This window comes from Ascaphus truei, chromosome 3 (genome assembly GCF_040206685.1).
Source record: "Ascaphus truei isolate aAscTru1 chromosome 3, aAscTru1.hap1, whole genome shotgun sequence".
NCBI classification, from domain to species: Eukaryota; Metazoa; Chordata; class Amphibia; order Anura; family Ascaphidae; genus Ascaphus; species Ascaphus truei.
Genome location: NC_134485.1, coordinates 67,315,046 through 67,375,993, shown reverse-complemented (window position 1 = coordinate 67,375,993; position 60,948 = coordinate 67,315,046). Strand labels below are relative to the sequence as shown.

Sequence of the window (60,948 nt, the reverse complement as noted above, 5' to 3'; positions counted from 1 at the left end):
ATTGGCCTGCACTGTCTCAATAGCTTGACATTTTAATCCAACTGGATTCTGGTTATGATGTACCAGAAAGTGATGTGATACACTATGTGTCGTGAGACCTCTTTTAATGTTGTAAATGTGCTCATAAATTCTTCTTTGATAGCGTCTCCCTGTACGGCCCACATATTGGAGCCCGCAGGGGCACTGAAGTAAGTATATCACAAACTCCGTGTGACAGTTAATAAATTAATTTATATTATAAATCCTTGAAGTCACATTTGATCTAAATGTTTTTGTATTTTTTACGAAATTAGCAAGCAGTGCATTTATTACACTTAAAAAAGCCCTTGCTTACATTTTTAGACCCTGGTTTAGGTTGTCCCAATGGACAACTGGGTGCCAGACGTGACTTTATATTGGCCGCTTTTATAAAAATGATATTTGGTTTAGCTGGAAGACAATGTGCTAAAGTGTTGTCACACAACAGAATCGGCCAATGTTTATTCAGAACCTGGCGTATTTTTGGGGCCATTTCATTATACTGCGTGATAAATGCCAGATTACCATTATTTCCCTTATCTTTTGCATGTTTTTTATATTCCAAAAGGCTTGCTCTGTCTATTTGATCTACTTGGTTAGCAGCTTCCACAAGTAATCTCTCTGGATATTTCCTAGCCTTGAATTTATCTTTCAGCTCATTTGCCTGAATTGCAAACTCCTCCTGATTGGAGCAATTGCGCTTCAAGCGAATGAGCTGTCCCTTTGGGATATTTCGTATCCAGGACGGGTTGTGCTGGCTATCTGCCCTTAAATAGTTGTTCACCTGTACTGATTTAAAATATGTTTTAGTCTGAATTTTATTATTGGTATCTACAGATATATTTAGATCCAAAAATTCTATGTGTTGACTATTACAATTAAATGTGAAGGACAAATCCCTATTATTATTATTTAGATAGATAAAAAAGAGATCTAACTGTTCCTGGCTGCCTGACCACACAAAAAGGATATCGTCTATGAAACGGCGCCAGAGTACAAGGTGAGCCCCAAATGGACAGTTGTTCCAGACATAGTCTTCTTCCCAACTGTCCATAAATAAGTTCGCATAACTAGGGGCAAACCTTGTACCCATTGCCGTTCCACAGATCTGTAAAAAAAATTGTGAATTGAATTGAAAATAATTATGGGTTAAAATAAACTTAATACTATCTAATAAAAATGTTTTACGTGCTAAAGGGATAGTAGAGTCCAGATCTAACCTGCGTGACACAGCTTGACAGCCCTTTCCATGGTCTATAGTTGTATACAGAGATGTTACATCCACAGTTACCCATATGTACTCAGGCTGCCACTCCAGGTCCCTCAGGATCTGAAGAACATGAGTCGTGTCACGCAGGTAGGACCTGACCTGTTGGACCATAGGTTGCAAATGGTGATCTATAAATTGGGACAAATTAGAAGTGAGGGATGATATTCCTGAAATGATAGGCCTGCCAGGTGGACATCTAATATCTTTATGGATTTTAGGGATAAAATAAAATATAGGTGTACGTGCAAAGGGTGAAAGTAAAAACTCTGACTCATCGTCATTTATAGCTCCTCCTTCTAGGCCTCTACTTAACAGTACCTTTAGCACTGTATCGTATTGGCCCAGGGGGTCGCTTGCAAGGGGGAGGTAGGTGGTATTGTCACCAAGCAATCTCATTGCTTCTTTAATATAATATTCGGTGTCCATTACCACTATACCCCCCCCCCCCCCTTGTCAGCCGGTTTTATTACAATTAATTTATTGTCTTCCAGTTGGCGTAAAGCAATCTTTTCTTGTTGATCTAGGTTATCTCTTTGTATCTTATACGTCCTGCTAGAATTATCTAATTCCTTAGTTACCATGTCTACAAATGTATTCACCAAATGGCCCTGCGAACTTTGGATAAAAAGTGGATTTCTTTTAAAAAAAATATTGTTCTGAATTGGTTTCTGCCTCACTTGGCCTTGAATTAATTTGACTAGTGATAGGATCCTTCAAGAAATACTTTTTTAATGCTAATTTGCGCGCAAACTTATGTACGTCTATGTGTAAATTAAAACTGTTTTAACCGTCCTGGATACGAAATATCCCAAAGGGACAGCTCATTCGCTTGAAGCGCAATTGCTCCAATCAGGAGGAGTTTGCAATTCAGGCAAATGAGCTGAAAGATAAATTCAAGGCTAGGAAATATCCAGAGAGATTACTTGTGGAAGCTGCTAACCAAGTAGATCAAATAGACAGAGCAAGCCTTTTGGAATATAAAAAACATGCAAAAGATAAGGGAAATAATGGTAATCTGGCATTTATCACGCAGTATAATGAAATGGCCCCAAAAATACGCCAGGTTCTGAATAAACATTGGCCGATTCTGTTGTCTGACAACACTTTAGCACATTGTCTTCCAGCTAAACCAAATATCATTTTTACAAAAGCGGCGAATATAAAGTCACGTCTGGCACCCAGTTGTCCATTGGGACAACCTAAACCAGGGTCTAAAAATGTAAGCAAGGGCTTTTTTAAGTGTAATAAATGCACTGCTTGCTCATTTCGTCAAAATACAAAAACATTTAGATCAAATGTGACTTCAAGGATTTATAATATAAATTAATTTATTAACTGTCACACGGAGTTTGTGATATACTTACTTCAGTGCCCCTGCGGGCTCCAATATGTGGGCCGTACAGGGAGATGCTATCAAAGAAGAATTTATGAGCACATTTACAACATTAAAAGAGGTCTCACGACACATAGTGTATCACATCACTTTCTGGTACATCATAACCAGAATCCAGTTGGATTAAAATGTCAAGCTATTGAGACAGTGCAGGCCAATTGGAGAGGGGGTGATCAGCTCAAACAGATCAGTAGGCGTGAAGCTTATTGGATCTATGAGCTGAAGACCCTCTCTCCAAATGGTTTAAATATCGATTTTGAATTGGGAGTCTTTTTAAAATAAATTTTAATATTTTAAAATAACTATTTATTAATTTTATCACATAAATATATGTTTTAATTAAATATTTTATATTAGCACTTGGTCACTTTAGTAATATGGATTCTATTGAGGAGCAGGTATGGCTATACCTTATAAATATGAGCTTGAGTTTAATGTATTAGTGATAAGAGTATTTAACATTTTAGTTTTTTGTATAACATTGGTGTTAGGGAATCAGTTTAAGTGTACTTGTATGTTTAGTGTTGTGTAGTAAGGCTGTTTGTTCATTAGGCATGATTGATAGAATAAGTGTATAGGCTGATGTGAGTTTACTACTGTATATCCAATAGTGGTTAACCCGTCGGTATATAAGGCTATCAAGTACCTAATGACGTATCCCCTGAATAAGTGCGCATGCGCACGAAACGCGTTGGGCCGTTTGGTAGATTTTATTGTGCAGTGTGGCAGAGACTTGGCAGGACGTGAGACACAGACTCTACAAGGAGAGGACGTTTTTGGTGCTTGTCTGATACTCCCAGAACGGCGAATTCGGTGATAATTGCTGAGAAAGAGAGGGCTCGAGCCCCCGGAAGCTCCGGTGTCGCGGAGAGTGACGCAGTTCCGGTCGCCAAAGGAAGGAACCCCTGGGAGGTCACATGTTCCGACGGAGCAGCAGCAAAGACAAGACACACTTCAAACCTCTGCGTATGATCTGTGGCAGTCCTGTAAGTAGGATTCTGGTTTTTACTTACCGGATCCCGCATCTGCCTCATCATTTGTGTGTTAATAAATTCTCATTTTATTTCAGTCAGCCTTACTTGTTTTATGTAGTGTTTGTCTCGTCTGTGTGTCTTGTTGTGTATACTCTAACTGATAGTATCAGCTGTGTTGCACTATGATGTGATTTCTTTGTTTTTCTCCCTGATATACATGTGGAGTAACATATATAAGAAATTTGGAGCATCCCAGCACTTCTGCAGATAGAAGTTAAAGAGACATTGTCATCATTGGACTTTGCTTCACCCTTTGGACTATTACGGCGCCGGTCTGTATTGTATATGTTTGTTTTTTTTTACTAACTGTGTCTTTGGGTTAGTGTCACCTGGCAGCCTATGTCTTATGTATTTTTGGTAGTATAGTATTACTGTCACCACTTTATTTACACATTTTTTTAGCGCTATATACACCAGTATTTTTTTTTTAGAGCTCTATTCCTGCTGCTGTTATCAAGCAGTACACTGCCATGAGTGAGTGCAAGGTCTCCCAATATCGGCTACCAAGAGGCTTCCTGGTAGTGGTGGTCAATGGAGAATGCTACCTCAAATGCCTTTGCCCCTGCTGCGACTTCCCCGATGGAGACGCCAGCTTTTCTGTCAAGTGCCCTCGGTCTGGGGCCTCCTACTGTATCTTAAACCTGTGGTGTCGCTGCCAGCGGCATCAAAGAGAAAGGATGCAGCCTTTATGCAGAGGAGTGTGGCCTGGACTGAGCCCTCGGGAGTGGATGCTTCAGGGGCCGCTATGCGTGGTTGTACACTAAGAAGTAGTGTGGGAGCGGTACCCTTAGGCTTCCCCGGGGGGCTGCGAGCCGTACTGTGCTATACTATGAAGAAGAGTGGGGAGTAGTTCACTGATGCATCTCCAGGGAGAAAACAGTCCACTCGTGCTAACAGAAGAGGTGGGGACAGTTCCCTGATGCATCACCTGGGAGACTGTTGCCTAACCGTGCTTCACTATGAAGAGGTGTGGGGGTAGTTCCCTGATGCGTCCCCTGGGAGAAAACAGCCCACCCAGCTATCCTATTCTGTGTGAGCGGGCAGACATCTGAGGAAGGGCACCCAATCCTCGGTTGACCAGGACCTCTGCTGGAGGAGCTGCGGGCATGCACCACACGCCCCCAAAAAGGGAGCTGCCTAAAGTACTTTATTCAAACCAAAATGGTGGTTCCCGCCAAAAAGGAAGCGAAAGCAGGAGCCGCGCCCAACTGCTGTGAGTGGCTCGGCGTGAAAGCCGAGGCCACTCCTGATTCTTATTGTGCCAGTGCTCCTCATACCAGCAGGTGGAAGAGGCACTAACCAATCCAGAGAGACTATCACCACTGGGGGAGGAGCCGGAAGCGAGCTACCGCACCCTCAGTTCCTCATTGCCAGCAAGCTGCACAGAGCTCTATTCTTGCTGCTGTTATCAAGCTATACACTGCCACGAGTGAGTGCAAGGTCTTCCAATATTGGCTACCAGGAGAATTCCTGGTAGTGGAGGTCAATGGGTAATGCTACCTCAAATGCCTTTGCCCATGCTGCGACTTCCCCGACGGAGGCACCAGCTTGTCTGTCAAGTGCCCTCGGTGTGGGGCCTCCTATCTTAAACCTGTGGTGTCGCTGCCAGCGGCATCAAAGAGAAAGGATGCCACCTTTATGTAGAGGAGTGCGGCTTGGACTGAGGCATCAGGACCGGATGCTCCAGGGGGTCCGTGTGCCCCGGTTCCAGAACCGGAACCCAAGAAAGACTTACCGGGTAAGGTGACTGTACATGGAGAGGCTGGGGTGCTTCCTCTGGTGGCGCAGGAGTGGGACTGCTGCCTGCCGAACCCGCCAGCGACTGCGAAGAGTCCGGTGCCTTTCCCCTGCGGACTTGTCCCTACCTTCATCCGACGATGACAGCAGCGGATGGAGATCACTCCAGCGAAGCTGCGGTGGAACCAACCACCTTCAAAGCCGAGCAGGAGCGGAGTCCGATCCAGATTAAGTCACTGCGAGCAACGGTGCGCCCCAGGCAGCGGAGGAGCGCCCGCCTGTGGCGGCTTCAAGCACCACTGCAGCGGACGTACCTGTGGCTGACAGAGGGGATCATGTGACACCAGGAGCCAACGGAGCGGTGAGGATCGTCCTGATTCTTCCTTCCAGGCTCCAGCGGAGGCATCTGGGGAGGAGGTAACGGCTGGTACTTCTTCCCGTGCGGAGGATGGCAACACCCTTCTGGTGTAATTGGAGGATGTCAACGCCCGTCCAGCGCAACTGGGAGATGATGTCATTATAGAGGCGACTGCCGGGGTGGAAGAGGACGCTACTGTGCCCACTTCGGTGAGTACAGCCCTTTCTGAGGACAACCGGCAGTGGTACTATGACAGAGTCAAGGGCCGGGACCATAACACTCCCAAGGTGCGGGCTGTGGCAGGCTGGTGCAGGCCTAAAAACATTGACTTACCCGGAGACACTGAGAAGCCTAAGGCCTTGGACATTATTGCCCCTGACCTTTCACGATCTGTTGCTGGGTCTGACTATTAATAATCAGGCCCGGAAAAGCAAGAAAGTCCCTAAACCTTCTCAGGACTGGAGAGACTTTGTGGACTTTGAAGATTATTCACATGGGGAAGTGACGGCCAAAAGTGTGATCTCTTTTGGGGGGAAGTCAACTGTCTCATTTAAATCCGAGACATCAGGGGTATGATCTAGGGTAACCTCTGAGACTAATTTATCGGCACAGGCTGTAACTGCAGGAAAGGTATTGCCATGGTGGGACCCAAAGTTCCCAGGTTATGTCCCCTATATGAATCAGACCAGGTTTCTACTAATCAGTGGGGATATAGTTGACCACTGGTGGAAGGAAGGGGAGTTCTCCGCAGAGGAGACTGCCAAGGTTATTAGGAGGAGAGAGCAAGAGATCAAGTTGAGACTTATACAACCCACGTGTCAAGTTATACATTTTTATGAGCGTATTGCCAGGCCTGGCCTGAGGCCGAAAACTGACCAAGCTCAACCGGGCTGATCGGTTGATTGTACAAAGATTTAGGCAGTCCCATGGTTTTGATTTTCCCTATGTCCCCGAGCCCATTATGCGTGAGATAGAGGCTAAAAGGGATAAGTGGCTAGGGGATGCCGTATGTGCCTATCTGACCTCTGTGCAGGTACTCTATTTTCCACACTGAAGACCGGATCACTTATCTGATGGGAGTATGGCGGATAGGCAGGGGTATCTACTTAGACAGAGTAGAATACCTATCTGAACGAAATCCAAAGTGGGTATATTCCTTAGCAGGTCTTAAAATTAGGTAAATACAACCTCAGATTACATGCATAGCAGACATACAGTTGTGTGAAAAAGAAAGTACACCCTCTTTGAATTCTATGGTTTTACATATCAAGACATAATAACAATTTATTTATTTTATTTATAAAATGTTTTACCAGGAAGTAATACATTGAGTTACCTCTCGTTTTCAAGTATGTCCTGGGACAATCATCTGTTCCTTAGCAGGTCTTAAAATTAGGTAAATACAACCTCAGATGAACAACAACACATGACATATTACACCATGTCATTATTTATTTAACAAAATAAAGCCAAAATGGAGAAGCCATGTGTGAAAACTAAGTATACCTTATGATTCAATAGCTTGAAGAACCACTTTAACAGCAATAATTAGTAATCGTTTTCTGTATGACTTTATCAGTCTCTCACATCGTTGTGGAGGAATTTTGGCCCACTCTTCTTTACAATGTTGCTTCAGTTCATTGAGGTTTGTGGGCATTTGTTTTTGCACAGCTCTCTTAAGGCCCAGCCACAGCAGAACCGAACAACCTCACTCTCACTCACTACTCAACACTATATAGAAGAGCAGCCCCCTCCTTCCCTGGGGAGTGGCTAGTAAGCCAGCCTATTCTTGTCACAGGCCCCCCTTACTTCAGTGAGAAGCCACTAATAACTGTATTGTTCATACCTGCTGAACAATGTAACATTACACACTGAACATTAGGACGGATTCCCATTTAGGAATCATGCCCACACTGCCCACAACCTATGGGGACTTACAGTGGAACTTAAAGCTGCAGTTCAGTCAATATCCTGCATGTGTGTTTTTTTAAATAAATCAGTTCTGTAGTAAGAAAAAATACTTTTAGCATTTTCTGTTTTTAAAAAAACAACTTTGAAAGACCAATTTTCTTGTATTCTATTTTAACAGCCATTTGCTAAGGCACTGCCCCTTCATGGCCTGTCACAAGCCCTGGCACACCCCTTTGTCAGCCCTGCCCTCCCCCTAGCACATGTCAGTGCAGGAGTGCTCATGAATATTCATGAGCTTCCACTGACGGACAGAAGCAGATTAAAAACAGATCCCTTCACTAATTATGTCACCAAATGTCGCCGATCAATACATGGAGAATAAATTGACTGGCAGCTATGCAGTTCTTTAGGTAATTAGAGATTGCACACATGAAACTATTGAAGTAAAAAAAAAAAAAAAAAAAAGACTGAACTGCAGCTTTAAGGCAAGGAATAGTCCTGGCTACATTATGAAAAAAATAGCAAAAAAACTATAAAGCTGAAATAGCCCGACATCATTAACAAAAAAATACATCACTGCAGAGAAAGGGTTTTTTTTTTAATTTCCTTTTTTAACCCATTTGTTGACAGATGGGCCCGCAAATCATTAACATCTTAACCTTTTCTTGGATCGTAAAGTACTGTAGCAAAGACATTATTCCCTGTGCTTTTTCTTTCCAAAATAGGCTATCAGGTTTAGCAGCTTTTGGGTGTAGTTTAAAATATAACCAGCAGGTGGTAGCAGAGTACCGCGTTGCTGGTGGAAGCTTGCTGTTGTTTTACCTCCTCCTCGCTTACTTCCTCAAGCTGCACCGGTTTGAAATCTCCAGGCTCTGAGCCTCCTCGGACGAGGTTTGGCGAGGTGGCTGGTAGGATGGCTGCTTTAGCATCCCCTGGGCTGCAATGGGATACCCTGGAGGAGAGAAAGCACAAAGGGCAGAACCTCTACCACCAGATATACCTGTGGAAGGTGCAGCAGCTGCCTCCAGATGTGCACAGGTTCTGTGACCCGCAGCTGCCGGGCCCTCGCAGGAAGGAGCTCCTGCACCTGCTCAGGAGCCTGGAGGAGGAGTCCAGCTGCCAGCGCCTGCAGATACTCTTCTCCTTCTCTGTGCCCAGCCCGCAAGTGCTGGAGCTGCTGTGTGCCCTGCGCTTGCCACTGGTTTCTGCAGGAGCGGTGAGTATGCAACAGGGATTACAGCAAGCACATATAGGGATTTCCGGCAAAGGACTTCTGTAATAGGCTGGCACAACTTTGTAGTGTGCCATGTTAAAATGAACCTGATACAAAAGTTGACACTGTGCTTTAGTGTAAAAATAATCCGTCACCCCACTATGGATACATACATTCGTTAACTACCTGTAAAAAAAAAAAGAATTTAAACACTCATTAGATTAACCCCAATGCGCTGCAGGCCTTCCTGGCAGGAAAGGGGTTAAATTAAGGCGGCACAAAATTAAGTTGACTGTTTAAACTTTAAGATCACACATAAACACAGACACGTTTTTGTAAATGGCTTTTGGTCTATGCGAAACTCCAGTCTGTGTGTTTGTGACACACGCACATACACCGACACACGCTATCCCGCAACAGCAGGATGGAGGCAAGGGAGCGCGCAATTCCAGAAAAATCGTGCGTGATTTTACCAGCCACGGTAGTGACGCAGCTGCATATATGGCAGAGCAAAAAATATCTTGGTGCCAGAAGTTATAAATTGGGCACGACTGTGCGGGATTTTTCCACGCTTGCTTACTGTATAACCACTATCCTGATCCTCACCTCAACATCTCATTGCGCTTTGTTTAGGGAACCGGATACTGGGAGTTTTTACTGCAGAGTCGTGGAGTTGATGTTGTTGCTTTTGACCAAAACAGCATTTTCCCACCTGAGTTGCGTTATACTGAGATCATGGTAAGAACATACAGTAGAGGCAGAAATATGTTTAAAATCTTTTAACTGATACAGTAGAGGCAGAAGGATTGTGCATTGAGTGTGGACTGCACACTGTGTGATGATAAACTATTCAGTTTAAGGGTGTTTTTCAATGTGCGCAGAGGTTGCTGAACTCCCCATTATCGCTTGAAAACTACAATTGACTTCAATGGGAGTTTTCGTGTAATAACGGTGCAATTCACCGCTTTGGAGCAGATTGGACAAGGCCCTAAAAGTAAAGTGAAATGTGCAGAGGAGCATTTTTTTTAATCAATTCGGCTGCTCAGAAATTACTGTTAGGCCGCGTCCATGCTCACGGAGTGCTTGCGAGTGCGCGCATTCTGCGCGATGAGTTCCATTGGGCCAATAGGAACGTCTATGGCTGACGTGGGCGCCAGCAAGAGCGCTGCATGCGGAGACAAACTTTTTTTTGTCCTCACCGCGTGATGGCCGTTTCACATGTGCGGTTCGCCCAATGAGGGCAAACCAGCTCTGTGACATCACGGCCACGCCCCCGAAATGCTCAAACAAGCCTAGCTGCAGGACATGGATCGCCTCTGCTGCAAGCAAGCGCAACATAACGGCGATCCGTCGCTCGCTAGCAGGAAGCATGGACGCGGCCTTAGACTGCACCATAACATATTAACAGTCACATACTTGGAAACGAGAGGTAATTCTCAATGTATTACTTCCAGGTAACCAATTTTAAAAATAATTAAAGGAGATCTATGGACGATCAACACTGTTCTTGCCAACACATAAGATCAGTGTTTCAGTACATATCTACTCCTTGAAGCACAGTATATTGCCTGAAGCTACCAAGGTATAACACAGGCACCAAAGGGGTTAATATTACAGTGAAACTACACTATCTACCCTCCTTGGCAACCTAAGTGGCTAATAAAGCATTGCCATGCTATTATAATGGACATTATATACATAGGCAAGATGGGAATAACTCCAGCCTGCAGTAGGTGATTAATGCAGTATTTTTTGGCATTAGCCAGATTGCGATAAATATTTGCACTTGATGACTGGCACCAGAATGATTCAGTTCGCAGTATTTCATCACGTAGGTGCTGGTACCGGTATTTTTATCAGGTGCGTTAAAACATGTGGGGTTTTTTGAGGTTCAGTGTTAGGCTGCGTCCATAGAACGACAAGCAGCGCTGAGCCGTGCGGACGCTCCGCGCTTAGCCCCTGCATCCTCAATGAGGATGCCTTGAGAGGGGGCTCACGCGAGCGTCCGCAGGCGTGCGGAGGCTTTGGAGTTTTCAGCCAAGCGCCAAGCTGTTTTTCAGTGCGCTGTCGGCTGAAAAGATCCAATCAGCCTTAAGCAGCGTCAACGTCATGGCGCCGGGACGTCGGCGCCGTGACGTTGACGTCAGTGCGTCGCGGGCGATTGGCCCAGCGACGTCACTGCCCCGCCTCCAACCACCTCCCCCCGGCTCCCTTCGCGCACGCTGGCTCGCCTGCAAGTCCGTGGAATCGCGCTGACTGAAGCAGGCTCTCCTCAGCGTTAGCGCGCCTCCGCTCTCCTCACCCCTCTATGGCCCGGGCCTTAGAGACTTGCACCTTTTAAAAATAACGCCATTTTGGGGGGGCTATAATACCATACACTGATCTTTCACTATTGTAAGGCATTGAACCACTTAAATACTGCTTTAACTACTCCTTTAAAAATGTAATGGCTTTGAACTAGCAATAGCACCTCAGTAAATATCATAAAATATATCATGGTATTAAACACAGATATCCTTTTTTTATCCAGACTGGCGGTGCTGAAATCCTTGAGCAGTTCCCAGATAGAGCTTTGCTGCTGGCTTGGCCTGATGCAGATGGTGAGGAACCTTTCAAAGACTCTGCGTTTATATTGGAGAGCTCAATCCAAACATGCAGTGACACACAGGCAGAAGGAACCAATTAAAGGCGTTTTTTTCTGGGGGGGTTTTTGTTTGTTGTTTTGTAAAAGATTGAAGCAGGGGGGATCCGGACCTGAACCCCATTAATTTCAGCTTCGGTGGCCCCCTGCTTCATGAGATAGTTACCTCCGAAGGGATTGCCGTTATCTCCGGCATTTTTCTGCGGTTTAAAGCTCCCGGTCACATAGGAAGCCGCCCTGGATGACGTCACGGCTTCCTATTGGCCCACAAGGCCGGGGAACTTTGACTAGCAGCCATGTGGTGAACCCTGGAGTGGCTACCGGTATCCCCTACGGAGGTAATTACCTCCAGAAGTAGGGGGTCCCAGAGCTAAAATGAATGGGGTTTAACTCCGGAGACCCCCTGCTTCAAACCTGCATTTAAACAAATGAAAAACGGCTTGGATTGCCTTTTTAAGAATTAAAAGAAGGGTAGATAACCTGGCGCTGACATTAGTAAAGCCTGGTTTGTGCGCTGAGGCTGCATATTTGTGACCTTTGCATCAGTCAGGGCCAGTTTAATAAATGGTTCTATCCCGGAGCATTTTTATTTAAATGGACCTTATGCTGTCATAAGACTTGGCACTTGTGAGTAAATATATTGGCATTCGTCTCCCTGTATACAGCTCTAAGTACACTGCAGGACTATCTAAAAATAACTTTGGTTAATATTATGACAAATTAGAAAAAAAAGCACTGGTCTGGGTTTGTCTTTGTTTTTCAACACTGTTGCCAGTAGAGGGCACTATGTCCGCATGAAACATGGCTTTGCAGGTGGATACAGCTCCTAGCAGCACTCTGAAGTGTCACATCAGCCACCTAGGGGCGAACATTGAGGAGCTTTTGGGGCTGCATACCCTTGAAGACTCAAATGGATGGAGTTGTTGTTGCCGCTCTCCTAGCAATATGTGTTTGGGCTGATGTTTCTTATACAGGATTCATTAGATATAACAAAACCAACTTACCAGTGCTTGATACATGTCACACGTGAGATTTCAGGGTTTCATCTGACATCACAAGTCTATGGTCTTCAAAGTTAATTTGATGATTAATCTTTGAAGCAGTGTCATAATGTTCCAATTAAAGGCATTATCATCTGCAAACAAGCTCACTTTGTTCAATGAGATGTTCAGCTCGGGTAATCTAATTGAAGAATTCAGAACGTGACAGGCTATGTATAGAAATGCGGAATATGCCATATAGACACCCAGCTCCAAAATAATGTATTTATTTGCTTGTGTCTATACGATATGTAAGAAACTTGATGAACAAGAGTGTAAACTTGGCAATGAATATTAACATTCTAACATGGGATAAGTGACAGACTGAAGACACAATTTTGTGCAGATCATGCATTTATGGGTCTTGTGTCTTTGCTGTTTATCATAACACTATAGGCTCTCTAGAGGATGTGAAGGCTTTTCATCAAGAGTGCCTAAATTGCTCTGATTACTATTACTCCAAGGGTACTATATTTCCTGGCAGTACTCGTTTCTTGTACCCACTGCATATTATCAGACCCTGCAATATTGGGCAAATGAAAATATGTACACTCTAGTTGTTCTGTCATTGTAGGATACAGGCGCTTACAAGCAGACAAGCATTTCCTATGGAGACACCACAACGCATGTAATTTGTTATATTCAAAGATCACTTTACCAATAAGACCTGTGTATTTCTAGGTTTATTTGTAAATACTTAAAATAAGTGGGGAAGGCAAAAGTGACACCCTAGTAATAAGGGTGCAGTGTGCTGCATCCTAGGCACCTAAGGGTGTGCTGCAAACTAGGCACCTACTGTAAGTAATTGTGATTTGCGACTTGCTTAGATAGCAGGAATGTCTGCAGTGCGCTAAACACAGTATGCCCGTCACGTGATAGGGCTGCAAAACATCAGAATTCTTATACACACGCACACAACCCATAATATCCCTCACTCACAGTATTGCCCTACAATGGGGATTGGGGAGGGTAAAGGTGGTAGTGATGAGGAACACTGTGTATGTCCTCTCTACTGTCTGTAATCTGCGTAATCAGTTTGGAAGAAAATGGAGTGCAATTGCAGCAGTGATTCGGAGGATAGTAGGAACTCTGTTCAGTATTGCCATAACCTGCAGTAGTTAGTAGGCCCTGGCAATTAGTATGTGTCCTGTTAAGTATCGTATTGGCCTGAATATAGTGCTATGTTTTTTTTCCTAAAAATGTCCTTCCGAAAACTGTGCTCGTATTATATGCGCAGCCAAACAACTTTTATTTTTCATGTAGAACACCTTCAAAACTGAAGGGGTCGTATTATGTGCGAAGTCGCCCTATATTCGGGTCAATACGGTGTTGTCAATTGCAAAGAGGGCAGACAAATACTCTAAAGATTTAAGTGCAATGCGCTGCAGTAGTTACTGCTATCTAAGTACCTGAGTAAATTCAATTGCATCTTGTTATTAATGGAGAAGTGCCTACAATGCACTCAACTTAGTTTTCCCCATTTTGTATAAGGCTACAGTCTATCTTTCTAAAAAGTCTAACTCGATCTCTCCCTCAAGAACAAATAATGCCCTACAATAGTGATAGGTAAGGATGGCGTAAACGGGATTGAGGTAGCCTTATAAAGAATGCTGAGTAAGCCCTACATATAAACTATAATCTGCTTAATGCCTTAGAATATAGTGGAATCGAAATAAAGATGGCGGTGTGTATCGGAGGCTTGAAGACCTCTATTTAACTGCTCACATACAGAAGCGTCGCTGATGAGTGACGTCCATTACGTACGTTTCGCATAACCCGACGTACGTTTCGCATACGTTTTCTCAGGCATAGGTGGTTCAGTAAACACATCTCCTTTTTTTCTCCTTTGCTCCTCAGAGTCCTCCCACTTCTCCCTGGATTGCCTGTCCTACTTCAGGGGGGAAACCCTCTTCCACATCGGTGAGGTGCTTGGAGAGACTTTGTCATCCAATCCCTGGGGCCAGTCGACATCACGTGACTTCCAGCTGGCCCTGGCAGAGGATTTCTGCTGTGTGAAGCGTGTGAAGTTGCCCAGCTGGCCAGGGCATGTGGACTCTTTTAGTGTTTGGAAAAGAAAGAATTCTCAGCTGGTGCTGTGTGATGGTGCTCATTTTCAATATGTGGAGACACAACTGGAAACACACCCATAAGCCCCACATCATCACCACACTCATCGTGCTTCCAGTTTCACAGCCTGGCCAAGAACACAACTATCTGATGCTAACAATTGTGGCAATGTGACTTGACATCCCCTTACCCCAGTGCTTTGCCCATTCTACAAATTAAAGTTGCTTCACTTATTGATCTTATACTATACTGTAACTGCATACAGTATACAATGTACACTGTGTAACTGGTGTGTTTTGGACGATATGTGTACATTGCTTTCACAGGTGATGTTTTACCAGGTCTGCGTAGTATGTATGGAGGCTTTTACAAGGTCTCTGTATAAAGCTTCTGTATTGTCACTATTGTACAAATGTAAGGTTCTTCTGGGCTTGTGTATAAAAAGTTGCACTGTTCTAATTATACAGTTGGTCTGCTGTCTATTTAGGATGATTTAACAGGTTATGGTATTGTGCATGTAGAAGCCTCAATTGGTTTAGCTGAGGCCAGCAGGTACAAGTGATTTGTGCAATGGCCATAATCCATATACAGCTAAACCCCGTTATAACGCGCCTCGTTATACCGCGATTCGGTTATAACGCGGTTTTCCCGTGGCTCCCGTTTTTTTTAAAAAAAAAAAAAAAAAAAAAAAAAAAAATTTTTAAAAAAAATTTTTTTTACATTTTTTTTTTTTGCACACTGCACACACTCACTGCACACACACTGCTCATTGCTCACACTGCCACACTGCACACACACTGCACACTGCACACACACTGCTCATTGCTCACACTGACACACTGCACACACTCACTGCACACACACTGCTCATTGCTCACACTGCCACACTGCACACACACTGCACACTGCACACACACTGCTCATTGCTCACACTGACACACTGCACACACTCACTGCACACACACTGCTCATTGCTCACTGCCACACTGCACACACACTGCACACTGCACACACTCACTGCACACACACTGCTCATTGCTCACACTGCCACACTGCACACACACTGCACACTGCACACACACTGCTCATTGCTCACACTGACACACTGCACACACTCACTGCACACACACTGCTCATTGCTCACTGCCACACTGCACACACACTGCACACTGCACACACACTGCTCATTGCTCACACTGACACACTGCACACACACTGACCACACTCACGCACACTCACACACACTTACGCACACTCACGCACACTTACGCACACTTACAGACACTCACACACACTCACACACACACACACACACACACACTTACACACACTTAGACACTCACACACACTCACACACACTTACACACACTTAGACACTCACAGACACACACTCACACACACTCACACACACTTACACACTCACAGACACTCACACACACTCACACACACTTAGACACTCACAGACACTCACACACACTCACACACACTCACACACACTCACACACACTTACACACTCACAGACACTCACACACACTTACACACACACTCAGACACTTACCCACACTCACACACCCATATACACACACACACTTTCTCTCCCATATATACATACACACACACTCTCTCACTCTACACAGACGGGCCGCGACCAGCACCACCACCCGCTCCCCCCCCTCCTCCCGCGCAGGCAGCGGGAGCACCGGGGACAGCGGTGGGGAGAAGAAACCCCCCGCTACAACCTCCATGCAGGCAGCATGGTTCTGAGGTAAGCGGCGACCTGAGGGGACATCCCCACTCCCATCTCCTGCCCCGCGGCCTGTCCCGAGGTGACAGGGGGAAGCGGGGACAGGAGAGACATCCCCGCTCCCATCTCCTGCCCCGCGGCCTGTCCCGAGGTGACAGGGGGAAGCGGGGACAGGAGAGACATCCCCGCTCCCATCTCCTGCCCCGCGGCCTGTCCCGAGGTGACAGGGGGAAGCGGGGACAGGAGAGACATCCCCGCTCCCATCTCCTGCCCCGCGGCCTGTCCCGAGGTGACAGGGGGAAGCGGGGACAGGAGAGACATCCCCGCTCCCATCTCCTGCCCCGCGGCCTGTCCCGCGGTGACAGGGGGAAGCGGGGAGCGGAGGGACATGCCCGCTCCCATCTCCTGTCCCGCGGGATGAATATGCGCTAAAGCGCGGCGGCCATTTTTTTTTCTCGCGACCCCGTTAGTAACGCGGTGGTCTCGGGGTGGACCCCGAGACCCGCGTTATAACGGGGTTTAGCTGTATTTTTTAAGGACTTCTGAATAATAATAAACTTTCAGATGCATTTTTCAGATGGTTGTCAGAGTGGAATCTTCTTGGGTAAGGGTACCATTGTTTCTGTTTCCACTAGTGGATTCAGGCAAGGGGCATTAGTGATTCTAAAGCCTACTGTAGATTCACAAAAAATCGACTAATCAAACCATTGGGGTTATCCGTGTGTAACGTCAATTTTATTTATTGACCTATTCACTAAAAACCAGCGGTGATAAGGGGCTTTTTACCATGACAATATGTCAGTGTTTTTTTTAACATCATATTGGTTATTCACATGTTCACTAAACTCTGATACTTGGCAACACGCAGACTACCCATTAGGCACAGCCTAGGGGCCCCCAAGGTCAGGGGGCCCCCATAGGTGCATGGTGCAGTGCTGCCTGACAAAGTTGGCTGTGGGGGGACGGGGTGGTGGCCGGTCTCACCTGCTGCGGTGGGCTCGGCCTTCACGACCCCCGCACGCACCGGAAATTGGGCCCAACTTCCGCATCTGCCCATAGCACCAGATGCCTCCCCACAACAAGGAAGGTAACGGTGTATTTTGAGGGAGGGGGTTATCATTGGGTGAAGGGGGGGCTTATTGTATGTAATTGGGACGGGGGGTTATTGTATGTTTTGGAGAGGGAGGGGTATTTTGGGTGTGTGATGTGGGGGTGTAAGAGGCACAGAGAGAGGTGGGAGAATAAGAAGGAGAGGTGAGGGGTTATGTAAGAGAGAGAGTGTCTCCTACCTTCTCCGGAGCAGCCCGCCTGTAGCGCAGCGCTACAGGAAGAGGGCTGCCTAGAGGACAGGCCCCGAAAGTCTTGGTGCCTGGGAGCCCCAGAGGGTCTTAATATGGCTCTGCCTGGTGACATTGGACTAATGCAAAAAACATTGCCAATTTTTATAATCTACACTGTCATTAAGCCTATCTTGCCTAGGTATATAATGGCCACTATTTATTATAATTATATCCATCTAAAGATGAGACTAGCCAATGGGATAAAAATACATACGGTAATATTAGCATTGCAGGACATATTATTATAGTAACCAATTAGTACCCCAAGCGGCCAACTACTCACGTGTGACTAGCTGACCACTTGGGCTACTAAAGGCATACAATTTGCATACATAGACGTTATGCTTTTTGTGATTTATTTGTAGTGTGCACTGGCTAGGGCTGATTAATGCAGACTCATTTGTATTGATACAGCTATTTAATATAGTGCTAAGCCTTAGTGCTGGGGTGGCCAACTCCAGTCCTCAAGGACCACCAACATTCAGGGTTTAAGGGTATCCCTGCTTCAGCATAGGTGGCTCAGTCGTGCCTTAGTGCATCTAATAACCCATTCACTTGAATGGGTCTTAATGGTGATTGGATTGATCCTTAATGCACTTTTGTTTTAGAATAACTACATTTTTAAAATCATGTATTGATATAAAACAAAACAGAAGCCTTTTGCTTCAAATATTTGATTTGAAAATATTTTACTTGTAGTTACTTTTTAAATGGCTTGCACATACTTCAGAGTTGTAGTTGTACCGTATACATCATTACATAACACATTTGTATTTGTACAATTTAGGCTGCGGTCCCAGTAATGTCTGTGACACGCGTGCCTGGCCGGGGGGGGGGGCGGCGCGTGCACAGCGCTATCTGCGGTCTGACAGGGAGAGAGGGAGCTTGCGACGGGAGGGGGCGTGGTCGGGGATTTGCAGGGGCGTGGCCATTACATCACGCGGCTAGTTCGCCCTCATTGGGTGAACCGCTGGTGGGGGCGTGGCCACGCCTCCGTCGCAGGGTTTGAACTCAATTTCATTGAGTTGCAAAAAACCCTGCAGCACGGCGCGGCTGCTCCTTCAGCGGGAAGGTGCGTACTGGGCCCTCCCCCATTGAGGGGCGCTGCTTACACGCACAGCGCACGCCGAGCCGTGCGCTGTGGCAGTGACTGGGACCGCAGCCTTAGTTGCTTGAGTTCTGTAAAAAAAAAAAATATGTTTCCTGCACATGCAGGCCTGGATTATTCGCTGGGCACAATGGATACAGTGGGCAAGGCCTACGAAAAAGTTTTACGCCCAAAAAATTCTCAGATTACTCAAAAATTAGAAAAGAAAACTGCTAAACGAAACTTAATCATTTGCTTTAGTTGAATTACTTTACTACACCTTTTTATTATAATAATACATCTACCAATATTGAAGTATATATGCACATGCATGTAACGTTAAATAAAATGGTGAGATATTATGGAAAGTTGAATAATAAAGAATGAATACTAAGGGTAACAGCATAAAAAATAGTACAATGTAGAGTGTTGGATATCTGAATTAAGTTTAATTAGCTCAGAGTTAAGTAAATGTACATTAAACACTAGCTTTGCAACTCCTTTTTTTTTTTTTTTTTTAAGCAAAATCACGGATTACGTGGCATGCAGGCTTACAAATGCTTTGGCCAAAGGGTTTAACCAAATACCCTTTTTCATGAGAATATTATTTTATCTTAGCCTAATTGGTAGGAGCGCAGGAATCGTTCTTTTTGTTTTTCTATATGTACAGTAAGGCCTATCTTTTTACCTGCAGCAAACTTCTATAGGGAGGAGCGCGGTATTATGTACAGTTTCTCACTTTATACGATTCAGCTTTGAAAAAGAGCTCTCTCCTTCTCAGTTATTTCCAAAATGGCAAGATACATTCTAAAAGCAAGGTTATGTGGAAAAGGTGTCACCAAATTGTATGCTATTTGTGCTCTGATCATTCCTGCTACAGGCTACTTATCTGCTTACATACATGAGAACAATAGAAATTCGTCTGTGAATGCTTGTTCGAGATCTGATGGATATCTATTAATGTCCTTGTTCTACAGGCAATTTCATCATCACTGGATATAGATCTAGCAGAAGAAAACAAAACCTTTCATTCAGTGTGGCGCATGCCACTCCCAGTCTGCCAATCTCAATAATACGTTTATTCATTATAAGATGGAAGGACCATCTTGGGGGCCTACGATCATGAGTGCCCAGGGCATACAAAGACTTTAATCTGGCCCTGTGTACATGCACAAAGAGCGTTTTTTTGGAAATAAAAACGTTGAAAATCTTTTTTATTTTATTTTTTAAAGACAATAAGGAAAGACACTTAAAAATATTATTGTAAACGCCCATTCATCAGCTATTTTTCCCAAGCACACACATTACACACATCACAAATGTATCATTTTTGTTTAAAAAAATCAAATTGCCTGAAACTGTTTTTACTTTTTAATATATTGAAATGTGCTTGGTAGTCTAATAATTGCTTAAAAAAAAAAAACTAAGGTACAGTATTCGCTCCCCTCCTTGTAATTTATAACCCCCCGAAATGCAAGTATTTGGGGTGGGGGGTGGGGGGTGGGGGGGGGGGAGGGTAGCAGCCTTTCCTAAAGATGTAGGGTTGAATAAGAGATGTGCAACACAGCATACGCAGTCATTATTCTTACAAATGATGTTTTGTTTTAAGTTTCCATAGCGAGAAGGCACAGTCTGAAGCCTGGGGCTGCGTCTAATTTTCTCTATGGAATATTGCATCACACATCACTTGGGGAAGGAGACACTGGCTAACATATGTAGCTAACACAGGCAACCTAGGGAATACATAGAATCTTGTCATCTGACAGCAACTTTGTGATGCATGGGGAAAGAATGTGCTATGTAAACTTGAATTATACACACACACACCTGTTGGCAACATTTGCTCATCACTTGCCTAGCCAGCCTTTGGGCAGTCCATGTTGTTTTCATAGAGGCCAGAACTGCATCATGAATTGGAGCCATAAATGCTATAAAGATTTGGGGCCTCATGCAGAGAGCAGCGCTATTTAAAATTGGAGAGGGGAATAAAAAGTAGCTTTAATGGAGAGTTTTTTTCTCCATATGCAGAAAGGTCCGAAAACTGCATTTAGAATGCTGTCTGCATATGGAGAGTTTCAACCGGCGATATGCGCGCTGTTGAAACTTGTGGAAAAAAAATCGCGTTTTTTTTTTTCTCCCCCACCGGCCGCCGAGCTCCAGCTTCTTGCCAAAAAATTTTGGAGAAGCAAAATGTTGAAAATCGCGCCATTTTTTTGGCGCGAACAGCCACTAGATGGCGATCGCGCCTCTCTGAATACGGCAGTTTTCAACACTAGAGAGATTTAGGTTCTCTCCAGCCGCGCGGCGAAATTTGCAAATAAAAAAAAAAATGGCGCTTTTTTTAAAACTCGCCAGTACCTGCCTTTCTACAGGCATTTTTCTCCAAAAAATGCCGCTATTCCCCTTACCGCTGCTCTCTGCATAGGCCCCTTGGTCTCTTTGACCCAGTAATCGCTTTAGTATCAATTTTTTTTTCATCTAGTCAAATAGCAGGATTGGCTTTTTAATTGGGGTTTATTTAATAAGTAAAACCGCCCTTATTTCTTGTAGAGGATCAATGATAGTTATTACAATTGGATTTTACATTTTGTTGTATCTAATTGTTGTGATTGCATATGACAGGTGTACTAATGCCCCTATAATTAGCTATGAAGAATCCTGAATAAAGAGTTTAGAATAACCGGATTAAATGGCTCCAGTGCCTACTCATTATCTGGCTTCATTGACAGCCTTATCAATCCCACTTCCTATGCTACAGAGTGGTGCTCAACTCCAATCCTCGAGCCCCAAACAGGTCAGGTATTCATCATATGGAAAATGTTGTATTGAGCGCGCTGTCCCTCCAAACAACCACCCTCTCGGCTACCCGGTTCCACCCCGCAGCTCCTAGTCTCCCGTGATCAGCGGGGCATTTACTCAGCAAACAAAAAACAAAAATAGGAGCGCATGAAAATGAAACCAAGAGAAGCCAAAATTAATACATATATTTTATATCAGTGTAGCCCTGGTAAGAAATAGGGCTATATGTCTTTCCTCCTACTGGTATAAGCCCTGGTAAGGGCAGGCTGCCAGTAGTTATCATGGGTTTCCCCCACATCAAGCCCTGCTCTGAGTGGTGGAAGTAGGTCACCTAACCCTGTGTGGAAGGCATAGACACGGGGCGGTACCTACTGATGTCATGAAGGGGTGGGCTGTCTCTATTTAGTGTGCCTGTTCCTGTCAGTAACAGTTCAGTCCTGGGTTCAGTCCTGCTAAGTTAGTGTCAGAGTGAGAAGTGCATGAAGTGGACAGCTGAAGGAGGAGAACTGGCAGGCCCTGATTAGAGCTGCTAGAACTATAGGTGGACCAATACCTCTCACCCTGCATAGGGGGTGAGGGAAGAGCTAGCCCCACCCTGAGTGCCCGTGGCTTGGGGTGCAGGCAGGGACAAAGAGCCCCAGAGACCATCCTGAGGGTGTGCAGTCTGGTGGGAGAGAAGACCCTGTACATTGGAGGCAACTGTGTTGATGCTACTCTGCTGTGCTGTGTGAATAAAGAGCTGCTGCTACTACTTAAGTAAAGACTGTGTGAGACTGAAATCTCTCGTCCCTAAGAGGTGGGACTCTCTGGAAGGATTTCACCCTACGTCCCTAGGGCTTACCAGAGATGGAGGCTTTGCACCACTAAGTAAAGACGGAGGCATCCACCCCAGTAACCTCATCCTGTTATCCCCCATACCATCGCGGGAGACTCAGGCCCTCCTGTTTCCAGCAGGTATGCACCACCCAGACACACGTAGCCAGACCCTAGTACAGAGGGGGGGGCCCAATCTGCGATTGTCCCCGGGAAGAGGGGCTACATTGGAGGCGCTGCTGAGATGTAGAAACAGGCCAGGTTTTTAGCAAAGCAGAGCTGGAAGCGCTAAGTGCACCTTCCATGCAAGTACTGCAGAAAGTAGGGCGCAATTGCATATCAGGGGTAGTCAGGGGAGCATGGACTCTCGCACAGTACGCCCTGGGTGCCCTAAGAGGGTGTTGTAAATTGGGTGTGGGGCTATAGCTGTTCTAGTCCCTTGAGGCAGATAGTGTGAGGCAACTGGAGAGGTTAGCCTGTTAACTAGTCCAGGGACCATGGCCCAGGGTCCGCACTATGAGTGGCCAAAAGTAGGAGATGCCCAGTACTGAGCAGATGCCCAGTACCCTAGCCAGCCCCTAGAAAACGCACCACAGAGTACTTGTAGGAACCGACAGCGAGTGCGGTGTACTAAGAAGGAGTTCTGCCTAGCCTGGGGTATGCCATACGTCATATTTGTGTGTTAAAGCAAGCAGAGAGCATTCAGAGAACAGTCAGTGTCTAGGAACGTGTTGCACAGTAGACACTGAGAGTAACGCTATTGTGGGCTTAGAGGACTCATTAAATATGGTGGCCAGAGATACATGTGCTCTGCGGGGCATGGAGGAGGTTAAAATGGCGACAGCAGCGTCATTCCATACCACACGAGTTGCAGCCGATCCAAAATGGCGGTTCCCGCTGAGCCTGGAGCGCGCACGTGCTGTGTGCAAAGAGACTGTGCGAAATATGTGGCGAGAGATGTGCAGGGGTTTGGCACCAAACCCAGATCCCCAGCGGAGCGGCGCGAAAGCCGAAAGCACGCCCACCTGTGCAGTGACTGGCCGACAGACAAAGCCACGTCACACAGAGCGAGAGAGTGCCCCTCCTCTTGTTTCCACCAGAGGGAGGGGGCACGACAAGAGCCAATCAGAGTTGTCATCTCCAGAGAAAGGACGGACAGGAAGTGAGAGCGAGGAACTTCACTTCAGCTTGACTATTGAAGAAGAAGAAGCTAAAGAGCTGAACTACTCAACCCCCTCGCAAAAGATGGCTGATTTGCATGTGACTACCTATCAGTTTCCAGGAGGCTTCCTGGTTGTGGAGGTTGACGGGCAAGAATACCTCTGGTGCCTGTGTGTACATTGCAGGATACCCGGAGCGGCCCCGAGCACGACAACACGATGCCCTCAATGTGGCACGTTCTGTTTGTGGCCTGTCGAGCCATGGCCCATGATCAAGACCCCACGGGGTGCCTCTCCAGGAACTCTAACAGAGGTGGCGGAAGAAAAGGAGAAGGCTGTCCTGGTTTCCTATGTCACCCCTGAGGTGGGGACCAAGGCCCAGCCAACACGAGATGTCCTGGCAGAGGAGAGTGCGACCTCAGTGGAGGTACCGGAGCGGGCCCGTTTCGTACCACTACCCACTGGCGGTGCTGCAAGAGATCCAGGTGACTCCCAAGCTGAGGAACCGTTAAAGTCATCTTCGGAGGAAGGAGATGGCCTATCATCGGTGGCGATGCCCCTACTGGTGAACCACCCCAGCTGTAATAAAGATGGCGGTCCACTTACCGGTGAGAGGGAGCAGACGAGTCCGGAGACCCCCCGCCGGTGAGCGCTAGTGCGGCCTGAGCCACGTAGAAGTCCCCCGGCCAGGTCGACTCCCAGTGCGTTGGAGATGGGAACCGAGACAGCTACGGAGGAACCAACGATCACCAGCCGGCAGCGGAGCGGTAAGGAGACACTCCCACCCCCTTACTCCCACCAGGTGAAGACAGAACCTGCAGAGGGAGAGAGAGAAAGGTTTGCGGCCTACCTGGCCGTCCACGAGTCGGATGATCCACCACCGCCCCTTCTGGTCCTCGACGCACTTCCGGTGCAAGACCACGGAGCGGATGGAGATTCCGCGGCCACCAGCGATGACGTCACTTCCAGGTCCCCCTGGCACCGAGGCCCGGAAGCTTTTTTTTCTTCAAAGAGGAGAGCGGCCATGGAGGCAGCGCTCGCGACACTCAAGGCCCCAGTCGCCACCAGAGGAGCACGAAGCACGGCGGACCGGGCAAGTCGTTAGATGCCCACTGGTCATGGCATTGCCCAACACATAGACACTGTACCGGACATTGCTGATCCCCTGGTCACCGCCCCTAACACCATTGCCCCGGCCACTGCCCCTGCCCCATCACGTGTCAGACTACAATGGGCGGGAAGTTAGAAAACCTGACCCGCGCCATTATTATTAGTTGGGTTCTCCATGTTGGGAGGTACCTTATCATTAATTCGTCATCTGGGTGGGACAGTCTGATGTTATGCACTAATCAATTGTGTTTGTATTTCCAGATTGTTCACCTGCAGGATGAATTAGGTCCAAGTGGGGATCCATTGGATTCCACCTGAGGGAGAGTGTAGCCCTGGTAAGAAATAGGGCTATATGTCTTTCCTCCTACTGGTATAAGCCCTGGTAAGGGCAGGCTGCCAGTAGTTATCATGGGTTTCCCCCACATCAACCTCTGCTCTGAGTGGTGGAAGTAGGTCACCTAACCCTGTGTGGAAGGCATAGACACAGGGGCGGTACCTGCTGATGTCATGAAGGGGCAGCTGTCTCTATTTAGTGTGCCTGTTCCTGTCAGTGACAGTTCAGTCCTGGGTTCTGTCCTGTTAATTTAGTGTCAGAGTGAGAAGTGCATGAAGTGCACAGCTGAAGGAGGAGAACTGGCAGGCCCTGATTAGAGCTGCTAGAACTATAGGTGGACCAATACCTCTCACCCTGCATAGGGGGTGAGGGAAGAGCTAGCCCCACCCTGAGTGCCTGTGGCTTGGGGTGGAGGCAGGGACAAAGAGCCCCAGAGACCATCCTGAGGGTGTGCAGTCTGGTGGGAGAGAAGACCCTGTACATTGGAGGCAACTGTGTTGCTGCTACTCTGCTGTGCTGTGTGAATAAAGAGCTGCTGCTACTTCTTAAGTAAAGACTGTGTGAGACTGAAATCTCTCGTCCCTAAGAGGAGGGACTCCCTGGAAGGATTTCACCCTACATCCCTAGGGCTTGCCAGAGATGGAGGCGTTGCACCACTGAGTAAAGACGGAGGTTATCGCAGGAAAGACAGCGAGAGAAAAAGGAGCACACCTGAGATACCTGGGAGAGGGGCTAATATGGATATGCAAAGTATATTTAAATTAGCATATTTCCCAGGTATCTCCAGTGTGTACCTTTTTGTGTCCCTCCACGTGTTGTACATGTGTTTGGGGTGTTATATATAGCACTTGCGTTAGTGAGCACTTAACAAGGTGTTAAGGTACCACCTCGTTAAGTCAATGATGGAGCTCTGTGGATCCGGTCCATAGTCATTTATAAGTGTAACCCACCCCATTGGGTCTGGTTATTAAAGGGGCAATCCAAGCTAGCCATTGTTTGTTCCTCCATAGGATTGAAGAAAAGTGTCTCCAAAGCTGAACCCCATTCATTTCAGCCACGGAGACCCCCAGCGTTGAGAGATACTTACCTACATAGGTGATGCCGGTAGCTGTTCCGCTTGCTAGCAGGGTTCACATAATGGCGGCGTTTCAAAGCTCCCACACCTTGCGGGTTAATAGGAAGCTGTGACGTCATCAGGTTCGGCTTCCTATTGGCTCGCATGACGTGGGAGCTTTAAACTCTGCCAAGATGACAGCACCCCCTTTTCAAGTCTTTATCTCTGGAAGCAGGGGTTCCCCTGAGCACAAATTAATGGGGTTCAGCTCCAGAGACATTGCTGCAAACCTATGTTAAAAAAAGAATGAAAGAAACCAAAACGCATGAATTGCTCTCTTAAGGGGTTAAGTTATATGGTAAAACATACGGGACACCTAACAAGCTCCTGAGCCACTGCACGGCAGACCACAATTTCAGGGGTCCCTAACACTAATATAAATTCTTAATAACCTGTGCAATACCAGGAAGAATGATTTATAATAAATCTATCAATATTAGTTGCAAAGTTCTAAGCCTGATTGAAGCTTTTATTCACCTGTACATTACCAGGAAAAGCACTCTGTATTAGATTTGTCACAACCAAACTGCAAGCAAGTTCCCCTGAGTGTGAGTTGCTATGGGGTGAGCTTTTAACCATTTAAATGTGGGAGGGGGTAAGCTTCAATTAGGTAGGAGGTTGCCACCCTCCAATCAGCTAAGACTAGCTGGACAAGAATTGTAAAACATACTGGACACCTAACAAGCTCCTATTGAACCCCCAAAATAACCACAACATATATATAAGCATATGAGTGTCACAGAGGAGTGCTACTGAGCATGGCAATATATATTTAAAACCAGAGACAGAACATAAAACACAGACAGAGCTCAGTGCACATCCATTGAAACCCATACACGGTACAGTGCCTAAATATATATGTATAAATATCTTTTAAATAAAATGGTCTTTTAGTTTAACCTTTTTGGCCAAAATTGTTGTAAGCCCCTGAGCCGCTGCACGGCAGACCACAATTTCAGGGGTCCCTAACACTAATATAAATTCTTAATAACCTGTGCAATACCAGGAAGAATGATTTATAATAAATCTGTCAATATTAGTTGCAAAGTTCTAAGTCTGATTGAAGCTTTTATTCACCTGTACATTACCAGGAAAAGCACTCTGTATTAGATTTGTCACAACCAAACTGCAAGCAAGTTCCCCTGGTTTTAAATATATATTGCCATGCTCAGTAGCACTCCTCTGTGACACTCATATGCTTATATATATATATATGTTGTGGTTATTTTGGGGGTTCAATAGGAGCTTGTTACACTGGCGACACACTTTATTCGAGCTCGGCAAGTCCCACGAATTCGGGTATACCCGGGTGTATTGAGGTTTGTGACTGTTTTCTGCCCGAGTGCATTGGGTTATTTTCCAGGCAGGGATTGAAGCATTTTATTCCCGCTGGCTGCAATACTGCACAGTATATATATATATACTGCATTACAATTCATGAATTTATGCCATCTGGTAGACACGCGAAGCATTGCAGCCTATTAAATCCTAATCATTATCATTTAACAGATCAGCCGCCCGTCAGCCAGGCATGAACCCAGGCTGGGAAGGCAAATGCAACGGGGCTTGTCAGAGGTGAGGAGCGGCGCATTCCAGGTATCTGCCAGGTACATACTGGGTATTTGCTCGAATAAAGTGTGTCGGTGCAGTAGGTGTCCAGTATGTTTTACAATTCTTGTCCAGCTAGTCTTAGCTGATTGGAGGGTGGCAACCTCCTACCTAATTGAAGCTTACCCCCTCCCACATTTAAATGGTTAAAAGCTCACTCCATAGCATCTCCCACTCACGGGAACTTGCTTGCAGTTTGGTTGTGACAAATCTAATACAGAGTGCTTTTCCTGGTAATGTACAGGTGAATAAAAGCTTCAATCAGACTTAGAACTTTGCAACTAATATTGACAGATTTGTTATAAATCATTCTTCCTGGTATTGCACATGTTATTAAGAATTTATATTAGTGTTAGGGACCCCTGAAATTGTGGTCTGCCGTGCAGTGGCTCAGGGGCTTACAGCAATTTTGGCCAAAAAGGTTAAACTAAAAGACCATTTTATTTAATAGTTATTTATACATATATATTTAGGCACTGTACCGTGTATGGGTTTCAATGGATGTGCACAGAGCTCTGTCTGTGTTTTATGTTCTGTCTCTGGTTTTAAATATATATATTGCCATGCTCAGTAGCACTCCTCTGTGACACTCATATTCTTATATATATGTTGTGGTTATTTTGGGGGTTCAATAGGAGCTTGTTAGGTGTCCAGTATGTTTTCCAATTCTTGTCCAGCTAGTCTTAGCTGATTGGAGGGTGGCAACCTCCTACCTAATTGAAGCTTACCCCCTCCCGCATTTAAATGGTTAAAAGCTCACTCCATAGCATCTCCCACTCACGGGAACTTGCTTGCAGTTTGGTTGTGACAAATCTAATACAGAGTGCTTTTCCTGGTAATGTACAGGTGAATAAAAGCTTCAATCAGACTTAGAACTTTGCAACTAATATTGACAGATTTATTATAAATCATTCTTCCTGGTATTGCACAGGTTATTAAGAATTTATATTAGTGTTAGGGACCCCTGAAATTGTGGTCTGCCGTGCAGTGGCTCAGGGGCTTACAACAATTTTGGCCAAAAAGGTTAAACTAAAAGACCATTTTATTTAATAGTTATTTATACATATATATTTAGACACTGTACCGTGTATGGGTTTCAATGGATGTGCACAGAGCTCTGTCTGTGTTTTATGTTCTGTCTCTGGTTTTAAATATATATATTGCCATGCTCAGTAGCACTCCTCTGTGACACTCATATGCTTATATATATGTTGTGGTAATTTTGGGGGTTCAATAGGAGCTTGTTAGGTGTCCAGTATGTTTTACAATTCTTGTCCAGCTAGTCTTAGCTGATTGGAGGGTGGCAACCTCCTACCTAATTGAAGCTTACCCCCTCCCGCATTTAAATGGTTAAAAGCTCACTCCATAGCATCTCCCACTCACGGGAACTTGCTTGCAGTTTGGTTGTGACAAATCTAATACAGAGTGCTTTTCCTGGTAATGTACAGGTGAATTAAAGCTTCAATCAGACTTAGAACTTTGCAACTAATATTGACAGATTTATTATAAATAATTCTTCCTGGTATTGCACAGGTTATTAAGAATTTATATTAGTGTTAGGGACCCCTGAAATTGTGGTCTGCCGTGCAGTGGCTAAGGGGCTTACAACAATTTTGGCCAAAAATGTTTAACTAAAAGACCATTTTATTTAATAGATATTTATACATATATATTTAGGCACTGTACCGTGTATGGGTTTCAATGGATGTGCACTGAGCTCTGTCTCTGTTTTATGTTCTGTCTCTGGTTTTAAGTTAAGTTATATGGGTAAGAAGAAATATACCATCCTTTTAGCCCATTTCAACCTCCTTTCGTATGTGACATCACTTGAAGGGATAGTTAACTATGGTATATAAGCCATAGCCAACTAGAATGTTCATGTTCAGTTTAATATCTCTGTTTATTTATGTCTAAGTAGCTTTTATTTTTCCGAGCTCGGGTTTAGTGTATAATGAGTGGAAGTAATCTCGGAATGTAAAATGCCTTCTGCAGCTGTCATTGTCTTAAAAGGTGACCCAGTTCCTTGTCACATTGGGGACATCTTAAACAGAAAGTAGAAACGGTATGTGTAAGGTTTTAACGTTTCTCTTACATATATTAGCATGTAAAGGGTTGAAGTCTCCCATCTGAAAACCAGGGCCCAAACTGAAGCAACAAATACATGTAACCCCTTGTGTTTACAAACACAGGATGCTGCCCTTTAGCAGGTTAAACTCCAAGGACATGTGACAAGTTTAAGCCAGTAACAGGGCTGGTGAAGGAGGCGGGACTAGGAGAGGGAGTGGACCTGAGGTGCTAGGGGCAGCCATTTTAGTGTCAGACCTACAGGGAGCAGATACAATGAGGTTGTGTGCAGGTCCAGCCTGCATGGGACCTGCATGGGACCTGCATGTGCCCACGTAGTGAGAGGATAAGCAGACCCAGACTGTGACAGCAAGCAGACAGGGGCCAGAGAGAGACTCTGCAGAAGATAGCCCAGTCTCAGTGATTGCAGCAGCAGTAGCAGGCTGACAAGTCTGCAGACAGTCTCCCAGAGCAGAGTACCAGCGGATCATCAGCCCACCTGGCCTGGGGAACTGTGATTAACTGGACAGGGGATCTATCTCTACAGAAAATGGTGCTGAATTCTTTGTGAAGAAACAGGCCTGCCAGGGTACCACACTGACCACAAGAGCTCCAACGTTATGTGCTAGCACCTACACACCCACACATACATGTGCAGCGCTGGGCTATGCTGGGATGTTAAGTATTCTGTTGGGATGTAGCGATTCTAGTTCGAAGGGATCACGTGTTTACTGAAACTTTGTGTATGCTACCAATTCTATTTCTTGTTATTATTATTTATTATTATTATTGTTCATAAACCTGTTATATATATATTCTACTGTGGTGTCTACTGGCCGCCCCGCACAAGCAAGGCTTCATATCGTTGCATGGACTCCTCCACCTCCTAGACTGAGGTATAGTAAAATAAGAAGGGTTACATATATTATGATGTATTAACCCTTTTAATGCCAGAAGATAGGGATCAAGCACAACCAGTCTTGCTTGGGGTCAGGACCAGTTCCTAGTGATGCAAACTGAGCCCTCTCTGCAGCTCACTAGTTTTGTGGCAGCATGTCTAGTGCACATCAGAGCATTTGTGGGGACCTTGTAGACATTCTGAACCTGTGAGAGCACTGATACAAACATAGAATGTAAGGGCAGATAAGAACCATTTGGGCACCTAGTCTGCCCATTTTCCTATCTGCTGTAAAACCTTAGACCCTAGTTGGTCCTTGGCTTTCTTTCGTATTTAAGGCTGCGTCCATGTTCGGTGAGAGCGCGCGGAGGACTGGGCATGTGGCGCGATCACAATGCCTTAAGGCAGTGATTGCAGCCATAGACCATGCCACAGAGCAGAAACATTTTATTCCACGGCGCGATGGCCAGGTCACGTGAGCTGTTCACCCAATGAGGGTGAACTAGCTCTGTGATGTCATGACCGCGTCCTCTCCAACACTCCCCCCGACACGCCTCCCTGTCGTGTCTACCGTGGCCTTAAATCGCTACAGCTAAAAAGCGGGTGATGTCACGCCCACGGATGTGACTGCGCTGTCACCATGGACCCAGCCTAAGATAGCCTAAGCATGTTTGAATTCCCTTACTGTATTAGCCCTTACCACCTCCGCTGGGAGACTTTTCCACGAATCCACCACCCTTTCTGTGAAGTAGGCACAGAAGATGCAGCAGCACCTGGTGATGATGGCAACTCTACCGTGTCTGTGACAATGGAGCTGCTTGAGTGCATGTCAGGGGCCGAAGAAAATGAACTACATTCACTTTCAGACAATAATGTTTCTGTCTTTTCTTAAAGTGTTTATCACACGGTAAAGGGGAAAGGGTGCAAGATATTGAAAACATTATGTTAAAACATTTATCCACACATTATATTCATGGCATAATCATTACATTAATTTCATACATTCTCAAAAACTGTTTTTTTTTCCGGTCTTGATTTTTTTATGTCCAAAATAACTGCGTTTTACGTAAGACATATTTAGTGAGCAATGCTATTCCATGAGACCCCTTCCGGCTTAGTCATTTGAATGGTATGTAAGGTCTGTTATGACATGATTATGCACTCAAAATGTGACCCAGAAACATAGTCTGTAACAGTGCACTGCATCTCATTACAACACTGCATTCATTGAGGCTTATTCACTAAACTTCGATAAGTGGCTTTTAGCCCTTAAAGTGCAATATTGCCTGGGTTGCTATTCACAAAGCTCCGATAACAGGGCGATATTGCAATGAAATGGCTTTTTATAGTACTATAACACTCTGGCAAAAAAAAACCATACGATAAGCCAAAAAATGCACGAAATCGCATGTTTTACCAGAAACTGCATTCACTAAGCAGTGATAAGCACTGCTCGCAATTTACTCTGAATCCAGGACCGAATTGGATGGATCTAGATACTGCGAATGCTACTATTACCACCATGGATGAGAAGCAGTCTGACAGAATGATTGCTAACCGGAAACAGACGTTTGAGGAGGCACTGAAAGAGATCCGCAGTCGCCACACAGAATGGCGAAGCGGTAAAAAGGAATTTCACAGTCTCGCGGAGGAGCTGGACATCTCTCAAAAAGCTGTCTGCAGTCTTAGTATGCATCTTAAAGACTCTCAGAAGGAGCTTCAGACCCTCAACCTAGAGATAGAACTCTCATGACAGGTGACCAGGAGTCTCAACTCTGAAGTGCGTAAAAGGATGGAGGACTACGAAGAGACCTGAATATTATATAGACTGTAAAAAGAGAAAATACCAGTCTGAAAGAGGAAAATTTTGATTTAACTGACCACATCACTGAAAGGAATGAAAAGCTGCAGGAGCAAGCGGAAATGGAGAAAGTATTTGAACATGAAAAGTTAGAAGCATTGGAGCAGCGCACACCAGCAGAGCACATACTGCAGAGTCATCTGCAAGGTCGGCGTATGCACCAACAGAATGCCGAAGAGAAGCAGCAATCTCTGCAGGAAGAAAATCTGCAGGCTGCTAATGAAGTAAAAGTGCTGCAGGAGCATCTGAGTACCAAGTACTGTATGTCCTTGCAGAGACACATGAGGATCTGAAGGCTACCCTGAACACCACCAGAGCATTGTTGGAGGCCAAGCGTATAGGCCAGGTGACTCGGTATGAGCGGGTGCATGAGAAGGTCTAGAAACTGAAGCAAGAGCTAAACTTGTTGAAAATGGAGAAAAGCAGCGGAGTAATTCAGAAATACTACAAAGACCTTGTCCAAGCAAGGTTGAGACAGAAAGGTATTTGCGCAAGCACTCTGCAGCCCTCACCATACAGGCTGCTTACAGAGGAATGAAAACTCGTCCACTGTATCACCAGAATAAAGAAGCTTCCCTTCTCCAGTCAATATGAAGAATGCAACGACAAAGAAAGAATTATGAACATTTGTCATTTTGCTCCAGTCAACGGCTAGGAAGTATCAGCAGCAAAGTTGCTACAAAAAATTAAAGGAAGCTACTTGTGTGATTCAATACACATTTAGGTCCTACAGACAAGCCAACGAGTATTCTGAAACTTGACTTAAACTTGCCTTAAACTTGCCTTAAACTAGCCAGGTACATGCTGGGTACATGCTGGGTACATTTCAGTGACATTTCTGCAGAGGCTAATGGCCCATCGGATTAACACAGCAGGGGTCCCTGGCAGTCCCCATTCAGTTTGAATGGGACTGCCAGGGACCCCGCTGTTAATCCGATGGGCCATTAGTCTGTGCAGAAATGTCACTGAAATGTTGCAGCATGTACCCAGCATGTACCCAGCATGTACCTGGGTCTTTTTGGTAATTGCCACTGATTTGTTTTAGAATAACCGTCGGCACTACAGTACATCACAACCAAGCAAGCTGTGAGTTGCTATAAGCGCACCCGCAATGCCATCTCAGTACTACGATCGGCTTTCCACACAAATCAGGAAAGAAGAACTGAATTACAACTGAGAAGCGCAATACAAATCCATTCATGCTACCATGCCCACATGACCAAATCCAGATTCCTCACGATGAAAATAGCCACTACAAAGATTCAGTCTTTGGCTAGAATGAGACAGGACTGTTTCGGTGATCACACCTCTACAGGTACAACACTATTGTCTGGGAGAAGAACTATATCTTGGAAACAACCCTTTTGCAGACAATTAAGTGGTACATAGAAGATTTCTTGACGTACTGATATTTATTTGGAAAGGGAGCGAGAGCTCACTTATAGATTTTATCTCATAAATATGAATGAATTAAATTTTAAATTCACATACAGTATAAGTTTTATTTTAACACTATAGACGTCCTCGGTTTTGTTTTATTTCATGAAGAAAATAAGATTTTAACGAAAACTTTTTTTAAACAAGTAGATTCTAACAGCTATCTCAAATATCAGAGCAATCATCTGCAAACTTGGAAAAATAACATTCCATATGGGCAGTTTTTAAGATTAAGAAGAAACAGATTTTAATGAACAAGCAGAAGTTTTAACAAAGAAATTTAGGGGAAAAGGTTACAACCAAAAGATTACTGATGACGCAGCCGAAAGAGCACGTAAGACAGATAGACTGTCCCTGATACAACATTCAAACACTAAGCACAAAACAAAGAATGAAGAATCAACTGAAAAGTGTTTGTTCATCACAAAACATAACAGGGCAGCTCCAGAAATAGGGAAGATAATTAAGAAACACTGGCATATTCTTAAAAATGATGCAGTGTTATCAAACAAGCCAGATATTGTTTTTAAAAAAGTGAGAAATCTAAAAAAATATTTTGGCACCAAGTGTCCTGAGCAAAGTGAAAAGAGAAACAAAACAAAATAATGTGAATACTCCGGATACATGGCTTCCAAGTATTATTACCGGTACATACAAATGGGATCATGGTAGATGTCTGACATGTCCGAATATTATGAATAAAGAAAAGGAGTTCAGGTCCAATGTTTCTAATGAGACGTTCACAATAAAGGGGCATATAAACTGCGACACAGACGATGTGGTGTATGTGCTCACGTGTAAGTACGGCATACAATACATTGGCCGCACAATGAGAACAATGAAAGAAAGGTTTTTGGAACACAGGTGGAACATACTCACAGGTTTTGTAGGACATGGGGTTTCGTGACATTTTGCATATATACATAACAAAGACCCATCAGATTTAAAAATTATGGATATAGAAGAGATCAAATAAAGTGCACGAAGGGGGGATAGATTAGGAAATCTAAGAAAACAAGAGACTTATTGGATTTTCAAACTTCAAACGTTGCATTCAGGGGGTCTGAATGAAGAGTTAGATTTAGCCGCATTTCAATAAGTAGTGAAAAAAGCAAACAATATAATACAAAGTCTACTAGAAGGGACCATTAGTCTATACCCTGGCCCCCTTCCCCCCATTTAATCAATATTTTATCTCCCCTCGTTTCTGCAGAAACCTGCGCTCTTTTAACCTACCAGCCTTTGATTCCACTTTACGCTCCCCCCTCTCCTCTCTCAGTTTTGAACATCTGTAACTTGTCTATTTTCAATTAAAAAAAAAAGGTTTTATCCATTTTATATAATATCTATTTTATTATTCGTTTTAACATTCATCTTAACAGTTGTGTGTTTGTTTATATTGCATATATAGTTTAATCAATATTTTATCTAGTGAAATTGTACCTATTTATGTTGATTCTGTGATTATTTATATTTCTTCACTAAGAAAAGTAACATGTATTATGAGGAAGGTTCATAAGTATCAACTAAGAATGAGTGAACAACACAAGTCAATTATTTATTTATTTATTGATTGACAAAGATTGACAAGACATGCTATCTAATCGACATGACAGCATTTATTAATGGTAGGATCTGTAGGATTTTTTAACAAGCAACTAATTAAACCCCTGATTGACAAAAACTGGCAGCTATATTGGTTTAGACCATGTCAAGTAGCCCATTTAAGTAGCAAGCATAGTGGAGTTTAAAAGGGAGTTCAAAAGGAGTGAACAAGTGGACATCACCTACTGGCCCTGATTCCTGGATTTGATGAATGCTGGAAAGGAGGATATTATCTACTCCAGACTGCACATCTCAGCAGTTTACTATTGCTGTGATGCCACCTTTATGTGACGACTCAGGAGATTCCTTCCTCTCCTTGTCCCTCTCTCCCATCTCCTGTTACCCTTTCCACTCCTTCCCACTCCTCTCCTTCACCTTCTACCTCTCTCCCCTTGCCGCAGCGCGTTCCCCGCAGGTCTCGCATACTCACGCGCTCCCTTAGCCCCTGCTTTGATCCTCCCCGCTCCCTCTCCCCCGCGGTAGCTCCTTTACCTTCCCCTGTGGTGCCATCCGTCCCGTTGCCTCCTCCTTGCGTGGTGCCCGCGGCACAGCGCTCCGCGCGCCTGATGACGCATCCAGTGCGTGCACTCCCTCAGCCCACGGAGGACGCACGTACATGCTCCTCTCTGCCTTTGCTGGCCATCGCGCGGGCACAGGCCTCGCGCGCATTCCCATCCTCTTGGCTCTGTCCCCCTCCTGCGGTCTTCCCCTGCTCCGTGCGGGCCGCGCCTGTGTTGCAACCTGTGCGCGCGCATCCCCAGCTTACAGGGGGCGCGCGCACAGATTCTTCTTATCAGGTTCCCCCTGGCTCCGCCTCCCTAGCTTTACAGGCCATTCCCCTGACTGTCCCTTCTGTCTCCTCCTCTTCTCCCCCTGACCTATCTCTAGCTTCTCACTCAGAAGCGTGTGTGAAGAGCTCCCAGGCATTTGGTAAGGAATCAGCTTTATTCTTTCTTTATTTGTTATATTTTGCTGTGGATCTGTGGGGGAGTATACTGTGAGTTTTTAGAGGGTTTTGGGTGCTTTTTCAGGTTTAAAAACCGTTTTTCAGTGATTCAGTGCACTGATTCAACCCAGCAAAGCTACACTGTGGCTGGCTGGAAATTGTAGTCTCAACCCCTCTCACCTCACCCACCCCTGGTTGTTTCTTTTTCTTCTAATTTCACCTTAATTTAAGCCTGATTTCCTTTTGTCATTTGCATTTTTGGGAGCGCTGTGTTTTACTTTAAGACCTTCAATATTGTGGTGTGGTTTCTTGTAAGAGAGAGAGTTAAATAATAAGAGGAGAAAAGAGAAGATTACAGCAGGTTTTAAAAAGCTGTTTTTCTTCCCCTCCCTGTGCAGAGATAGTTAATTGGTTCTTAAAGGGACAGTTTCCTATCTGCATCTCTCTCCCTAAGCACTATTTATCATGCCTGGGGGGAATAGGACTAGTGCAGCAACGGGGGCCACACCTGGACATCGGACCCCAAAAACTGGGGCCCCTAGGATCAATAACCACAGCCCTAGGCCTGGTACATCCAGTGCCCTGGCCACACCTTCCCTGGCTCCTGTTGTCAGTTTAACCCCTGCAGTCCTAGTTCCAACATGGGCGCAGGTGGCAGCTGCAGGCGTTGACCCCAGCAACAACAACGCTGGGGCCACGCCCGGTGTGAGCAGGAAGCTTGGGGTGAGGTGCCCAATGTCACCTGGCCTCAACATGGAGATCTATGTGAGGGCTGTGGCAGACGTTGTGGGTCCCTCTGCTGTGGTGGCGGCCAGCAAGATGTATGGGAGGGGCATTTTCTTCTTCCGTACGCTGGCTGCCACCCACACCCTGGTGCAGAAAGGCATCAGTGTAGGGGGGACCTACATCCCCATAGAGCCCATGGAGGGGTTAGGCACAAAAATCATCCTGTCCAATGTGCCCCCCTTCATCCCAGACAGCCTCATGCGCCCACGCCTGCAAGCCCTGGGAGATATTAAATCTCCCATAACAAAAATTCCGCTGGGCTGCAGGGATAGAGCACTGAGGCATTTGCTCTCATTTAGGCAGCAGGTACAGCTGCTGCTGCCGGGGAGCACAGAATCTGTGGAGGGGTCCTTTAGGGTGGCCTACGAGGGCATTCAATACACTTTGTTCTATGGCACGGAGGGGGTTAGGTGTTATTTGTGCAAGGAGCTGTGACATCTGCACCTCTCCCCGGGGAGCGGAGAGAGGGTGAGGGGGTCGCCCTGGAGCGGCCACCCTCTGTTGTCACTGTCGCCCCCCCGGGATGAGACACCCTGTACCGCTGCGCCCACCGTGGCGGAGCCCTCAGGGGCCCAGGTCCCCTCTGGGACCGCAGGAGATGTCGCTGCCCCATCTCGGGCGGTGACGTCTGCACTTCTCCCCAGGAAAAAGAGGGAGAAGAAAAGAGTAACCCTGAAGAAGTCACCCTCTGTTGTCGCTGTCTCCCCGCAGGAGCACCCTACCCCCAATGTAAGCACCGTACAGGGTGCGGGGAAGCGGTGGGAGGCTCCCGCTGAGGAGGTGGCGGTACCCTTTTTTGGGGAATCAATCCCCAGGAAGAGGAAAGCAAAAACTAAGAACAAGAGGGTGATTGAGGAGGGCGAGGAGGGTGAACCGTATTACGTTCACCCTCAGAAGTCTCCGAAGCGGAATGCAACATCAATTCCGCACAGGGTGGCCCTGTCTGGCCCACAGGTTAGGATTATCCAGTGTAAGCCGGACCCCATAAATATGCAGTCCCCCCCCCCCTCAAAGATCTGGAGGGAATGCAGGAGGAGGTACACGGCGTCCCTGGGGTGGAAGATCAAAGTGCTCAACAACATGAGGCTTTGCTCCTTGAAATGGACGTTGGGGAGCCTTCCAACACCCCTCCCAGTTGGAGAACATCCCCGGGGACTTGTGTTTCAGTGAATCTGCCGCGCCTTACACAGTTATCTTCGGGGACTCGGAGGTCGGCCAGGATCCCCCTCTGGCTGTGCCGCCTTCGGGTGGCACACCTGAGGCCGAGCCCCGGTTTGTGTCACCGGAAGAAGGGGATGGGCTAGGGGCTGACCCCCGTGGTTGGGGATTTGGAGGATGGAGCGGGGGAGGCGGGTGTGGGTGAGGGTGTTTTAGCGAGCACTTCATTTTGCATCTGGGAGATGCCAGATGTGAGCACTTCTGGTGAGGAGTTTTGGTCGGGCACTTTGTTGGAGGCGACTGCTGGGCTGGACCCTCCCTATGAGGTACTTGCTGAAAAGTGCCCTCCCGTGATTTATGCGAACGCCCGTGGCATCCCGTTTGTTCGCATGGTGGTAGAGGAGACCAGGAGGGCACTGTGTGCCTCGTTGGCCCCCGAGGACACTAGGGAGACCGCTACCTCCGCCATACTGCCACCAGCTACCCCTGAACATCCCACCCCGGGGTTGGATGTGGAGGATATAGTGGACCCCCTCGTGGAAACACCGAGGAGGGGACCCACTTTAAGGCTGCGAAAGGCCCCCGCAGAGAGGGGCGGGGGTCTTCAGTTTTTCAGTCAAGAGGAGCTCAGGGAGTTGGGGCTCAGTGAGGAGTCCTCTGGCACCGCGGAGGCGGTGGACTCTTTGACCACCATTATCCCTGCCCAGGAGCTAGATGGTTTCCTGGAGGATACCCTCTGCAAACACGGAACCACGAAGGTGCAGTTGGCCCTTGGAAGGTGGAAGGATGCCTCGGCCATTCTCCACTCTCTCTTAGTATACATCAGGGCTAACCACAAGGCCAAAATCTCTGGGCCTATCCATCTTCGTGTCCTGAAATTTCATAAATTGATGCGAGACCACATAAAGGCTTCTCGGGGTGTAGCTCCCTGAGCGCCTGTGGAAAGGAAAACTCCTGATTACCAATGGCTTTGAGCATCGGTACACTTAACGTGAATGGCTGTAAGGACGGGTTTCGTAGGTTCCAGGTACTCTCCTTTTTACAGAAGGGAAAGTATTCTGTGAGTTTCCTGAAGGAAACCCATACCACTCCAGAGGCTGAAGCCAGCTGGCATCTGGAGTGGCGAGGCAAGGTCTTCTTCAGCCACCTCACTTCGTCATCTAGTGGGGTGGTGACACTGTTCTCTGAGTCCTTTCAACCAGAGCTACTGCTTGCCAAAACTGTTGTTCCAGGTCGCCTGTTGCATCTCAGGGTCCGGCACGAGGACTACACGTTTTAATTTGTTGAACGTGTATGCTCCTGGCACCGGACCCCTGAGAAGGCAGTTCTTCGTCAGAATGTCTGAATACCTGGAGACAGTGGATGCGGACGAACATGTGGTGCTCGGAGATTTCAACTACAGCCTCGAGGCTCTGAAAGACCGGAATGGCCCGGAGCCACACCCGTGTTCTGCGTCGGCCTTGCGGGAGGTCATTACCCGCTACTCCTTGGTAGACGTCTGGTGAGAACAACATCCCGAGGCATCCACTTTGTTCACCCATGTTAGGGTGTTTAGGGGTGAACGGATGTCCTGGTCCCGGATCGACAGGCTGTATATATCCAGCCACAGCCTGTCGCGAGCCCAGTCCAGTACCATTAGGCTGGCGCCGTTTTCGGACCACAATTGTGCGTCCATGACGGTGGCGCTACTACTAGAAGCGCCCTCGGCTGCCTATTGGCACTTCAACAAAACGTTGTTGGAAGACAAGGGGTTTGCAACGTCGGTCCGAGACTTTTGGATGGCCTGGAGAGGTTGCAGATCAGACTTTGCCACGTTAGAGCAGTGGTGGGACGTGGGCAAGGTTCATCTGCGCCTCGTTTGTCAGGAGTACACCAAAGGTGCCAGCAGGCAGCGCGATGCTGAGATAGAGGCCCTTAGGGAAGAGGTGCTCGATCTCGAGAAGCGGCTGTCTGTGGCAGGAGACCAATACCTGCAGTGTGCGTATGTGGAGAGGAAGTGCGCTCTCTGGGACTTGGAAGATCGGAGAGTATGTGCGATCCCGCATCCACTTCCTTCGGGAGATGGGTCACGCCTCTTCTATGTGCTGGAGAAAAAGAGGGGAAACCGTAAACATATCACCTGCTTGCTAGCAGAAGACGGTACCCCTCTGACTGACCCGGAGAGCATCCGGGACAGAACCCGGAAATTCTACGTAGACCTTTTCTCTCCGGAGTCCATCCAGCCAGACGCATGCAGGGTCTTATGGGAGGGGCTTCCCACGGTCAGCGAGGGTGGAAGGGAGCGGCTTGAGTTGAAAAAAAGGTGATGGTGCGCAGCTAATAACTAGTGAACAACAAATATCAAGTGAACAGTGCACCGTGTTTAAACAAACAATATTGTGGACCTTAGATGTGGGTCTTGCACTAATCGTGGGTCTGCAGCCTTTCTTGGGGGTGGCTCGACACCCCAGACACTAGACAAAAAACAAAAGAACAAGGCGCACAACGCACATAGTGTATTAAAGTATAAAATGTGACTTTATGGTTAAAAAATAAATAGTTCTGCGTACATCAAGTAGGGAATAAACAAGCAGTTGGTATATAGGTTTACCACACCAGGAGATAACGCTGTGCGACACCCTCAGATGGATCTCAGCATTCACTGGGTCAGCAGACGTCTCATCAGTCTCTTCCAGCGTCCTCTGTTGGGGGATGGTAGGTGGATGAGTCCCTTGTAGAGAGAGCCCCACAGCATACAGCTCACAGGTAAGTAAAGACGCCGTAGGATTCAGCATCCATGGAACACTGCAGCATTTGCCGCCACTCCTCGTTGGGCGCTCGGCGATGACGTCACTGGTCGCACCTCCACTTCCGCAATGCTTCTCATGGAACGCACAGCGTGCGTGTCAATCCAAAGTTGTAAGGCAGCGGGGAGAGATAATTTGCCAGGCAAATAAACAGTGTCCAAACAATGTCCAGAATCACAAAGGATGGGGGGAGAAGAGCATAGACACCTCTTATCCAACGCGTTTCGTAACACTGGGTTACTTCTTCAGGGAATGTATGCATAGTGAAGGGGCATGTACATATATATATACTACACTTCACCCAATCGCAAATGCGGTGTCTAATTGCCACATCATTAATTTCAGGTGCAGCATAATGCTCTTGATTAGTGATACTCTGTCTCACAGAACATATTAACAAACATTGTATAAAATTCATTTAATCTAAAACAGATTTAATTCAAGTACATAATCGGCGCATGAAAAGTAGAGCTTCTGGAAAAGAAAAGCCATAATTAGATACAAAGCAATAGCAATCTATAAAAAGGAATGGATGTCATTTTAAACACACAGAAATTTCAGAGACTAATAAAGTGACCAGATATCAATGTCTTCATTTAACCCCTTAGGGCTCAATGAATTCATCTTATAAATCCAAAAAGTCTCTTGTTGTGAGAGACTTTTAATCCTGTCACCTCCCCTTCTTTCTTTGGGGACCACTTTAACTCCCTTAAATTGCAAACTAGAGGGATCTTTATTGTGATAAAGTGCATAGTGACGGGAAAGACTATGTTTGTCATAACCTATTTTAATATTTCTAATGTGTTCCTGGATTCTAAGTTTCAGGCATCGTTTTGTGCGGCCAATATATTGCAGGCCGCAATCACAATTTATCATGTATACCACATGTGTGGAATTGCAATTTATAAAAGTATCAATCACGAAACTCTCACCGGTGACAAATGATTTGAATGTTTTTCTCTCTGGATGGAGAAATTTGCATATGGAACATTTCCCACACTGATAGTTACCTATAGGTTTATCTCCAAGCCAAGTTAGTGGCTTGGCGTGGGTATGACCCACATCACTGGGGGCTAATGTGTTTTTGAGATTTTTGGCCCTTCTGTATATAAACTTAGGAACTTTTGTGATATGGTCATTTAAAATCGGATCAGTGCATAAAATTGCCCAGTGCCGTTGTACAATTCGTTCAATTTTTTTATTCATTGAATTGTAAGTTGTAATAAAAGGCACTTCAATTAGATTATCCTGGGAATTACTTACTTCTTTTTTAGCTTTTGGTTTTAACATAAGTTGCCTATCCATATTTCGGACTATATTTAGGTCTCTAGTCAGATTAGCATTTGAATATCCCCTCTCAAGGAACTTATCAAAAAGTATTTTTGATTGTGTCTCAAAATCATGGTCTCCACTACAGTTTCTTTTGATGCGAATAAATTGGCCCTTGGGAATGTTCGCAATCCACGATTTTTTGTGGTTGCTGCTTGCCATTAATAGATTATTGGCATCAATTTCTTTGAAAAAGACCTTGGTGGAAACATTCCCATTGTCCAATGCAGTCAATTGTAGATCTAAAAAATTGATACTTAGTGGATTCGACACAAGTGTAAAGATTAAGTTCCTATCGTTGGAATTCAAATATGTCAGGAAGGTACAAATGGAAGAATCATCCCCCTCCCATACACATAGTATATCGTCGATATAGCGACGCCAGACGATTACTTGTCTGCTGAAGGGGTTGTTATTCCAGATGTTCTGATCCTCCCACTGACCCATATACAAGTTTGCGAAGCTGGGGGCGAATCTTGTTCCCATTGCAGTTCCGCAAACCTGTAAAAAGAATTCAGATAAAAACAGAAAATAATTATGTGTCAGTATAAACTCAATTGATTTCAAGATAAATTCTATGTTGAGATGATGCAATTTATTATCTGACTCTAAATAGTATTGAATTGCTTGTAGACCTTTATCATGTGGAATGTGAGTGTATAATGCTTGCACATCACATGTAATCCATTTGTAAGTACTTTTCCATTCAAAATCCTGAAAAGTCAGGAGAACGGAAGAAGTATCTTTCAAATAGGATGGCAATTGGCTTACATATGTTTGCAGGAAGAAATCTACGTATTGCGAAAGATTCGCAGTAAGGGAATCTATTCCCGAAATAATGGGACGACCTGGTGGGTTAGTTCTGTTCTTATGAACTTTGGGCAAATGATAAAAAATTGGGATTTTGGGGGAATCTCTGTATAAAAAATCAAATTCAGCTTTAGTTATAGCAGTATTATTATAGGCTTCATCCAACAACCCCTTTAAAAGGGTGATGTAATCATTTGTAGGATCTTTATCCAATGTTTTATAAAAGGACAAATCATAAAGGAGGCGGTGGGCCTCCTTTTCGTAATCAATACGATTTTGGAGGACCACTCCGCCTCCCTTATCAGCCTGTCTGATTATCAGATCATTGTTGTTTTTTAAACATTTCAAAGCTAAGTTCTCTTTAGAATTCAAGTTGTGTCTGAGATCCCCTATATTGAAATCTTTTACCAATCTGTAAAAATCCTTATGCACCATATTGAAAAAAGTGTCAATGTGGTGCCCTTTAGATTGTGCAGGATAAAATTTTGACCTTGTCTTAAAGGTGGTGTGTTTACAAACCAGACTTTCATTTTCTATATCATTTGGAGCTGGTGTACACTCAATTACATTTGTCACTTGTGGAGTTTCGCTTTTGTTTTTAATAAAATGCCGTTTCAGGGTCATATTTCTCACAAATTTGTGTAGGTCAGTGTATAGTTGGAACCCGTTAGGACCACTTGACCTGGAGAAATTAAGGCCCCTATTCAGCACAGTTTTCTGATCTTTTGTCAGAATTACTGTAGATAAATTGAAAATGCCTTTGTCTAGGGAGATCCCAGGTCTACACTTGAGTCCCTTCTCTTTGACCTTGGATCCTGCTCTCGTTCCTCGTCTGGTAATGATCTTTTTACTTTGGTTTTTTTCGCTGGACTTATTAGTTGTTCCTGTTTCTTCTCCTTCTTTTTCTCTTTCGGCGGGGAGAATCTGCTCTTCAGTAATTCTAAAAAACGAGAACCTGAGGGGGACTCATTAGTAGGCTTATTAGTCATTACTTTATCATGTTTCTTTGGTTCTGATCTGTCTCTGGGGGAAAGAGGTATAGGATTCTGTTCCCTATATTTATCTGTGTTATTTTGTCTGCCATAGGTGTTATTGTTAGCATATTTATGATCATCTTTTCTATCTCTAGATCTATTTTGATGATGATCTTGTTTCCTATGATTGGACCAACCACGGTGTCTGGGGGGGCCTCTCCTACCGGAGCCTCTATTACCAGATGTATGTTGGTCCTTCCTGGCACCGTGATTAGGGATATAGATTTTATCTATCACTCTACCTCTTTCACCTTTTTTGGCCCAGTCTCTTTCTCTCCCATTGTCATAATCAGCTTTATCTCTTAGAAATTTCTCGTGTTTTGTTTTGACTATCTCTTCTCCTGTGCTTTCTAATTTGGCAAGAAGTTCTACTTCAATTTTAGAACAATCCTTGTCAATCACTATTGGTTCTAAGGTTTTTATCTCTTTAAGTATTTCTTTTTCGATGAGTGAAATGGACTTTGTGCGTTCAAAAATAATTAAACGCATCAGGTCTATAGAACACTCATCTAATATACGGTTCCACTCTTTCATGAAATGCTCATTCTCCTTCCCAAACGTAGGTGGCTTTTGAACACGTAACCCTCTGGGTATTCTTTTACAGTCAATATATTTCTGCAAAGTGGTTTTTTCTAACCAAAGCTTGTTATCCTTCAGCAGAAGGTTTTCTAGGATTTTAAAGTGCCCTTCAAGTGACAAATTATCATCCTCCTCCTCTGAATGGTCTTTAGGTCTCTCTGAGAATAAGCGATCAAACTGTTCTTGTCGCTTATCTCTGAGATTTAAAAGACCCCACACCATTATAATAGATGATTGACAGAACAATACTTAAAATAAGTAAATTGTGAAGTGTACCAGTATACAAGTGCAGCACCTAGAGACAAGTGATAACGGTGGAAAAAAAGGTGATGGTGCGCAGCTAATAACTAGTGAACAACAAATATCAAGTGAACAGTGCACCGTGTTTAAACAAACAATATTGTGGACCTTAGATGTGGGTCTTGCACTAATCGTGGGTCTGCAGCCTTTCTTGGGGGTGGCTCGACACCCCAGACACTAGACAAAAAACAAAAGAACAAGGCGCACAACGCACATAGTGTATTAAAGTATAAAATGTGACTTTATGGTTAAAAAATAAATAGTTCTGCGTACATCAAGTAGGGAATAAACAAGCAGTTGGTATATAGGTTTACCACACCAGGAGATAACGCTGTGCGACACCCTCAGATGGATCTCAGCATTCACTGGGTCAGCAGACGTCTCATCAGTCTCTTCCAGCGTCCTCTGTTGGGGGATGGTAGGTGGATGAGTCCCTTGTAGAGAGAGCCCCACAGCATACAGCTCACAGGTAAGTAAAGACGCCGTAGGATTCAGCATCCATGGAACACTGCAGCATTTGCCGCCACTCCTCGTTGGGCGCTCGGCGATGACGTCACTGGTCGCACCTCCGCTTCCGCAATGCTTCTCATGGAACGCACAGCGTGCGTGTCAATCCAAAGTTGTAAGGCAGCGGGGAGAGATAATTCGCCAGGCAAATAAACAGTGTCCAAACAATGTCCAGAATCACAAAGGATGGGGGGAGAAGAGCATAGACACCTCTTATCCAACGCGTTTCGTAACACTGGGTTACTTCTTCAGGGAATGTATGCATAGTGAAGGGGCATGTACATATATATATACTACACTTCACCCAATCGCAAATGCGGTGTCTAATTGCCACATCATTAATTTCAGGTGCAAACAAATAAAGTCACATTTTATACTTTAATACACTATGTGCGTTGTGCGCCTTGTTCTTTTGTTTTTTGTCTAGCGGCTTGAGTTACCTTTGACTCTGGCCGAGCTCTCTGAAGCCCTCAGTCTCATGTCCCGTGGAAAAACGCCAGGGCTAGACGGGCTGACTGTGGAGTTCTTACGGTTTTTCTGGGAGATGCTGGGACCTGATTTCACAGAGGTCCTGGCCGAAGCCCTGGAGACCGGTGAGATGCCCCTTTCATGTCGGCGGGCAATACTGTCTTTGCTGCCGAAGAAGGGGGATCTCCACCAGATCTCTAACTGGCGACCGGTCTCACTGCTAAGCACGGACTATAAGATCGTAGCCAAAGCGCTCTCGCTGAGGCTCAAGTCAGTGCTGGCAGAGGTGATTCACCCCGACCAGTCCTATGCTGTCCCGGGCAGGAGTATTCATGACAACATTTTTCTGGTCCGGGACCTGCTACATCACGCGCAGAGGACTGGTCTGTCACTCGCCCTCCTGTCCCTAGATCAAGAGAAGGCATTTGACAGGGTGGATCACCGTTACCTCATGCAGACCCTGCGGGAGTTTGGCTTCGGCCCACAATTTGTGGGCTTTCTCCAGATGCTGTACGCCTCTGCAGAGTGTCTGGTGAAGATCAATTGGTCCCTGACGGCACCTTTTGTGTTTGGTCGGGGAGTACGTCAAGGGTGCCCCCTGTCTGGGCAACTGTACACGCTGGCCATTGAGCCCTTCCTCTGCCTACTGAGGAGGAGGCTCACCGGGCTGGTGCTGCGGGAGCCCGACATGCGGGTAGTCCTGTCGGCTTATGCCGATGACGTGCTCCTCGTGGCCCAGGACCTAGATGATCTAGAGCGTGCGCAAGCGTGCCAAGAGGTCTACACCGTGGCCTCTTCTGCTCGGCTCAACTGGTCTAAGTGCTCCGGCATTTTGGTGGGTCCCTTACAGGTGGACTCTTTGCCCCCACGTTTCGTAATGTCTCGTAGGGGAGCGATACTCTCAAATATCTGGGAGTCTACCTGTCTGCTGCGGAGAACCTGGCCCCAGAAAACTTCAGTGATCTTGAGGAACGAGTCATTGCTCGTCTGGGGTCTTGGGTGTATCTGTCGAGAATGCTTTCCCTCAGGGGAAGAACCCTGGTGATCAACCAGCTGGTGGCCAGTCAGCTATGTCTCCTGGACTTTGAGCGGCGAGACTGGGTTAGGGCAGAGGTGCTCGCGCCCCGTATGGGTCTGCGTACTGCCCGCGTCCCTCATCGTTTGATCCGGGAGATTAAAGATGCCATCCACCCCGACTCACGCACCTTCATTGAGGGGGTATTGCAGACCCTTGTCAACCTATCAACTTCAGCTCTCCGGATCTTTGCGTGGAACCAAAGCCACGGCAACCCCCTCGGGCTCCTCTCTCCCCCAACCTCAGCAGGTTGGGGGATATGTCCCCGGCATGTTTCCGCGGCATGCAGAGGAAAGTCCTGTATTCTCTAGTGCTCCATATAGTGCACTACCTCGCCCTTGTCACCCACCCTGATACTATCTGGAGGCGGGTATTTCCTGCGAACGAGGGCGAGAGACCCCGGTGGAAGGAACTCTATTCAGGTTTGGTTCCCCGTCCCGCCGTCCCGCCGTCCCGCCGGGGATTTGAGTTGGAGGGTCCTCCACGGTGCACTGAGCACAGGAGAGTACTTGACACACTTCACGGACTCCCCCGCCGCCTGTCCCTTTTGTGGCGAGTGGGAGTCCGTATATCACATTTATTTGAGTTGCGACAGACTGCAGCCCCTCTTTTCCTTCTTGAAGAGCCGTCTCCTGCAGTTCTGGCTACACTTCGCCCCTTATCTTTTTATTTTTGGGTGCCCAGTGTCCCGGAACGATAAGCCTAGGGATCTCCTGGTCAACCTGCTCCTGGCATTGGCTAAGGTAGCCATTTGTAAAACCAGGAAGCAGGTTTTGGAGGGGGGGGTCCCAACAAACATCGTGGCCATGTTCCGGGCGCTGGTGCACTCCCGTATTCGGGCAGAGTACTCGTACGCCGAGTCTACTGGGACGGTTTCAGAGTTTGCCTCCCAGTGGGCGTTAGGCGGGGTGCTCTGCTCGGTATCCCCCATCGAGGGTTCTTTAGAGTTAACCCTTCTGCTTTAAGTGCACTTCAACAGTGCACTTGTTGGTCTTCTTTTGAATATTTGTTTGACTGGTTTTTCTTTGTTCTACTTGGCAACAAGTAGAATTGCTGTTCAACTGAATGGCCAGCTTCGCCGGCCAATCAGTTTTAAACCAGATCAAAATAGACCCACTTCTCTCTCTACTCCTCCCCTCTCTATCATTGGTGCACCTTCCTTTATTATCCCTGTCTGTCCACCTCTTCCTCGCTCTGCATAGTTCCTGTTTCCCTGTGTGTACCTGACCTATGCTGTGCTCCCTCTGTGTTCCTGTGATTACCTGCTCCTGTGTTACTTTGGATTTCCCTGGCTTTGACCTCTGCTTACCCTGGACTACTCTGTTCTCTGGTACCCCTTTGAACCCTGCTCCGCATACGACTCCGCTGACCTCTGGCTTCCTAGGACCTGGCTTGCCCTCTGACGACTCTACCCTCTGGATCCCTGAACATTGGCAAACAGACACGACTATTCTCACGGACATTCTCCAAGCGTTACCAGTATATACTAACAACTCTTCCAACAGGCCCAGCAACACTATACCACACTCCGGGCTTGCTCCCATTGCTGTGGGTGTGTGGTATCATACCGTTCCCACCTCAGTACTGGTCTAGCTTGGTCCGCGGGCATACAGGCGTGACATTTTACTATTTATATTTGCTATTCCTCCCTCTCTTGCTTTTCCCTCCTTTGAGGCTCACACTGTCCAGATCTCCTCTCCTCTCCCTGTCTACATAGTGGTCATCTATCACCCACCTACCTCTACTCATCCCCCTTCTGCCTTTCTCTCTCACTTTGAATCCTAGCTCTCTTTCTTTCTCTCCTCAGACTCCCCTGTTCTTCTCCTTGGGGACTTCAACTGCCATATTGTTGACCCCTCTCTCCCTTGGGCTTCCGCTTTCTCTCTCTCTAACTTCTTCTTTTGGCCTCCAACAATGGACTGCTGCTAGCACCCACAAGGATGGCCCTTAACAATGCCTGGTTTTCACCAAAAACTTTTCGCTCTCTGATTTCTCCATTTCCCCCTTTCCTCTCTCTGGCCATCACCTCATCTCATTTTCTCTCTCTCTCACTTCTCCCCTTCTCCATCTACCCCTCGTTTCTGCAGAAACCTTTGCTTTATTAACCTACCAGCCTTTGATTCCACTTTACGCTCCTCACGCTCCTCTCTCAGTTCTGCTACAGAACCTGACAACCTGGTCAGGAACTACAACTCTGCCTTATCCCCCTCTCTTGAACTACATGCCCTACTTTCTCTGTGCAGTCCTTGCCCTTCTAACCTTCTAGACCCTGGCTAAATTCCCACATGTGCATGCTACGTTCCTTAACTCGTTCCTCTGAAATCTCATACTCTTGCAGACTTCCTTCACTACAAACTTATGCTGTCCTTTTTCAACTCTGCCCTCTCTCAGGCTAAACAAACCTACTTTTCTTCACTGATCAACACACACAAGTCTAACCCACGCTGACTCTTCTCTGTCTTTGACTCTCTACTCAGACCACGCTTGGCTGCCTCCTCTTTTTCCGCCATCTCACCTCAGGACTTTGCTGACTATTTTAAGGAAAAGGTGGAATCCATACTGTACGTCAGAACATCCCCTCTGTTTCCTCCTCCCATCCCACACCGTTTCCTAACTCTTCTCCTTCCTTTCTTGACTCTTTTTCTGCTGTCTCGGAGGAGGATGTCTCAATTCTGATCTCCTTTTCTCCCTCTACCACCTGCCCTCTTGACCCCATTCCCTCCCATCTCCTAAAACCTCTTGCTTCTACTATAATCCCTACGTTCATACAGATTTTTTTTAACTCTTCCCTCCACTCTGGTACCTTTCCCACCTCCTTCAAACATGCAACAGTTATACAATTACTCAAAAACAGCAAGCTTGACTCCACCTGTCTTTCTAACTATCGACCTGTCTCCCTCCTGCCTTTTGCCTCCAAACTCCTTGAACGTCTTGTATTCTCGTTTGCTCCATTTTCTTAACACCTATTCTCTCCTAAATCCTCTACAATCTGGCTTCTGCACTGCTCATTCCAATGAAACAGCCCTCACTAAAATAACTAATGACCTCCATGCTGCCAAAGACAGATGTCATTACACTCTGCTTATACTACTTGACCTCTCTGCAGCATTTGACACCATGGACCACCCTCTTCTCCTTCACATTCTCTATGCTCGTGGTTTTCATAACAAAGCTCTATCCAGGATCTCCTCCTACCTCTCCCATCGTACTTTTAGTGTCTCTTTTGCTAACACCTCCTACTCTATCGATCTCTCTGTGGGGGTACTCCAGTGCTCTGTCCTGGGACCTTTTCTCTTTTCTCTCTAGGTGACCTAATCACATCTCTTGGGTCTAAATACCACCTTTATACTGACGACACACAAATTTACTTTTCAACCCCTGACCTTACACCTGCTGTACAGACCAAAATTTTCTGAATGTCTCTCTGTGATATCATCCTGGATGGCCCTCTGCCGACTTAAACTTAACATGGCAAAAACAAAGCACCTTATACTTCCTCCCAAACCTGGCCCCACTATCTCCTTCCACATTACTGTTGGAAGAACCATCATTCACCCAGTAGCCCAAGAACACTGCCTATGGGTCACACTCGACTCCTCTCTCACATTCTCCCCTCACATTCAAAACGTATCTAAAACCTGTCGCTTTTTCCTCTGCAATATTGCAAAGATACGCCCTTTCCTCTGTTACTGGACTGCTAAAACTTTGTCTCAGGCCATCATTCTCTCCCGTCTCGATTACTGCAACCTCCTGCTGTCTGGCCTTCCTGCCTCTCACCTGTCGCCCCTACAATCTAGCCTTGACGCTGCTGCCAGAATCAATCTACTCTTTCCTAAATCTGCCTCAGCGTCTCCCCTGCTGAAATCACTGTCCTGGCTTCCAATCAAATCCCGCAACTACAGTAGCACTCAATTCTCCTCACACTTTTAAAGCTTTACACTCTTCTGCCCCTCCTTACATCTCAGCCCTAATTTCTCGCTATGCACCATCCCGACTGTTGCATTCTGCTCAAGGATTTCTTCTCTCTTCCCCCTTTGTATCTAAAACCCTCTCCCACCTCAAACCTTTCTCACTGACTGCCCCACACCTCTGGAATGCCCTTCCCCTCAATACCCGACTAGCACCATCTCTATCCACCTTTAAGACCCAACTTAAGACACACTTGCTTAAAGAAGCATGAGTAGCACCGTGGCTAATACTACACACGATACATAAAGCTTGGCCCCCTGCATACGCACTTACCAGAAAGCCCTCCTACTGTCTCTGTACGTTCTCTCTACCAATTAGATTGTAAGCTCTTCTGAGCAGGGACTCTAATTCCAAAATGTTACTTTTATATCTGAAGCACTTATTCCCATGATCTGTTATTTGTAGTTATTTGTTATTTATATGATTGTCACGTGTATTACTACTGTGAAGCGCTATGTACATTAATGGCGCTATATAAATAAAGATACACATACATACATACCTCTGTTCAACAAAATGGTTACAAAGTATGAATGTGCCCTATTGTTTATAAAGACATTGGGAAACAACAGATTAAAATGAAACATACTAGAGGCTCTTTATTAAATACCAAATGCTAAGCAACAAAATAAAGAGATCTAAAATCTAGTAAATTATTTCAATGATTCAATCAATTAATCATTGAGCAAAGTGCTGCCTATATATTGCCTGCCAGCATTTGGTGTACCCTATTCTTGACGAAGCCAGAGTTATGTGGAGGAAACGCGTTGGATCCTTTTGTGCAGTAGCAGCACAAGCACTTAGACAGAATCAGCCAGCAGCATTATCGGAGCTTAGCCGGTGCAGCAGTTTCACTGCCTGAGGGAGAACAAAGCATCCGTAGCCAAGCCTCAGTGTCTGAAGGGAATCTCTGCCTCCGGAGGGTGACGTCATTTCCGGTTGCGCTATGGGACCACGGGGACACCGTGATGGGAGCGGGAAGCAGAGACAGAGCACCGGAATGAACCCTGTTGACAAGCAGGAGCTGCTATGCTTTTCGTCAATCCCAGATCACCCCGACAGATACTAACGAGAGCCCCATATACAGAGTACACAGAGGCACAAAAGAAGGCAGAAAGCAGAGTGGTAGTGAAAGTTCTCCAGCAACTAGGCTTACAAGGTCTCGAGCTGCAGGCATCTGCATCTTTGCATTTGGAGGTGTTCCTACGTGGATTGGTGATCCTGGAATTGTGCCAGCAAACATAGTTTTACATACCATTAAAAAGATAACAGGAGGACATTGCAGTTTGAAAGAAATCCAAACAGACTCATAAGCTTCCTTGTCCAACATGGATTTTATAGAGCATTTAGACTCATTGTATCAATTGTACTGATTTTACCTTAGTGCATGCTGCTGCTTTATTTATAACAGGGTACATCTATAAGTGGTTTTTACGAAGTGTTGGGATGTTTTAAAGATTCATTTATGTAGCCAGGTCCCCTCTGGCTCCCCAGACATTCGGTCCTCTCTTTCACCTGCGACAGCGTGAGGGCAGTTGCAGGGGTGATCGCGTCACGGGGGCTCCCGGCGACATCAGCTACAGGGCGCCGCCATCTTGTGTATGTTTGCGCATACGTGGAAGTTCGTGCACGCGCAGTATAGCCCCAGATGCGATACAGCAGCCATTACAGGGAGTGAGAAGAGGCGCTCCATAGTCAGGGACATCCCCCAGTTCGCACATGCGCAGTTAGCAGTGGCGGCGGCCATTACACAGCGCGCACGAGGCCCCAATGTTAAAGAGAGCCACCAAGGACTACAGTCCCCAGCAGCCTCTGGGGACTGCACTTTCACCCTGGTCACAGGCAGCCAGACAGCCAATAAGGCTGACAGATTCTCATGCTGCAAAGTTGCAACAATGTTGTGTGAAGACAGGGATTGTCAGTTAGGAGCTGGGACACAGGGAGGGGAGGGTGTGTTTGTGCAGGAAGGAAAGTAGCCTCCTGCACTAGGCCAGAAGTCTCCCCTTAGCCCCCAGCTAGGCCCTACTCACCTCAGCTTGTGGGACTCCCCTTAGACTAGGGACAGGGTCCTGTAGAACCTAGACAAGTGCGGGTCCAGCCAGGAACCGTGACTATCCTGGCAAGTGCTGTGAAGGTAATACATCCTCTGCGTTAGCAGAGATAAGACACATTATAAAGGTGGATCACTCCATGCGGGAGCCACCCACCGTTGAGGCGGAGGCATCTTGGATCATCTCCTGGAGCAAGAGATTCCAAGCAAAGGTCATCTGCACACCCGGTAGCAGGAGCACCGGGCAGGTATTATCCAAGTCACCAAGTGCACCACCTATACACTTCATCTTAGTGGGCAGCGCTGTTCCACACGTGGGTGGGGTTGTGGGACTCTTGGGACTTTGGGTACAAGGACTTTGGGGATACTGTGTAAGGAGGTTATAGCCCAGTTAGGGGCAAGGTTATAGCTGCCAGTTAGTGGCAGAGGGTGGCATATATATCGTTGTGCATACTGATGATGTTGCACTGTAAAAGTATGATACTCTGTGTTGTGGTGCTATACAATATGATGTGATGTTATTGTGTTATTTGCTCATTCAGTAAACCTTTTAGCCATAACCCTGGTGTATGTGGTTTCTGGGTGGTTCCTATGCTAGGCCCATTCTACATTCCTTTAGAATCCTACATATGTGGAGGCGCTGACCGACGAGAACGTTCCAGAGATTCACCCCAGGCTCTCACTAGCGGAGGCTCAGGCTTCCTGTGAGCCTGAAAGGTATAACGCACCACACCAGGTAACATTAGGTTCCCCGCACACACACACTACATGCGATTTTATACCCGTTACATTTATATATTTATTTTCCCATTTTTATGTATTTTTAGCTCACAGTTTTACACCTTTTTTCCATTATAATATTTATTCTACAGTACATTTAAATACCAAGGAGTGGTTCATTGCTATACACATAAGATTAAAACCCAAATTAATACCAAGCGCACCTTCGTACACTTAGGTGTTAATTTTTCTGCTGTTTGTTCCCTAAAGAGAGGTAACCTGCATATACCGCTCAGTGAGTAAGATACACTACTCCAGCAGATACAAAACAACCAAACAAATTTTTATATATCACCAAAGGGTGTACAACAACAGCACCATTTTTTGAGATCACACGCTGACTAAGGAGGAGGGCATTACTACAGTGACTCAAACAGTAAAAGAAGGCAATAACCTTTTCTAACTTCTATCTGGGCTATAGTGTCCAGCACTGATCAACTGCAAGACCAAATAGTAATCAGGACTCTTTGGATTAAATCTTCTATATGTAAGGAATACTGCAATCTTTCCATCAGTCCTTTGTATCTTTTGGAACTTTAGTTGCCTATGCTTAAGTTTTAATATTACTATTATTTGTGTAACACTTTCAGGTATTTGATTGAGCTCAGTCTAGGTTTAGGTATACATGATTCATATTTTATGATTTAAATATATCATTTCATGTTGTTAATTTAACGATATTGTTTATTTTATTGTGGGTTTTTTTATTAAATGTTATGCTTCAAAACTGCATACACCTTGTCTTCAGAAACCTTGGTTTACCGATATTGCTTCAATATTTCAATAGTACATTGTCATCACAGTTATTTGTGCTAGGTTGTTTTTCCTTTGCTCGCAAGCTTACAACGCTTTGGCCAAAGGGTTAAACTAAATGACCCTACTTCAAGAGAATATATAAGTATTTTACTGTGTATTTCTGTCATGTTGGATGTAGCATTGGGCTTCTCTGTCGTCTGTTGTATACATATGCCATGCTCAATAGCACTCCATTTTGACACATATACATATATATATATATTTTGTGGGGGCTCAGGGGTTCCCAAAAAGAGCTTACTGGGGTTCTGTGTTTTCCTTTGCGTTGCAATATTTTTAGGGGTCTGAGATCCCCTTTTCACCCAGGCTGCAGAAAATCTTGTTATTATATAATTAATCATTATTAACACTGATTCTTTTAGGATTTACACATTAATTTTCATATTGTAGTTAATACACATTAGCGCCTTAAAATTCCCCTTTTTTAACATTAAAATGAGCTCATTAAAATGTAAGACCATATCTTCTGGAGCTGTAACCCACTGAGTTGCAGCCGCAACATACTACAGCTCAACCCCCTTATAACGCTATGCATGGGGTCCACAGAATCACATCGCGCTATAAGCAGATCGCGTTACAAATAATGTACAATTGTATGCATTGTACAATAAAGTATTTAAGATACCAATAATCGTGTTGTAAAGTATTCATAAATACAAAAATTGGGAGCCACGCTTGCATCGTGTTATGTGGATTCGTGTAGTAACGAATCGCGTTATAACGGGGTTGAGCTGTACTTAGTAAATACAGCAGTACAGTAGCTGGAAGGCATCGGGGGGCGCCAGAAGACACAGAGCTGTCGGCATTGCCAGTTAGTAAATTTATGTCATCTACAGTGACTGTTACGTGTTAAAAATTATTATTGGAAATAATGTTTTTGTTGCCTATTGAATGAATGAATGATATGAAAAATGTTTGTATAACTTTGAGAGTGCTTTGTGGTCAACAATGTGTTTGAAGGAATTGCATTCTTTTTAGTTAAATATTCTGGTTTCATAGACACACTATTAGATAATATTATGTCCATACTGAGGAAAGGTATTGCATGAGAATGGCACATATTCCACACCTTTAGGTAAACTTTTACAATTACCCAATCACCATTTGTCAAGATCTAGTTCGAACATAAGAGGAATTCAGAAGAATTAGAGATATGGCCCATTGAACAATATGCAGATGTTCTCAGTTGTTATGACAGAACTCATGTTCCCACTCATTTTTTAAGTAGGCAAACCTGAGCTGTAATGATTGTTGAGCCCTTTGATGTGAAGTGTGCAAAACTTTTGTATTGGAAATCATAATATTGCTAAGCATCCTACTGAATAAATGGTTGAAATGTACAATGGTGGAGACAGATATATTTACAGTAGGTCCGAAGGTCTCTAAGCAACAAATGGTACTACTTCACCCAACAATATTAGGAAGTACTATAGCAATGTTCAGAGACAATTGCCACAGACAGCCCGAAGATTTATGTTTTCTCAGAAGAATCTTTGACTCATCTTGAATCAGAAATGGTCACGTTATTGGAATGGAATCTGTATGGTTCACTGTTAACTTCAATGTCAGCGTTTCCATTGTAGACATATTCTGTTTCAACCGATCGCATACTGTCCTAAGAGGAGAAATATTAAGGAAAATATGAAAATATTGCACACGTTGTTTTATTATTATCTTGCTTGCGCAAATCATCTAGTAGTTTTACGGTTTGCAGAAATAGAAAGAAAATATTTTTCTTGCATCTGCTGAATATCTAAAAAAAAAGGCAATGACTTGGCCCTCATTACTTGGAAATCACTGCAGCATTTTTTCTTTCAGCCCTGTGCTGCCACAAAGGATGGCAATGCATTGATGGTGTACAAAAGAGAAGAATGCGCGCACCAAGGATTGTGACTACTAATAATAAATTGTGAGCAGTGTAAAATACAAAAACTAATAACGACCACTACAGTATGAAATAAATAAATACATGACCTGAGTGCAGAAAATAAATATTTATGGAGTTGGCTGCTAATCAAAAAGATGGCTCAGCATCTCATGGAACTAAAATAGAAAAAAAACACAAAAAGCGCACAACTCCTAGTGTAGTAAGTAAAATAAAATATATTATACAAATGGTGAAGCTGAGTATCGCACGTACAAGATGATTAACATATATATGTCTAGCACCTGTTCCCCATTCCTACTGGAGATCTGGCTAATACATGAGTGTACTCTTGTGCGTGAGCTCACCTGCGGTCTTACAGGAGAGCTGAGGGCTCCGCTGGTGTTGTGTAGGAGCAACAACAGGACAAGCTTTCCTCCTTAGGGTGCAGCGCCTCCATCCCATGAGGATCTTGGTAGAAGCAGGATGGTCCCCACAGGCAACTCTCTTCTCCAAATAATACACAGCATAGTTGGTACAACTGCATCTTTATTCTGCACACCGCTTGGCTTCCTCTACAATCCCTGGAGCAGACCCCAGAGGCAGGAAGCCTCAGGAGTCCCTCCTAAACTCCCCCTTCCCCTGATGAGGCAAGGGGAATCACCTCCACTCCCCTGAGGGAGGGAAGTTCACACCAACCACCCACATACAATTTTGGTGGAGTGCCAGCTTTTATACCTGGGGGGGGGAGGGGGTTTGTAACCCTGCCCCATAATAGGGCAGGTCCAGGTACTGACAGGTCTCACACTATCTGTATGTGACCCCGTCCGTACCCTCCCCAGGTTTGACACTCCAAACTGCTGATTAGGCCTGCCCCTGGATATGGCAACATTGTACTCATACAGGCTGCAACTGCAGGCTAGGCCCTGTGCAGGAGATTAACAACAAAACACTGCCTGTTCCTTTCAGGATAGTGTTGAGGCCAGTGGAAAGGCTATAGCTAGGGGCACTAGGCTACATAAGCATGTCATGCAATAACCAGCATGGTACCACAGCCGAACACGAACTCCCACGGATGAGGATGGTCATCAGCCACTGGAACAGCAATAGGCCGCACGCCTCACGGCTGCTACCGTGTACCGCCGAATCCCCTGTGCACTCTCCCGCTGCTGGACTAATTTACTAGTATATTGTAACATCCTTAAACCTGGATGCATACTGAATACTATGGACTCATTTATTTCCTCACACAGGTATGTTTGTTTGATTGGGACCCATCAATCAAATTAAGCCTATTTTCTCACTCCTGCAGAGTTGGTGAGCTCTCAGACAGCCCTCCCTTTGGATTTACAAGCACTATCACCTGTGCTTGCAATCACTGCAGCTCTGTCTCTCTTCTCTGGCATAGGAGGAATTCCCACACACCCCTGTCTTGGGATTGGCTATCTGCCCTTCTTATACTGGGCTCTCCCTTTCCCTCATTGCTGAGTATAAACCAAGATTCACTTGGATGTAACTGTGTTTGCCACAAACACTCCTGCCTTAGCCTTGCCTTGTTCCTGAGACCTGCTGCATTCACCCCAGGCAGAGGTCTGCTTCCTGGTTCTTTTACTGAAGCGCTGGATCCTCAGTGCTAGTCTTGCCTTGTTCCTGAGACCTGCTGCATTCACCCCTTGCAGAGACCTTAATCATGGGCCGCTCCTCGCGCAGAGGCCATTCCCGCGCTTCAGCTGCTACGCTGAAATGATTCGCACCAGCCTACCAGTTGCCGATCCCCAGCCTGGATATCGACTACTCTGAAGTCTCCAAATCTGACCCCAGCTTGTCCATGGATTACCCTGCCTTCTCCAACCCTGAACCGGCTACAATTGACTATGAACTGCACAATCCAGAACCGACTTTGTGGTCTAAGGTCGGTGTATTCACATCCCCACCTCAGCCCGGCGGTCCAGTCCCGGTTTGTGGCGAGCACGCCCGTTACACACATAAAGTGTCTGTGGAGTTAATACTGGAATTAGAATTGGAGTTGAATACTACAAGAAGATCTAGACTCTGCACTTCAAAAACAACTACAACCTTGTAACTGTGAGAACTTGACTTTCTAAATGCTCTGATAATTGGTACTCTTCCTATCCTCCAATACTTTATTTAGTCTCTCCTCCTGTATCTCACTATGCCCTCCCTATTCCTTTTTCTGTTTAATGTCTCCTCACATCTTTGTAAACATTTCTGTTCTCTCCAACTTCTCCACACCCCTCCTATACACATTTCTTCATCCCTCCTCCCCTCAACCTATGCATGTGCCTATACACTGCACCATTATTTATACACCTGTTTCCCAACAACTTCTTTACCCCTCAATAAAAAGCACCCCCACATATCCTCTATTCACACCCTCTTTCTACTCCTTCCTGCTGCTGGGGATATCTCTCCTAATCTTGGACCCAGACATAAACCCACCTTCTCTCAGCAATGCCTCCCTGCCATCTCCTCCCATGCAAATGGTGTTAACCTTAAAACTTGCCCCACAAATCAAGCATCCCAATAGCCTGCACTCACTGTCTCTGTAAGTCTCCCATCATACCTCTTAACCAATAAAACAGCTAATGATGTGGTGCACGGGAACAGAGAGGGACTCCTAGTCCCCTCAAAACAATAACCAATTTATATAGTGGTTCCCAGCACTCAATAACAAAAACTAGACAAACGCGTCAATGTTGAAATAGTAACGATATACTGTATTAAAGGAAATTATACACCTCCAGAGCCAACCCTAATCAAGGCTTGGAGGTTATTTTATATGGAACCTAATAGGTGAACAATGAGTAAACAATCAAGAGGGAGAGGAGGGGTGGAGGGAATACAAAGGGAACAATACCGAGTATAAAAACGAAAGGGTGGGGGGAGGGGCACAAAAAAGAACCTTGACATTTCTGAAGCTAGCGCTTGTCTATTTCTCCAAGAGCATCTTTTGGTGAGTTCAAATTTGCCGCTGCTCTTTTGGCGCTTAGAATTTGTGTGAAACTGAGGTCCGGATTGGCTGCTGGGTTTCTTATTGTATTTCAGATTCATTCATGAAATACTACAACCAATGCGAGCCTGGGAACTTTACAACCAGCCAATCAGACGGCTGCCAGTCTTCCAAAGCCGGACAAGCGGTGCTTCTGAATGTAACGAGGGCATGCACGAGTTTGCCACCTTAGTCACTTGTTATTCAGAAGCCACCAAGTTAGGTGCCTCCAAGTCTGGGAAGGCAAATGCTAGCCGCGATGGCTGGCATTGTTTCCCGGACGAGGGTACTCAACCTAACCATCCTGCCCAAATGGCTTTAACACCTCTGACCTACGACAGACCCAGTGGCACCATATATTGGTAGCCCACTAGCCCCCCTCAGAGTACCGTCTTTGAAAATCCCAGCTTATAAGTATACAGGAGGACCCCGGGCATGCAGCGGGTTCCGTTCTAAAGGCCCGCCGCAAAGCAAAAATCGGCGGAAAGCGGAACCAGCCATTTTCAGCATGTGTGCATGCGCAAACCAGCAATTCCCCCTTCTGCGCATTTGCACCCTCGGCAACCACCCATTCTGCGCATGCGCAATCTCGGACTTCCCCGTTCTGCGTATGCGCAGACGTGGCAGCCCCCTTCTTGGTACCGCCGTATCGGTGATGTATTTACAAACATCTCAGTTTAATAAAATTATACTTTTACACTTTTTACCTTGTCTGAGTCTTTTGGGCTGTGAGGGGTAGAATGGGACTATATACAGGCATACCCCGCTTTAAGGACACTCACTTTAAGTACACTCGCGAGTAAGTACACATCGCTCAATAGGCAAATGGCAGCTCACGCATGCGCCTGTCAGCACGTCCTGAACAGCAATACCCAGTACCAAAGCTGTACGCAAGCGGGGAGACTATAGAGCCTGTTACACATGTCTTATTTACATCAGTTATGCACCTATATGACGATTGCAGTACAGTACATGCATCGATAAGTGGGGAAAAGGTGGTGCTTCACTTTAAGTACATTTTCACTTT

The 60,948-nt window shown here is 45.7% G+C and overlaps 1 protein-coding gene across 1 annotated transcript; it reads left to right on the top strand.

Annotated features, from left to right (window-relative positions):
* The first annotated feature begins 8,531 nt into the window (after positions 1-8,531).
* Positions 8,532-15,144, top strand: LOC142491540 (uncharacterized). Its single transcript, XM_075594252.1, has 4 exons — positions 8,532-8,937; positions 9,568-9,672; positions 11,465-11,534; positions 14,473-15,144. The coding sequence occupies exons 1-4, from the start codon at positions 8,635-8,637 to the stop codon at positions 14,763-14,765; spliced, it is 771 nt and encodes a 256-aa protein (XP_075450367.1). The 5' UTR covers positions 8,532-8,634; the 3' UTR covers positions 14,766-15,144.
* The last annotated feature ends 45,804 nt before the right edge of the window (positions 15,145-60,948 follow it).

Bases quoted from the DNA above. Each gene is read 5' to 3' on its own strand.
- LOC142491540 (XM_075594252.1), top strand. From the start codon at position 8,635: ATGGCTGCTTTAGCATCCCCTGGGCTGCAATGGGATACCCTGGAGGAG. The intron at 8,938-9,567 runs GTGAGTATGCAA...CGCTTTGTTTAG, and splicing joins CACTGGTTTCTGCAGGAGCG to GGAACCGGATACTGGGAGTT. The intron at 11,535-14,472 runs GTGAGGAACCTT...TTTGCTCCTCAG, and splicing joins GGCTTGGCCTGATGCAGATG to AGTCCTCCCACTTCTCCCTG.